Raw genomic sequence first — 60,807 nt, forward strand, 5'->3', positions numbered from 1 at the left:
TGTCATGTTTGCAAGCAGCAGAGGAGCCAGCAGAGAGGAGAGATTAAAGATTAAAAAGGGAGGGAGGGGCGGCTAGGTGGCACAGTGGAAAAAGCACCAGCCCTGGAGTCAGGAGTACCTGGGGTTCAAATCCAGTCTCAGACATTTAATAATTACCTAGCTGTGTGGCCTTGGGCAAGCCACTTAACCCCATCTGCCTTGCAAAAACCTTAAAAGAGAGGGGGGGGGGAAACATTTGTGGGGGCAATCTTACCCTACCATGGAAATGGAAGAAATTGAGATTAAGTATACATGTAAGCTAATCTTGACAAGAAGGAACTCTGTCAAAGCATAAAAAAAACTATAATCAAATAAAGAAATTTCAGAATTTTTGATCCTAGAAAAAGCCCATTGAGTCTCAGTTTCCTTATCTACAAAAGTACATGATAATACCTATAGTACCTACATTATAAGGTTGTGGTAAAGAATTGTGAAGTTTGATGTGATAATATATGGAAAGTACTTGGAAAATTTTTAAATATTCATCCTTTCACTCTGTGGATTCAATAAGCATTTATTAATGTTGCCGATTGTTCGTTTATCTGCCTGAAAGAATCACTCCAACCCAGGAATGCCGGTGCAAAAGCAAATGGAGATTTATTAAAGAAATGACAACACAAAAGAAAGTAGTAGGAAAGTTAAGCAGAGGTTAAGGGAAGGCCAGACCCGCTACCAAGGCTCAGTAGAAGTCTGGAAAGGGCGGGGAGAGACAGAGACAGAGACAGAGACAAAGACAGAGACAGAGGGACAGAGAGAGAAGAGAGAGAGACAAAGACAGAAAGAGACAGAGAAACAGAGACAGAGATAGAGAGAGAGAGACAGACAGACAGAGACAGAGACAGAGAGACAGAGACAGAAAGAGACAGATAAACAGAGAGAGAAAGAGAGACAGAGACAGAAAGAGACAGAGAAACAGAGACAGAGATAGAGAGACAGAGACAGACAGAGACAGAGGGACAGAGAGAGACAGAAAGAGAGAAAGAGACAGATAAACAGAGAGAGAAAGATATAGAGACAAAGACAGAAAGAGACAGAGAAACAGAGACAGATAGAGAGAGAGAGAGAGAGGTAGGCAGGCCACATGGTGAAGCCCATGGAGCTCCACATGGTTTAAGGAAAAGCCAGAGGAAGGCCCAGCCTTCTTTATGGGAGGCAGAAGAAGTAAGAAGTCCAAAGGGCTGGTGCTTTCTGTTAAATACTCCCCCATTGTAGGCTGGACATAGGGTGGTGCTTGGAGAGTAGTTTTTCACCTTGGAGTCAGGTAACCCCCACATATTGGTCAAACCAGGCAAACCACATACTGGTCCTTCCTGTCCTTTCAACACATCATTTCTTGCCCACCAGTGTCTACAGCCAAAATTAGGCGAAGGGGAAAATGGGGAATAAGAAATAAACAGTAGGGTCAAGGAGAGACAGGATACAATCAACAGTGTCCAAGAGAGGCAGAATCTCAGGAGCAGGAACCTCCACCCATTTAATAGATTTTGTTTCTATCATGTTCACAATTCTCTACATCACTAAGGATCAGGGAGACAGAAAGAGGCAAAAGACAATCCCTGCCTTTATGGAGCTAACAATCTAATCTATAAAGTAGCATATAAATTTCAGTTATTATTATTATTATTATCATGATATCATGGTTGTCTTCAAGAACAAAGGACAAGCAACAGCAATCAATGGAGCCAGAAGAAAAAAAAAGTGAGTCTCCTTGGAGCAAATAAATGAGTAGCTAGAGTGACTATACCAAGTGTCCAATGGCAACATTTCACGGGAACACTGGGTCATCTTAATATTGAAACTGCAAAAAGAGCAGCAAGAATGTGATTAAAGCCCGTCTATTTAAATGAGCTATTGATAGAAAAAACGTGGAAAGGAATTAAAATTGAATATGACAGACCATTTTGCAAAGAATTTTAACCGATGTAAATCAATTGCCACAAAAAAGATCAAGCAGCATAGAAAGCACTTTATTTCACAAACAACTGATCTCCTTGCCAAGTGAAATGATGTGGCAATGAGGAGATATAAGGATATAAGCTCATTTGTAAAATCTCATAGAAGATAGTGGAGATTATGAGCATTAAGGTCTCATAAAATAGTAAGAAGCCAGTATAGGGAGAAGCAAGTTTACATAAGGTTTAGTGAGAAGCCCTACTTAAGCCAGGGCATCTTGAAGGCATTAAAGGATGAAATGAAAGGAGGGGGAAAAAATAGCATGAAAAGAGAAAAGATTTGTAAAGGTTTCTAGGGCTTTTTTCTTCATCAGAGTAGAGGGATCATACACAGACTGATATCTTAGTCACCAATGAGGAAGTAGAAATGTCAATAGAGAAAAAAAGATGGGAACAGCTACACTCTATCTATTAGGCATGGTGGAAGTCTGTGTTGTCTGTGTTAGAGGTGACAGAATTGTAAGGGCATTGAAGGATCAATCCACAAGATATCTAAAAGGAGAGTCCTCCTACACCTCACTCCTCAATATGAACTCTTCAATTCATTGACACTGGCCTCCTGGCTATTTTACTAACAAAACACTCTGTCTCTTTGTTCTGAGTACTTTCTGTGGCTCTCACTCATGCCTGCAATGTTGTCCTGCCTCATTTCTGCCCTACTGAGCAACCTGGCTTCCTTTTAAATTCTAAATAAAATCCCTTTTTGTTTCTAATCCTAGTACCTGCCCTCTGTGTATTATTTCCTTTGTATTCTCTGTTGTGCTCATTTAGTATTTATTTGTTTGCATATTGTCTCCCCCATTAGATTATATATGTAAAGACATAAGTAAAGTCAATACTATATATAATATCTACATATAAATACTATATATATAAAATATATACATAAATAATAATATACACACATATATGAGCATATATAAACTATATGCCATGGCCACAAAGGAAGAAGTCCCTGGCAACTACACCAATGTTCAAAACTGATTTTCAGCAGCGTGATGAACCCAGTCCTGACAGTTTGCATAAGTCATCTATTATGAAGAGGACAGTGCAGAGCTAAGGTGAAATATGGAATGTCCATGTAGTAAATCCATAATTTCTTTTATGTTCTAAAGAGATTTTAATGGCAACCTCCTGAGAACAGATAGAAGTTATTACTACTACTTATTAAAATCTTTCTGTCAATGCAAGCTATAAGGGATTTTTCTGTTTAACATTTCTTTTGGAAGAAATATATATATCCTGTTTCATATTGTTCATGAAGTACCACTCTATCACTATTCCCCTTTGGGGAGACCCTAAATAGCAATTAATCCTAACCTTTAAGCAATTTTTCCCTAAGGCATTAGATTGGGGAAAGCTTAAGGACCAAACGACAAGGAGAAAAGAAAGACTAAGCCCTCTCCTTAGATGCTAGTCACTCCCAGGACTGAACCTGGTCTGAAATGTGTGCTTTTCAGAATTTCAGAAATCAAACCCTCAGGATGCCCATTATTTGGGGAATGACTGAACAAACTATGTATGAATGTGATGGAGTACTACTGTTCTGTTAGAAATCATGAGCAAAAGGCAACTAAGTGGTGCAGTGGGTAGAGCACCACCCCTAGAGTCAGGAGGACTTGAGTTCAAGTCCAACCTCAGAGCCTTGATAATTACCTAGTTGTGTAACCTTGGGCAAGTCACTTAACCCTGTAATTTTTTAAAAAATTATATTTAAAAGAAAATCATCTTGGCATGTAATTGAAAAAATAAAATATTAATAAAAAAGAAATGGAGACCTCAGTGGAAAAAGAAGGGAAACATGCCCCTGACTCACTTCATGCACTGGGTCCACCCACAGTTATTATTATTTCATGTATATTTTACATTCTCTTTGTCTTTGCCACCTGCTATTTATCCATTTCACCACTGGGAAGACTTAAGGGGAAGTAGAAAAAAGTGAAATTCCAATTTCTAGAGGATTTCTAGGGAAAGAAATGCCACGAAGTTTGTACACTGGTAAGTTTGAGTTGTTCGTGTTACTCTTATCCCCTTTAAACCACAGGCAACTGAGAATTGGCTCTACTTCTTAAGGTGATGATTTCCATTTTATTAGCACCTTTGGTCAAGTCTATATCATGAGTCAATGAGAAAGTTAAAAGCCATGGGAGACTACATTTGCCATCAGCATGCTCAACAAAGGTGCAATTTAAGATCTATCCAGTATTTACCATCCATCATATTATTTGATTGTAATTCAATAGCCCTAAAAGATAGCTGCTATTATCACTTTACAGATGAAAAAACTGAGTCTTGCCCAGAGTCACATACTAGTAAGCATCAGAGGTGACATTCGAGTCTATTTTTCTCTTGATTAAGGCAAAAAAAAAAGGTTCTTTCCATTGGACCATTCTTTCTCCCGCTTCTGCTGTGGCTTATACAACAATGCTCTTACATGAATCCTAGAAGGATTATCTGAAATATTGTTTCTGGTGTTTGATCTTTACCAGAGAAAGAAATGAGAATTTTGTTCTTTTTGACTCTAGAAAAATATCAGATCTCTTTTTAAAGCATTTTGAGCTCCTCAGACACAGTAGCTGTACAATATAAGATGTTGTTAATGTCAACATAAATTCTGTCAATGGCTTTTCCTACTGACAACCAGAAATCAGTAAAATCAGAAGATGAGTTGGAAAAAATTGTCAAAGATGGAGTTAAAATGTGAGCTGAAGGTGGTGGGGCAGACATATTAAGGAGGCAACAAGAGCGAAATGACTTAAAGACTAGGCTTTGGAGTCAGGAAGTCTTAGGTTTGGGCCATGTTTCTGATACACATTAGCTGTGAGACCCTGGACAAGTTCCTTTACCATTCTTTGCCTCAGTTTCCTAATCTGTAAAATAAGGATTATAGCTGTGCCCAAGAAGGGAGTAATGGAAAGAAACAAGAAGAAAAGAAAAGGTATCAGGGTTCTGAAGTATCTGAGGCAGGAGCTGCCTTGGTCATATGTCCTTACATTATTTTATTCCAAATAAGAATAAGTGAACACCCCTTTAGTATCAACTGTGGCTTGGAGAGTTAGTGATGACTGTCTTTGCCTGGATGAAGGAGAGTTTTCCTTTTCCTGTTTCCATTTTCATTTTGTTTTTTGTTCTTTAATAAATGTCTATGATTATGTACCCTATGTCTAAATCTATGACTTCTGAAGTTGAAGTACCCAAAGTGTATGGGGGAAGAGCAGAGCAGAAACAAAACTATAAATGTAAATTCCATATTCTAAAATTGTATGACTACTTCATCTCCTAATCTAGACAGTATCAACGAAGGATTAAAAATAGCTTTTGAATCAATCACAAAAGAGAACCCCTAAATTGCTTGGGAGTTTTCAGACTTGAGTGTCTTCTAGTGGCCAGTATTGGCATTGCCTCCAGTGACCACAGGGAAGAATAGCTGCTCCATCCCCTCCTGGTGACTAACTCAAATTTTACATGAAGTTCATCTTAATCTCTTATCTAGATCTTTTTAAATAGTATTTTATTTTTCCTATTACAAAATAAGATAGTTTTAAACATTCATTATTATTAAGATTTTAAATTCCAAATTTTCTTCCTCTTCCTCTCTTCTGATATAGGTTTATATGTGTCCTTAGCTAAATATTAATTTTTTGTGCTAGGGCATAAGAGTCAAAATTCCAAATAGATATCACACAGATATTCCCTTCCATATGTGTTATTGTTGTGAAGAATTGATTCATGTAATTTTTAGAGTCTATATTCTGCCGAGTATTCTGTCTAGAACTTTGGTACAATCTTCAGTCCATTTAGGGGCCATTGCCCCTCCATACTTCCCTTTTCAAGTCTTACCGGAATGACCATTGTTGATCATCTGGAACTCTCCTTCCTGAAAGTCATAACCACTCAATTTTAGAGGTTTCAGAAATGGGTTCACCCATACGTCATTTGTCTTGATGTTGATGGGAGACTGTTTCTCTCCTGCACAAGTTGGAAAGTCTTTAGACCAGGCAGCTCTATCTTGGCTTCCTTTTTCTAGATGGGGGAAAAAAGGAAATAATAATAATACTACAATGAAACTGTGATGAAGGAATTGGCCCAGGTTGGGAGGGAATCAAGAGAAGGTTTTATGCTGTTCCTATTTTTTGTTGAGTCGTCTTTCATTTGTGTCTGATTATGACTTCATTTGGGTTTTCTTAGCAAAGATACAGGAGTCATTTTTCAGCTCATTTAAAAGATGAGGAAACAGAGGCAAACAAAAAAAATTAAGTGACTTGTCAAAGGTCACACAGCTATAACAAGTGTCTAAGATCAGATATGAATTCAGGAAGATGAGTCTTTCTGACTCCAGACCCAGTATGCTATCCACTATCTAGCTGCCCCTACCTTATAGAAACTATTGGCATCCATCTACAAGATCTAGGTGACCTAGTGAAAAGAATCCTGGATCTGGAATCAGGAAGATATGAGTTCAAATTCAGATGCAGACACTTATTAGCTATGTGAACCTGAATAAGTTATTTTACCTCTGTCTGCCTCAGTTTCCTCAACTGTAAAATAGGAATAGTAACAGTGCCTATTTCACAAGATTGTTATGAGTATCAAATGAAATAATATCTGTAAAGGATTTAGTTGCAAAACAAATGCTTGCTTCTTTCCTATTATGTGTGATTTAAACCCAAGTCTTCCTGACTCTAGCTCTCACATTTTAGTTATCATACCTTCTTACCTCTCTGAAGAGTGGTGTAGAATCAAAGTCTGGTATTCTCTAAAAGATCTCAATCTGGCCCTGATGACCTCCTTCTAGAGAAAATCAGTATCTCAGAACTCCATAAGTTCAAATCTAGCCTCAGTCACTTCCTATCTCTATGAATCTGGACAAGTCCCTTAACCCCTGTTTCCCCTCAGTTTCTTCACCTATAAAATGGGCGAGAGAAGTAAATGGCAAACCCACTTCAGCATCTCTGTCAAGAAAACCACAAGTGAGAAAAAGGGAAAAAAAATTTTCAAATCCAAATGGAGTCAAAAGAGTAGGACATGATAGAAAAATAACTGAATATGGGCAGCTAGGTGGTGCAGTGGACAGAGCACCAGCCCTGGAGTCAGGAGGAACCTGAGTTCAAATCTGACCTCAGATACTTGATAATTACCTAGCTGTGTGGCCTTGGGCAAGCCACTTAACCCCATTTGCCTTGCAAAAACCTAAAAAAAAATTAAAAAAAATAACTGAGTAGCAACAGTAAAAGGGGCAACATAAAGAGAGGAGCAGAGACCCTCTCCTGGCTACCATTCCCCCCTATGTATTATCTCTCCCAATAAGAAAGATTTTTATTTTTTTGTTTTTGTTTTTGTCTTTTGGTCATGGTTTTCACCATGACATCATGGTGAATAAGTACATGAATTGGATTTGAGTGACAGGGGCTGAGCTAAGTCACTAGCCTCACTTTCTTCTCCAGAACCACCTGAGTTCACTGGCCAGATAAGGATCTCCAGGTACACAAGAAAGAGAAGTAAATAATTATAGTAGTCTACAGTTTGACAAACCTAAAGACTCCTGCTTCTAAGATAAGAACTCACTATTTGACAAAATATGCGGGGGCGGCGGGGAATGAAAAAATAGCAGAAAAAGGCAGAAATTAGGTAAAGACCAGCATAGAATACCAATATAAGGTCAAAATGAGTACATGATCCCTCTTTTAAAAATGAGCTCCCTTGACAGGGGATGTGTTTGCCTTTCTTTGGGTTTCCAGAGCTTAGCACAGTACCTAACAAATAGTGGGTATTTAATAAATGATGGTCCATTAACTGAGATCAAACCCAAAAATCAAAGCTAGCCCATTCCAGACTAAAAGAACCTCCCACTATTTGGACCCCTAGAGAAAGTGAACATTACCTGGGTAAGTCCAGCTGTGTCCACTGGTATTTCCCTCAGTGTGGACCGTGAGGAGCAGAGCAAGCAGGGCCACTGATGTCCTCATGGTACAGCGGAGTCTGAAAGAAGAACCAAAACCAGTAGCAGCTAATTTCAAGGTACAGCTAAAGAGCTCTCTCTCAGTTTCCAAAGACACGGTTTGCCAAATGTAAGAGTGTGGAAAATGCCATTGTTTTGGATGGTCTCCACATCCTGGCTCTCTTTGCTTTGGGTTCTTTTCCTGTCCTATGCCTGCCTCAATTACAAAGTCTTCACTGTGTGGCTTTTAAAGGGACTTTTGATAATATTAGGCTGTTTAGCAATCACCCTGATGCCTCCTGAGAAGACAAGTCAAACATCCATCTCAGCCTCCCCAAAAAATATCAGATGAGAAAGGTACATTGTGGTAATGATGTTATTGTTTTAAATGGGTTGTTGCAAAGGGTAAAACAGGACAGGCTGAACTAAATGATCATATATACATTCTGACCTTTAAAAGAAAAGTTTTTACTGATTAGAGATTACTGATTATGTCACTTCTTTTTTTTTGGTAAGCCAAACGGGGTTAAGTGGCTTGCCCCAGGCCACACAGCTAGGTAATTATTAAGTGTCTGCGACTGGATTTGAACCCAGGTACTCCTGACTCCAGGGCTGGTGCTTATCCACTACGTCACCTAGCCTCCCCTATGTCACTTCTTTTTAATAATTATTTTTATTTCAAAAAAGTTTCCCAATTCCATGTAAAAAAATAACATTCATTTTTAAAAGATTTTATTTATTTGAGTTTTACAATTTCCCCCACTCCCCAGAGATGGCAATCTGCTAGTCTTTACATTTCACATTCATTTTTAAAATTTTTGAATTTCTCACCCCTTGTCCTCACTTCCTCTTTGAAAAGGCAAGCTATTTGCTATGGATTAGACATATGTGGGGATGCAAAACACATTTCCATATCAGCTGTGTTGCAAAACACAAACAAAACAATGAAAAATAAAAAAGTGAAGAAAATATGCTTCACTCCAGAGTTCATCAGTTCTCTCTCTCTAGAGAGGGAGAGCATTTTCCCCCATAAATCCTTTGGAATTGCCTTGGATTATTCTCTTGATCAGTATAGTTAAGTCTTTCACAATTTTACTGTTACAAATGTCCTGCTGGTTCTATTCATTTCACTCTGTATCAGTTCATTTATGTCTTTTCAGGTTCTTTGGAAACCATCCTGCTTGTCACTTCTTATACTACAATAGTATTACATCACAATAATATACTACAACTTGTTCAACCACTCCCCAGTTCATGGGCATCCCCTCAATTTTCAGTCCTTTGCAAATACAAAAAGAGCTGCTATAAATATGTTTGTACAAATTGGTCCTTTCCCCTTTTCTTTCATTTCTTTGGGATACAGACCTATTAGTGTTTTTGCTGAGACAAAGGGTATGTGCAATTTTATAGCCCTTTGGGCATACTTCCAAATTGTTCTCCAGAATGAACCAATTCACAATTCCACCAACAATGCATTTGTATTCCAATTTTTCCTCATCACTTCCAGTATTTATCATTTTCCTTTTCTGTCACATTAACCAAAGTAATAGGTGTGAGGTGGTATCTCAGAGTTGTTTTAACCTGCATTCTCTAATCAGTAAAAGTTTTTCTTTAAAAGGCCTGAAAGTATAAATAACTATGTACCCAGCCTGTCCAGTTCTACCCTTTGTGTTGAGAGCTGCTGGGGTAAGTCTGGATGAAAGGTCAGTTTATGACTTAAAAACCCAGGCTTGGGTGACCCTTGAGCTGAAGGCTCTCCATGGAATTCTGCTGTGATAACATAACTGTATCATCCATGACTTCACTTGTGTGATAGCCCTGTACCTGAACTTCTTGACCTGGGTTACATTCTGCTAGCTTACATCCTGCACAAGTTTGAGATACATCATTATTTTATCTCGTATGCTAATTTTGTGGTTTTCTGCTACAAAGAGCTGTCTGATACTGTGAATAAACAGCTGTACTAGTTGTTCTGCTAGCCTACCATTTCTCTCTTGTGCCAAACTAATCCCCCTGCTGGTGGGGAGGGGGAACACTATTACCTTTGCAACATCCTACTTAAAACAATAGTAAAATGGACCCTTCTCATCTGATCTTTCTTGGGGAGTCTGAGATAAGTATTTGACTTGTCTTCTCAGGACATTTTAATTAGCCATCAGAGTGATTGCTGATCATCCTAACATTATAAAACTCCCTTGAAAAGCCACACAGTAAAGGCTTTGTAATTGGGGCATGCACAAGACAGGGAAAGCACCCAAGACAAAGAGAACCAGGATGTGGAGACCATCCAAAACAATGACATTTTCCACATCCTTGCATCTGGCAAATGGGGTCTTAATAAACTGAAAGAACCCTTCAGCAATGTCCTGAAAACAACCCCCACATTCACATTACTCACATTTGACGTGCATCTGTTCTGGTATTACAGAATATGACACAAAATAGACAGTTTCATCCTTTGTGAAATTAAAGATTAGGACTATGATCCTTAGAGATCTACTTGGCCCCTGAAGGAAAACAGGGGTGATAATACATAAAGGCAAATGGGATCCTGAGATGAGAAAGAATTCCCTCATAATTAAAATTATCCCAAAGTGGGATGAGCTACTTTGGGAGGGTATTAGAGGTCTTCAAGAAGAGGATCTCTTCAAGTATGGTATAATGGGGATTCCTTCTGAATATGGGTTGATCTAGAATGCCTCTGACATCCTTTTAAGCACTCTAGGCTGTGATTCTGTGATTTCTTCCAGCTCTATATCTATAGTGTGATAGTTATCAATAACTTTCAACAGTGATCCACCTCCCCCAGAGCTCTATCTATACAGATATGAGGGACATCATTAGCTTCTTTTGAGCTCCTACTTTCCAGGGTCAAGTTCAAACTGAGGAAAACAAAAATCAAATAAATTAGGTTCCAAAGCCAATGACTGGCCACAGCACCATTGTAGATCCCAAGACAGGTGAACAGCATTGATATTCATCTCTATATTCAATTCCGTTCAAAAAATGCAACTACTAATTGTCAGTGATATAATGAATTGGAACCATGGTGAGCTCATGATGAGGTCATGCTCACTTTTGACATGAACTGGTGGGATGATCCTGGCTGAGTCATTCATGACCTCTTTGTGCTGTAGGTAACTCCATGTGGGAGGTAATGAGAGCCCAAGAGATTGGAGAAAAAGTGCCAAACTGCTCTGGTTGGCAGGAAGTTTCCTGTCTCTAGGAGGAACTGGGAATTCCCCATTCAATGAAATCAAAGGTTTAGTCTCCATTCTACCCCCTCAGTGCAAAACACTATTTTAGATGCTAGAAAATCAAAAATTAAACTAATTAGACAGTGCCTAAAAAGAACTCATTTTCTGAGAGAGTAGGGGTGAGTGAGGAACAACATGAATACAGGCAATTTGGCAAAGTAGATAGGGCACTTTATTTGAAATCAAGAAGCGTTGGGTTCAAATCCTGACTTAGACTTACTAGCTATGCAATTTGGCCAAAATTGTATCCTCTCTGCACCTCAGTTTCCTCAGTAAAATGAAGGGGTTGAGTTCAATGATTTCTAATGTCCCTTCCAGTTCTAGATTTGTAAACTTATGATTTGTAAACTTATATTAAAGGGTGGGGAGTTGATAGGGTAGGGGAAAGGAAAGAATCAGATAAAAAGCATGAGATGGCAAAATAAAGTGGAAGGGAAGGAAAGGAAGCCTTATAGAGGGAGAGGTAAAAAACAGCCTTAAAAAGAGATATGTTCTGAAAGTCAAAGAAGAAGAGGAACTACATTCCAGGTAAGAGGGATAACTTGTGCAAATATATGAAAGTAAGAAATGGTCTATCAGATTCAAATGTCAGCAAGTAGCAGAGTTTGACTGGATAATGAATTGATAAAGAACGACAAAAGAAGATTTAAGAAGTCTGGAGTCCAAAGGTAGAGAGGAGTAAAGAGCATGCAGTTTATCTGCAGTGCATACTAAAGATGTTTGAGCAGAGTGGTAATGTAGTCAAGTCTACATCTTAGGGAGACTATTTTTACAGGTGTGTAAAGGACGCATTCAGAGAGGGGTGAGGATGATGGAAAACCAATTAGGAGGCAATTATAAAATCATCCATGTGGGAGGTAATGAGAGCCCAGACTTTGGTGGTGACTGTGAAAAGAGAAAAGGGAACAGCTGTGAAAAATGTATGTGTGTGTGTGTGTGTGTATGTGTGTGTGTGTATACATATACCTATATATATATATATACACATACATACATATTTATTTGTATATATGTATGTATACGTCTGTATAGAAAGAAAGGAAGGAACAAAGGAAAGAAAGAAGAAACAAAGAAGGAGGAAAAGAGAGAGAGAAAGGAAGAAAAAGAAAAGAAGGAAAGCAGGAAGGAAGAAGAAAAGAGAAAATGAGAGGAAGGAAGAAAAGAAAAAAGAGAGAAAGGAAGATGGAAGGAAAAAAGAAAGGAAAGAAGAAAAAAGAAGAGTTAAGGAAAGAGAAAGAAAGAGGGAAAGAGAGGGGGAAAGTAGAAGAAAAAAGGAAGGAAGGGAGAAAGGAAGAAAGGAATAATGAAAGAAAAAAGAAAGAGAAAAGAAAGAAGGAAGGAAGAGGAAAAGAGAAAAAAGAGAGGAAGGAAGAAAAAAAGAGAGAGGAAGGAACCTGGAAGGAAAAACAAAGGAAGAAAAAAGAAAGGGTAAAAGAAAGAGAAAGGATGGAAGGAAGGAAAGAAGGAAGAGGGAAAGAGAGAGAAAAAGTAGCAGGAAGAAAAAGAAAGGAATGAAGGAAGGAATGAAGAAATAAAGGAAGAAAGGATGAATGAAAGAAAAAGAAAAGAAGGATGAAAGAAAAAAGAAAGGAAAAAAGAGAGAGAAAGGAAGAAAGGAAAGATGGAAGAAAGAAAATGGAAAGAAGGAAGAAAAAGAAGGAAGGAAGGAAGAGAGAAAGAAAGAAAGAAAAAAGAAAAGAATGAAAAAGACCTGAAAACTGATTGGAAGTAAGGGAAGAGGAAAGAATCAAGGATGACTCCAAATTATGCATCCAAGTCACTGTGAGATTAATAGATCCTTCTAATGAGTGAAGAAGATGATGAGCCCCACTTTGGAAAGATGTTGACAAGAACCTAAGGGATATCCAGGTAAATAGCAGGCATAAAGTAATACCAGTTTTGAAGAAATTATAGATTGGGAGGAATCATCTCCACAGAGGTGTTATTTGACCATTTCAGGACAGAAGAAATATTTGAACATTTTCTGCCATTATGGGAATCTGTTCCATCCATAACACTCACTTCATTTGACACCTGCACTGAATTGTGTAACACCAAAACTAATCAAATCAGCCTGGAGTGTGTTTCTTAATCCCTGCAGGATTTTCTACCAGGGAAGAAGTTAATCACCTCTTCAGGACTATGCCTAGATCAGGGGTTCTTCTTATATAAATTGCTTGAGGGGCAGCTAGGTGGCGAAGTGGATAGAGCACCAGCCCTGGAGTCAGGAGTATCTGAGTTCAAATCAGACCTCAGACAGTTAATAATTACCTAGCTGTGTGGCCTTGGGCAAACCACTTAACCCCATTTGCCTTGCAAAAAAAAAAAAAACTAAAATCTAAATAAATTGCTTGCCTTTTTTATTATATATTTTATTTGTTTGCCAATTATATACAATAGTAGTTTCTACCAATCATTTTTGTAAGGTTTTGAATTTTGTCATTTTTCCCCACCCTCCCTTCTCTCCCCCTTCCCCCACAATAGAAGGCAATGTGATATCTTTACTTTGTTTCCACTATATGCATTGATCAAAACTGAATGTGTTGAGAGATAAAACATATCCTTAAAGAAGAAATAAAATATTAGAGATAACAAAATTATGTTGTACATAAAACAACTTTTTTTAAAAATTGAAGGTAATAGTCTTTGGTCTTTGTTTAAACTCCACGGTTTTCTCTAGATACAGATGGTATTCTCCATGACAGATACCCTAAAATTGTCCCTATTGTTGCACTGATGGAATGAGCAAGTCCATTAAGGTTGATCATCACCCCCATGTTGCTGTTAGGGTGTACAATGTTCTTCTGGTTCTGCTCATCTCTCTCAGCATCAATTCATGCAAGTCTTTCCAGGCTTCTCTGAAATCCCATCCCTCTTGGTTTCTAACAGAACAATAGTGTTCCATGATGTACATATACCACAATTTGTTCAGCCATTCCCGAGCTGATGGAATCCCTTGAATTTCCAATTCTTTGCCATCACAAACAGGGCTGACATGAATATTTTTGTGATGTTTTTACCCTTTTTCATGATCTCTTCAGGGTATAGACCCAGTAGTGATGTTGCTGGATCAAAGAGTATGCACATTTTTGTTGCCCTTTGGGCATAATTCAAAATTGCTCTCCAGAAAGGTTGAATGAGTTCACAGATCCACCAACAATGTATTAGTGTCAGTTCATGGTGCCAACAACGCAACAAGTGTCTCAGATTTCCCACATCCCTTCCAACATTGATCATTGTCCTTTCTGGTCATATTGGCCAATCTGAGAGGTATGAGGTGGCACCTCAGAGATGCTTTAATTTGCATTTCTCTAATCAGTAATGATTTAGAGCAATTTTTCATATGATTATGGATAGTTTTGATTTCCTCATCTGAAAATTGCCTTTGCATATCCTTTGACCATTTGTCAATTGGGAAATGGCTTGTTGATTTTATAAATGTGATTCAATTCTCTATATATTTTAGAAATAAGTCCTTTGTCAGAAACACTAGTTGTAAAAATTGCTTCCCAATTTACTACATTTATTTTGCTCTTGGTTAGAGTGGTTTTGTTTATGCAAAAGCTTTTTAATTAAAGGTAATCAAAATTATCCAGTTTGTTTTTAATGATGTTCTTCATCTCTTCCTTGGTCATAAACTACTCCCCATTCCATAGATCTGACAGGTAAACTATTCCTTGTTCTCCTAGTTTGCTTGTAATATTGTCTTTTATGTCTAAATCCTGCACCCATTTTGATCTTATCCTGGTGTAGAGTGTGAGATATTGGTCTACTCCTAGGTTCTGCCATATATCTTCCAGTTTCCCAGAAGTCTTTATCAAAGAGTGAGTTCTTATCCCAGAAGCTGGGCTCTTTGGGTTTATCAAACAGCAGATTACTATAATCATTTCCTTTCTCTTTTGCACCTAATCTATTCCACTGATCCACCACTCTATTTCTTAGCCAGTACCAGACAGTTTTGATGACTGATGCTTTATAAAATAATTTTAGCTCTAGTAAGGCTATGTCACCTTCTTTTGCATTTTTTTCATTAAATCCCTTGATATTCTTGACTTGCTATTTCTCCTTATGAATTTAGTTACAATTTTTTCTAGTTCAATAAAAGTAATTTTTTGGAAGTTTGATAAGTATGGCACTAAATAGTTTAATTTAGATAGAACTGTAATTTTTTTATATTAGTTTGGCCTATCCATGAGCGGCTAATATTTGCCCAGTTATTTAGATCTGATTTTATTTGTGTGTTTTATAGTTGTTTTGATTGAGTTTCTGAATCTGCCTTGACAGGTAGACTCCCAAGTATTTAATGTTATCTGAAGTTATTTTAAATGGGATTTCTCTTTCTAATCCTTGCTTCTTGCTAGTAATATATAGAAATGCTGAGGATTTATGCGGGTTTATTTTATATCCTGTGACTTTGCTAAAGTTGCCAACTGTTTCCAGTAGTTTTTTAGATGATTTTTTTTTTAGGATTCTCCAGGTACACTCTCTGCAGAGAGTGAGAGTTTTGTTTCTTCCTTCCCAATTCTAATTCTTTCAATTTCTTTTTCTTCTCTTATTGCTGAAGCTAACATTTCTAATACAATATTGAATAGCAGTGGTGATAATGGATATCCTTGTTTCACCCCTGATCTTATTGGGAATGTCTTTAGCTTAACCCCACTGCACATAATGTTTGTTGATAGTTTCAGATAGATACTGCTTATCATTCTAAGGAACAATCCATTTATTCCTATGCTCTCTAGTGTTTTTAGTAGGAATGGATGCTGTTTTTTGTCAAAGGCTTTTTCAGTATCTATTGATATAATCATATGATTTCTGTTAGGTTTCTTATTGATATAGTCAATTATACCAACAGTTTTCCTAATATTGAACCAACCCTGCATTCCTGGAATAAATCCTGCTTGATCATAGTGTATTATCCTAGTGATAACTTGCTGTAATCTCTTTGCTAAGATTTTATTTAAGATTTTTGCATCCATATTAATTAGGGAAATTGGTCTATAATTTTCTTTCTCTATTTTGACTCTTCCTGGTTTAGATAGCAGGACCATATGGGTGCATAGAAGGAATTAGGCAGAGTTCCATCTTTACCTATTTTTTCCAAATCATTTATATGGAATTGGAACCAATTGTTCCTTAAATGTTTGATAGAATTCACTTGTGAATCTATCTGGCCCTGGAGATTTTTTATTAGGGACTTATTGTTGACTTATTGAATTTCTTATTCTGAGATAGGGTTATTTAGGTATTTAATTTCCTCTTCATTTAACCTGGGTAACTTATATTTTTCTAAATATTCATCCATTCACTTAGATTGTCAAATTTATTGGCATACTTAGTTGGACAAAAGTTTGCCTTCTTTGACAGGGAGAGAATTTGGAACTCAAAATTTTTAAAGACAAATGTTAAAAAAATATTTTAAAAGTAATTGGAAAAAATAAATAAATGAAATATTGTTTTAAAAATATCAAGGGTTCTTAACCTTTTTGGTATCATGGATCCCTCTGGCAGTCTGGTGAAATCTATAAAACCCTACTGTAAAGTGTTTTTAAAAACATAAAATAAGATTTAAAGGATCATAAAAAGAAAACAATTACTTTTAAATTCAGTTGTCAAAATATTATTAAAAATAAGTTCCTAGACTTCCAGAAGTAGGGAGAGTTTTAAAATATTTAGACTATATGGTGAATTCTGGTGCTTCTGAAATAATATAAATTCTGTTCATGGTGCTAACTCTGTAAGGATCTCTTGTAATGAAAACCCAACTAGGGGCAGGTAGGTGGCACAATGGATAGAGTACTCGTCCTGGAGTCAGTAGAACCTGAGTTCAAATCCAGACTCAGACATTTAAAAACTGCCTAGCTGTGTGACCTTGGGCAAGTCACTTAACCTTGTTGCCTTAAATAAAAACTTTTTAAAAAATGAATAACCCAACCCATGGAAAAATAGTTATCTTTTCTATGTACAAAGCAAAAGACATGATTTGGTCAAAATAAAATTAACTCTTTTGCCAACTTAATGGAAAAAAAAATTATCTGAAGAAGAAACTTCTGGGTTAAACCTTCCAGAATTCCATACTCAGTGACTTGTTAAAGAGGAAAAACAAGAAGCAGAGAAATAATTCTAAAAAATACTTGTCAATTCAACAAATATTTATTAAATTTATGCTATGTATCAGGTGTGGGATAGTTATTAAGAATACAAAAACAAAAATAAAATTCTTCTTAAATTGTCATCCTGGCTAATTTTAAATTAGGGTTAATTTGTTCTTGAACACAGAAGTATTCCACTCTCTGGCCTCAATTATTTCCTGATTGCTTTTTTCTTGGGGTCGGAGGTTCAAAATGACAACTCAGTCCATGTTTTCATCAGTTTCAGTAACATTCTATTTGCCAGGGGTTACTATTTCTAGGTAGACTGTATTCTTTTCTTTAAGTGCTGTTTTATTTTTTCAATGACATAATTTTCAGTATTCTTTTTTTTTTTGGTAAGCTTTTGAGTTCTACATTTTTCTACCTTTCTCCCATCCCTCCTCCCTATAAAAGCAAATAATCTGATTTAGGTTATATATGTATAATCACATTTGACATATTTCCATATGTCATTTTGTGAAAGAAGAATCAGAACTAAAGGGGGGAGGAACATGAAAAAAAAGAAAAAAAATAAATTTAAAAAAAAATGAAAATAGTATGCTTTAGTCTGCATTCAGACTCCATAGTTTGTTTGGTTTTTTTTTTTTCTGGATACAGATGGCATTTTCCATCACATTTTTTTTTTTAATGCTTTTGCAAGGTTAAGTGGCTTGCCCAAGGCCACACAGCTAGGCAATTATTAAGTGTCTGAGGTCGGATTTGAACTCAGGTACTCGTGACTTTGGGCCTGGTGCTCTATCCACTGCACCACCTAACTACCCCTCCATCATATGTTTTTGAATTGTTTTTGTTAGCTGAGAAGAGCTAAATCTATCAGAGTTGATCTATCTAGACAATGTTGCTGTTAATGTACACAATGTTCTCCTGATTCTGCTCACTTCACTCAGCATCAGTTCATGTAAGTCTTTCCAGGTTTTTTGGAAGCCCACCCCCTCATGATTCCTTCCAAAACAATAGTCCTCCACCACATTCATATACCATAATTTATTCAACCATTCCCCAATTGATGGGCATCCTCTCAATTTCCAGTTCTCGGCCACTACAAAAAGAGATACAATAAATATTTTTGCACATATAGGTGTTTTCCTCTTTTTTATGATCTCTTTGGGATATAGACCAAATAGTAATATCACCAGATCAAAGGATATATACAGTTTTATTGCCCTTTGGGCATCAGTTCTTCCCACACAGAAATTGTATGAGATGGCAACTCTTTTCTGTTAGTCTTTTCCTAGACCATTCTACTAGTAAGAATCTGAACTCAGGTTCTCATGACTCCAGTGCTATATCTACTGTACCACCTAGCCACCCCTTCTAAAGATAAACATAATCTTCTCTTTTCCCATAGTAACTTTGTATAGTTGGGTTCTTTCTCCTTAGCCTGCTCATTTAAAAAAAATTTAGTAGCTTTTTCTTATATTTCTAGTCCTGTGGTGCGGGGAGTGGCATGCATCTCTGACCTCAGGAGCTTTATCCTGAGCTCAATCTATGCACTCTTTTCCACCTTCAAACCACAGCTGGGGCCCCTTACCACACTGTGCTAGAAATGATCTTAATTTCTGAGAATCTTCTAGTGGTTATACCCTTCCAGTTCCACTCTAATTGCATCTGCAAAGTTGGCATTCATAGTTGTATAAGCAATCAGAGTAAAGATCATTCTGAGAACACAGAAAACTACTCAGGTTATCTAGATAATAGATTGAATAAATTCTTATACTTATGACATTTTGGAAAGGAGAAATTCCAATGTTTTATATGTCTATATTATGGCTAATAACAATATAAAATATCAAGTCAGAAGAAGAGTCAGTAGTCCTATTGTTAATTGGATCTTTATCCATTCTGACATAGAATAGAACTTATGGATGGGTTAGAGAATCATAGAGTAATCGATGACACCTTTATGTACTAATTTGTAACCTGATTGGTTGGCTAACGAAATTTTCAATCCTTTGTTAAATTTCTATAAATATTGTTTCCTCATTAAGCTAGTCATTAATATCTCTAATGATGCCATCCACCCATGAGTTTCAGTAAGATCCTAGAAAACAAAACTTCATTTATAAAACTAACATTTTGTTATTTCATTTTTAGCCTAAGAAAATTGATGAACAGTTTGGTTCCCTCCTACCCCAGATTATGTCTCACCTACACATCTGGGCCTGGTGTCCCTTATCACCAGAGATCCTCCCTCTTCTCCCACTCAGATGCTGACTCCCCACATTGTCTGAGAGGTGAAAATTCCTGTGGCTGAAATGGAAGCTATCTCCCAAGCCGGCTGCCCTTAGGCAAAGCTAGCCTGGAGGTGTTTGTATTTCACTCTGACTCCTGTAGACCCACAATTTTTGTTGGTTTTTGCCCCTCTATTTTCATAGTGAGGTGATTTTTTGACTTGGTGAGGAAAACTGGAGAATTTGGAATTTTCCAACCTACTCATTCATTTTTAGCATGATAACTCCCTCATACCCTTTCTCTCCCCACCATCCTAAGGTCTCAAATAATTTGATATAGATTATTCATGTGCAATCATTTTATACATATTTTCATATTAGCCATGTTGTGAAAATCAATACTAAAGGGAAAAACTACAGGAAAGGAAAAAACTAAAAAAATTTTAAAAATGAAAATAGTAGGTTTTCATCTACATACCGACTCCATAGTATTTTTTTCCATCATAAATCCTTTAGAATTGCTTTTGATCATTATATTGCTGAGAAGAGCTAAGTCTATCAAAGTTGATCATCATACGATGTTGCTGTTAACATGTACAATGTTCTCTGGTTCTGCTCTCTTCACTTAGCATTAATTTATGTAGGTTCACTTTTTCTGAAATCTGCCTGCTCATCATTTATTATAGAACAATAATATTTCATAACATTCATATATCATAACTTGTTCAACCATTTCCCAATTAATGGGCATTCCCTCAGTTTCCAATTCTTGGCCACTAGAAAAAGTTGCTATAAATATGTAAGAAACAAACATCTTACCAAGAACTCACAACAACCATTAGTGAGACAAAGAGGATCCTTTCTTGAAATGTTCTTAAGAACAGGTGTCCTAAAAAGAAATGGGCATACCTAGGCCACAAAATCATAGCCTTTTATCTCCTATCTAGAAACATGTCTCTCCCATGTCCCCAATTGACTAGGAATTGCAGAGGTCAAAAATGTATCTGAAGTACCCAATTCTCTCCTCACATGGGTCCCAATTCCTTATCAAACATCCCTTTCCCCACAATTTGGTAGTTTGGTCCTTAAGAGGTATACCACAGATATGTGAATCTGACACTTAGACTGGAGTCAATTTATTCATTAATTCACCTAACACTCTAATTCTATGGTCTCTTACTTTTTTGGTAAGTTTATCTACTTCTCTATAGAGAGGGATTCCTTTAGTTCACAGTTAGACATAAATTAATTTGATTTTCATCGTATAGCCTACATCCCTCACTTCATGGCCTCTGATTATACCTCAATCCACTTTATAGTTTTTTCTTCATCTTCCCTAGCTGTTTCTCTTTAAGACATAGACTTCTTTCCTCATTTTTCTCATAACTGATGTAGAAATGAAAACTAATTACAAGATATTTTTGTATGTGTGGGTCTTTTCCCCTTTATTATGATCTCATTGGATACAGACCTGGTAGTGGTATTGGTGGATCAAAGGATATGCACAGTTTGATTGCCCTTTGGGTATGGTTCCCAATTGCTCTCCAGAAAGGTTGGATCAGTCCACATGAATACATCAATCTTCCTCCATTAGGGGAAAGCTAATAATAATAATTGAAATTTATATAGTGTTTACCATGTGCTTACAATTATTATCTCATTTGCTCTTCACAACAATCCTGGGAGCTCAGTGCTATTATTATCCACATTTTATAGATGGGAAAAGTGAGGTAATTGGGGCCACACAGTTAATAACTGTTAGAGGCCAGAACTGACCAACTCCAGACCAGGTGCACTGTCTACTGCATCCCTTCAGGTATTAACTAGTGACTAGACAACTGAGATGGCAAAGGATAAAAATCTTCATATGTACCAATTGATAGTAGAAAGTTTCTTGCTCTGAGTCATGTTAAGAGTCTCAGGACATGGGGAACCTTTGCCATCAACCTTTGCTTCTGATATCTAGTCCTATAGGAAATGCAAAGAAAAGTATGTTGTTGGTGTTTTGTTCTTATTCGTGTTTCTGCCATGAGAATAAACAAAATTCATACTATAACCTTCTTAGAACTCCCAAGTTCAGAAGCCTGGGGGCTTCAACGTAGCTATATAATAGATAATCATTTTTTATTATTTGTTATTTTCTCCTTACTGAGTACTGCTCATTTCTTTATTGATTTGAATGATGGGATCCTAGAGCTAGAAGAGACTCTGAAGTCATCTAATCCAATGTCTCATTTTAAAGATGATCAAGGAAAGGATAAGAGAAGTGATTTGCCCAAGGTCACCCAGACTGTAAGGAGCAAAATTTGAATTTAAATCCATATCCCTGGCTCCAAATTCATGGGCTTTTTTCTCAATGCACCTCACTGTGTATTAACATTGTATACCATTGTTAAGAAGAGGTACCTGCTTCCCTGGCATCATAACTCCCACATGTCTAGTACTTGCTGAAATAAAGTAAATTTTAAAAGAATTGGTAAGATTCCACCTATGAGTAGAGGTTGGGAACTAATTTGGATTGGGTAGATCCCCTAAACTACAGACCCTTGACAACAAGAAGGCATTCCCTTAGAGCGAGCCAGAGCTGCATGATAGTAGAACCCAGCAAGAATATTGCTTACTAAGCATTTGTGTCCACTCTACCCTGCACTGCTCAATAGGGTTTGTGTGAGATTCTCCAAAATTCAAATCCTTTTCCTGCTCAGGATCAGGTAAGTGACTATCAAGGGCATTTAGTGATTAAATATTAAAATCATTTCAGAGGCAGCACAGTATAGTAGATAGAGCCAGGTTTGGGGTCAGACCTGTATTCAAATCTTACTTCTGACAATTAATAGGGGTGACCCTGAGCTGGGTGCTTAATCATTATTGTAACTCAAGTCACTCCTGCAGTTTTATGTTTGTTGGGGGGGGGGGGGGGAATTCTCCACAACAAAAAACACAGATAGGGTACATTAGGAAAAATCATTATAAATATAAAATGTAGCAATATAAAGCCCCATGAGAAACAGAAGATATTAACAATAGCCAAGATATGAGAAAAATATTTTTGGACCATGGTCTCCCTACCAAGATCCACCTGATCAAGGTCATGATTTTGAAAGCAAGCAATTCAAGTTGATACTTGACTCAACAGGAATCAGAGGGGCTAGATTTAGAATAGGTAATGTTAGCATAGTTACTATGTGTGCCTTATGATTATTATTTCATTTGATCTTTACAACAACCCTGGAGTGAGATGCTACTGTTACTTCTATTTTACAGAAGAGGAAACTGAGGCAAGCAGAGGATAGGTGACTTCCCCAGGGTCGCACAACTAGTAAGTACATGAGGCTAGGATTTGAATTCAGGTCTTCCTGGATCCAGGCTCGGTGCTATCCACTGTAACTGCCCTACTAGAAGGGGATTCTTAACCTGGGGTCCATGACCTTTTTTTTTCAACATTTAGACAACTATATTTCAATATGACTGGTTTCTTTTGTAACCCATTGTGTTGTATTCATTTAAAGACTTCCATAGGCCTTGACAGACAGTAGAAAGAAAAAGAACCTTCCAGTCCAGAGCCATGGTGTACCATTTTCAAGATGTCCCAGAATCGGAGGGTTCCATTCTTATCCTGCTGAGGTTCTTCAGACCCAAGCAAAAGAGTCCGGCCTTTCCTTTGTTTTTGTTTGTTTGTTTGTCTGTTTAGATTTTGCTAGGCAATGGGGTTAAGTGGCTTGCCCAAGGCCACACGGCTAGGTAATTATTAAGTGTCTGAGGTCGGATTTTAACCCAGATACTCCTGACTCCAAGGCCGGTGCTCTATCCACTGCGCCACCTAGCCTCCCCCAGGCCTTCCCTTTGTAAGCACAAAAGGCTGCCAGGCTACAAGGTGAGGTTTGGCCACGAGCTACAGGTACCTATTATTCTGTACTTCATAGCCTCAGAAAGGAGTAAAGATGCAGGCAACACTGAACCACCCTCAGCTGAGAGAGCTAAGGGAGTTAAGGGAGCCTGGCTGCCAGCTACAACATCATCATAGAAGGGCATTGAAAGGAACAAGAATTGTATGGTTTTCAAGGACACTGACCAGGACACCAGTCACCTGAAAGGATTCTCTGAGAAATTTTGTGTTAGAGGTAGGCCTAATGTCAGAATCTTCTTAGTTCGGCTTGGATAGTGGGACAAAATGGGGCACCTGAAAATCGTTGAACACTATAATGGATAGAGCACTGGCCCTGGAGTTAGGAGGACCTGAGTTCAAATGTGACCTTAGACACTTCTAGCTGTGGGACCCTGGGCAAGTCACTTAACCCTGATTGCCTTGTCCTGATTCAAATCTGGTCACTGGACCCAGACGGTTCTGGTGAGAAAGTGAGGATGGTGACTGAGCACAGCTCTCCTCATTCTAGTTCAGTTCACATGCTTGTCATGGCATCACATTCCCTGATGTCAAAGTCTTCTTCAAGAACAAAGGACACTCAGACCCATTTTCTCCCTTGCCAATGGTGCAATAACCACTGCTGAGCAGCCAAAAAAAAAAAAAGAGAACAAAGGATAAACAACAGCAAATTATAATGATAACTAATATTAATATTACACTTATTAGTCTAGGTTTGAAGCTGGACAAACTGAGGCATCTGAAAAATCATTGATAACAAAAGGGAGTTTACTCTTGAATAATGATAATAATAATAATAAACAACTAATATTTCTGTGGTGATTACTATGTGCTCAGTCCTGTGCTAAGCACTTTACAAATATTATCTCATTTGAGTCTCACAATAATTATCATCATTTCTATTTTAATGTTTGTCCTTCATTTTTGAAGACCACAACATCAGGGAGGTAATACCATGCAAGCACAAGAATTGGATTTGAGTGAGGTATGCTAAGTGCGCTAAGTGACCAGCCTTAGGTGTGCTAAGTGACTAGCCTCACTTTCTCCTCCAGAGCCAACAGGGTCCAGTGGCCAGATATGAATCAGGATGACTGGAGATGCCCTGGATGGGAGGCAATCAGGATTAAGTGACTTGCTCAAGGTCACACAGCTAGTAAGTGGCAAGTATCTGAGGTCAGATTCGAACTCCCATCCTCCTGACTCCAAGGTCAGTGCTCTATTCACTGCACCACCTAGCTACCCAGTCATTCCCATTTTACAGATGAGGAAACTGAGGGAAATAGGGGTTAAGCGACTTGCTCAGAGTTATGTAGATAGTAAATGTCCAAGTCCACTCTGAGTCCACAGCTTTATCCACTGCACCATTACCTAACTGCTCCTTGCTTACATAGCAAAGCTACGCAACTAGGAAGGATATAGAAGCACTGAATGTTCTCTGGACAAGCTCTGCTCCCTTCCAGTCAGCAGGAGAGGGCACAATTATTTGCATTGGAGGGATCTAAGTGGTGATTTTGTTTATTTTACCTTAGATGATCAGGAAGCCACATCAAGGGGATCAAGTCCCAGGACAACTATGAGACTTTTTGGGAAAGATTATCCTTATTATAAGGAAATGGAGAACTCTGATTCTTTCACAGTTTGATCCCCAGATAAACAAAAGCTCATGGACTGTTTGAAAGTCACTTTCTTATGCCAGGTAATAGAAAACCTGAGTAATCTGGTAGCCTACAGAGTAACCCAGAAGAAATGATCAGGGTCTTACAAGAATGATATTCCACAACCTGCTGTCTATATGAATATTAGTCAAACTTTTCCATGAAGGAGGAAAGAGGGAGAGTCAAGAGCAGTAGAAAATAGAAGAAACAGGGTCCAAGAAAAAGAGCCACACTCAGTTCACTAGCAGACATTTGATACCCATTTGAGGAGAATCTGGGTCAAGATCTAGATGAGAAAGCTGTAGACTGGCATCTTACTGGAACCAGAGAGGAAGGGAGGTAAAGAAGCTACTGGTAGCTGGGTGGTCTAGAAACACCTCTTCCTGGACACTTGGCCAAAAATCACCCCTTTCCTGCTTGGTACTCCAGTTGTGGAAGTCCCAAGGGGGCAGAGGGTGCCAAAAGAACCTGGGCTTTAGTAAAAGTCACTTTGGGCCATCTACAGAACCAGAATAAGAACCATATACAGACCAGTGGTCTAAGGTTACTAACTCACGCCCAGTAGACAAAAAGATTGGAGGGGGAAGGCAGTGCAGAAGCAATAGCAGATTTTCACAGAAGTGCCAAGTCTGTCCAACCAGTGCCAAGGATGGCACACCAAGCTCCTGAACCATAATGGCCAAGGAGGTAACATCAATAACCAGGTGGTATCTGCTGGTAAACTGTGCATGATATATACTTTGTATAAATCACTAATATAGTATTATATACTAAGATATACATATGACATATTTGTCCACATTTCATAACCTTGTTACTTAAGGCTTTGGATTAAATATTTGCATGCAAATATAGTATTTGCTCTTCTATTTGATCTATTATGGATGTTATAGGTTTCATATTTGTATGTATCTGGGAAAATTTGCCTATGACAATTTAACAATGAGTTAAATAGCTGTTGTTTGAGATATATTTATCATTGATCCACAAACTGTGCCAATCATGTGCCAGATACTGTATCATGCTCTGGCAGTGAATAAAATACCCTCAAAATGGAGCAGTCTTTGCCTTAAAAGTGCTTACATTCTAATGTCAGAGAAAATACATTCATTTATAGGTAATACAAGACCCATATATGGCAAAAAGAAACCTTGGGAGTGGAAAAGCACTAGCTTGGGCTGGGGGAGGGGGTGGGAAGGGGGGCATCAGGAAAGGACTCTTAGCAAAGAGGGAAGTGAAGGAGGAAAGCATTCCTAGTGAGGGAAGGGTAGACAGTCAGTACAAAAGGCACAGAAATGAGAGATGGAGCATTGAATGTAAGAAATAGAGTAAATGATAAGCCATAGAGTATGTAGCATAAGATTGGTATAGAGTGGGTATAAGATATAAATGACTTAGAGAAGAAGAACTTTAAATGCTAACGAGAGAAGTTTCTACTAGATCTTAAAAATGATTGGGGGGCGGCTAGGTGGTGCAGTGGATAGAACACCAACCCTGGAGTCAGGAGTACCTGAGTTCAAATCCAGCCTCAGATACTTAATAATTACCCAGCTGTGTGGCCTTGGGCAAGCCACTTAACCCCATTGCCTTGCAAAAACCTGAAAAAAACAATGATTGGGAGCCACTGGAGTTTATTGAGTAAGGGAGTGATATAGTTAGTGCTGTATTTAAAGAAAATCACTTTGGCAGCTAATAGGAAGGGGTTGAAGTGGGGACAGGCAGAGAGACCAATTAGATCAAAAGACTGCTGCAGTCTTTGAGAGAGAAGAGAGATGGTGCCAAACACACTTCAGGTTGCTGGAAAGAGAACATGACTTTGGGAAGAAGCCAACTTGAGAGGAACAAGCAGTTTCCATCATGTCTCTGTGCCCAGCGTGCTCCACTAGAGACTCTGGGAAATTTCTCCAATGGATGAACTCTGGACCTTTCTCTCCTGATTGAGCTGAGTTACCTTGTTCCTCATGGAAGAACTCATTTAGATTGCATTGTCTTGAATATATTATCACTTGTATATTTTTTCTGATTTCTGTTTTGCTATCAATTTAGATAAATGGGGAAGAAGAACAAGGAAAAAACAGGGAAAAGAAGCAGAAGGAGAAGGAAGAGAAAAGAAGAAAGAAGATCAAGAAGAAGGAGGAGGAGGACGAGGAGGACGAGGAGGAGGAAGATGAGGAGGAGGACAAGGAGGAGAATAAGATGGCTATTACAATAATCCAAAAAAATAGGGACGGCTAGGTGGCACAGTGAATAGAGCACTGGCCTTGGAATCAGGAGTACCTGGGTTCAAATCCAACCTCAGAGACCTAATTACCTAGCTGTGTGACCTTGGGCAAGCCACTTAACCCCATTGCTTTGAAAAAAAAATCTAAAAAAAATAATCCAAGAAAACAGTGATTTGTAGCTGAACTGGGGTCTATTCTCTGCTTCTTAGTAGAGAGGATGCATACCAGAGATGTGAAGGCACAAATGAAATTTGACAAGATTGACTGTTTGGAGTGAGAATGAGGAATTCAGGATCCCCCCAAGGTTGGGAACCTGGATGATGGAAGGGTAGGGCTATGCTTTTTGCACTGCTCTAAGAACTGGGGGTACAAAGAAAGACAAGATAATCCCTGCATTCAGAGTTCACAATCTAATGGAGGAGATTATAGATATATAAAACAAGATATATACAGGATATATTGGAAATATTCCACAAAAGGAAGGCTTTTGTTATGTTCAGTCATTTTTCAGTCATGTCCAATTCTTCATGACCATCTTTGGGGTTTGCATGGCAAAGATACTGGAGTGGCTTGCCATTTCCTACTGCAGCTCATTTTATAGATGAGGAAATTGAGGCAAACAGGGTGAAGAGACTTGTCCAGGGTCACATAGCTAGGAAGTGTGTAAGGCTGAATTTGAATTCAGGAAGAGCAGCCTTCCTGACTTTAAGTTCGGCACTCTGCTCTATGACACCATTTAGCTTCCACTAATCTCAGACTTAATCACTCTTCTTCCATCTGTCTAAATTGTTATTTTTTTCTTCCAGGATGCTACTCTTTCACTTGTCTCTACTCAACTTTCTCCCATCTGTAAACCAGTCAGATTGCTAACTGTTCAATGTTTTCTTGAAGGTCAAAGTCATGTCAAATATCCAACAAGGATATTTGCTTTGATATGTGTGCCATTTTTATCACAGCATAGTGTAAAAAATGAGAAAGTTGTACATATTCTTCCCTGGTTTCTCTCCAGTTCTGACAAAATAGATTGAGAATGCAAAAGGAGAAGGAAAGGAAAGGAGATAGGCTAAAGTTGGTCAAATTATACAACTGGATGAGTTTAGGCTTATCTATCTAGAAGGAAGATTCTGACTCAAAAGAATATGCATGATTTCATTTGCAAAAACGCAACTGGTAGTTATGAGTTGAAGTTCAGTGAAGACCTTGGTCATTGATAGAGTCCATAATTAGCACAGGGTGAGCAGGACTTTGTCCAAGGATACCAAAATCTAAACAGCAAGATGAATAGAGCACCAAACCTAGTGTCAGGAGGATCTGAGTTTAAATCCAGTTTCAGAAATTTATTAGTTATGCAATTAGGGCAAGTCATAGGTTAAGCTCATTTGCCTCAGTTTCCTCATCTGTAAAATGAGCTGGAGAAGGAAATGGCAAACCATTCCAACATCTTTGCCAGGAAGATTCCAAATGGAGTCATGAAGAGTCAGACATGACTGAAACAAGTCAAAACCAAAATCTGGGGTAGCAGGTACACACTTTCATCACAGAGGAAGCTTTTCTTGCCTTTTACAATTATTGTCCATGTCTCACCCGTCCACAGTTACATTGTTCAAGATACTGTGTGATTCAGTTGCTACCTCAAAGTCCCCTTGTTGTTTCTTTTCTCCTGGACACAGCTTACCTCTAGCCTCAATAATGGTGAGGGCAAGATTTCTCTCTGGAGTATTACTTTTTTGTCCCAAGTGAAAAAAAAATTCTAGTTTTGAGTGTTCTATATGAAATCATCGGTCACTGAACTCTTCCAGAATTTTAACTGAGGTTTTCAGTTTTTCATTACCCTTTTAAGCAGCCACTGGGGATTCCCTTCCTCCTTTAAAAGAACAAAATATCACCTTTTCCTGATGACTCAGGATTATCATTATGAATATAAATTACAATATGCATTCAGTTGCTATACAATCAATTAGGATCCATTGATTTGTATAATGTCATTGGTTACTACACTGATTTCTCATAGGCTGCCATGTTTTAGTTCTTCCGTCTGCCTTTTATAGTTATTCTGTCTTCTCTCTCACTGTCTGCAATCACTTCTTGCTGCCACTGTGCCTGCCATGTAGCATTCCTCTTCCTCCTAATTTCCTGCTTTTAATATGCTGTAAGTGGGAAACCACATTATCAAAATTATAGACTTAATAAGAGTAAATAAGCTAAGTGAAAGACCAAAGCATTTTCCTTAACGAACTTTTAATTGCTTAAATTCTGTGATCATATCTATACCTCCTTCCTAGCCTTTCCCCTAAGGCACAATTCCTTTCTTTTTGAGGTGGTAACCAGCAGGAATTTCTTCTTCCCTTTACTCATTGCCTGGATCTATCTCAAAAAAAAAAAATCTTTCCTCCTCCTAAAATGTGTATGGACCCAGGAATGAGCAAAACAAGAGCAAAAAACAAGAGTTTTTTAGTCAATCAAGATGTTGCTATGCCAACACTATTCTGCACCCCTCTCCATTGCAGACTTACCTGTTGCGAGCGGATGCACTGTTTTCATCTCCTATCTTCAGAAACAACTGTTGCAGAGCATCCTGTTTATATCATATAAATACACTTCCCTCTACCACTGCCACCCCACTTCATTTTAATAGGACTGAGTAGGTTGCTTTTTCAGCCCTGCCTTGGTCAATAGACAATCCTAAATCAAAACAGGTTTCAAATTGTCATCTTATTTTCTTCCTCCAAGGACCAGGTGTGCAAGGATCAGGGTAAAATAGATGAGCAAAACCAGGACAGATGTTTGGAGAGGGTTTTGGAATCATGAATCTGGGCTTGGAAGAACATGGTGGAAATTTAGCATAATCCTGTATTCAGTGAGAGGGGAGTAGACCTATTTGATCTGTATTTGTATGCATGTCATTAGGGCTCACCTAATGTAGAATAACAGCTCAAGAATCTTTGTTGATGAATTTGGAAGATGAAACAATAGACATGAAATAGAACAGATATGCCCACATCTCCATAGCAACCTATTCACATCCACAATAAAAATAGAGCTACCATCTGGGGACGCTACCACTCAATTACCATATGATCTTGTGAGGAAATAGGCATGGTACCTAGGATCAGGTCAGGAAGATTGGCTAGGACTAACTAAACAGGGGGGAAAGGAAGGAACTATGCATTTATTTCTATAGCACCTGCTATATAAAAGGCACTTGTAACAAATAGTATTTCATTTTATTCTTACATCGATCCTGCATTAGAGATGCTATTATTATTCCCATTCCACAACTGAGGAAAGTGAGGCAATAGAGGTTAAATGACTTATTTAGGGTCATGCAGCCAGCGAGTTGTCTGAGTCAGCACTAGAACTCAGATTCTAGAACTAGCACTCTGCCCACTGCCCCATATAGAGAAGAAAGTAGCCAAGAAGACATCAGGAACTACCAATCCATATGCCTATTTTCTGATGTGAGAAAGGAGATCCCACACAGCATGTGCTATGTCTCCATGGGGAAGGACATCCAAAGTGACCTCTTGCTGAAAGACTGAGGCTTCATTTTGCTAAGATGTCTCAATATCTCTTTATTGTCCCTTGTGACTGAACGTTGTGCCAGTGAGGACTAGCCATTGAGTGTCACAGATGGAAACACACTTAGAGAATCAAATGCAATTGAATCTACTGAACAACTAAGAGAAGGCATTGATGGGGTGGGATTCACACTCATGGAGGAAATACCCATGCTAGAGGGATCACAAGTCTATGAAACTAGTGAGGAATGTATTTCTTTCCTTGAGACATATTTATTATTAAATGAAAAGAGTACACATAAATGCAAAGTACAATGAAGAGAAAATCTTTACTGCCTGTACTCATTTCCAAAAGTCATCTCAACAGAAGATTATTTTCTTTTTGTCTTCTTAGAGCTTAGGCATAGAATGACCTTTCTTTTTTTTTTAAATAATATTTGATGGGGGCAGCTAGGTGGCGTAGTGGATAAAACAACAGCCTTGGAGTCAGGAGTACCTGGGTTCAAATCCAGTCTCAGACACTTAATAATTACCTAGCTGTGTGGCCTTGGGAAGGCCACTTAACCCCATTTGCCTTGCAAAAACTTAAAAAAAATAATAATAATATTTGATTTTTTCCCCAGTTAAAAGTAAAGACAATTTTTAACATTCATTTTTTTTCAGATCTTGAGTTCCAAATTTCCTCTCTTCCTTCCTTACTTCCCACCTCCTTTAGACAACAAGTTATTTGATATAGGTTATACATGTTCAATCCTGCAAAATATATTACTATATTAGTCATGTCATGAAAGCCACATTCTCTTTACTGTACCTGTGACTCTCATTTTCAAGAATGGTTGTTCTCAAACTTTGATATCTGGACTTACACTCTTTACACTCTTAAAAATTACTGAGAGTCCCTCCCCAAAGAATTTTTGTTTATATGGGTTATAATTATCAATATTTACTATATTAGAGATAAAGACACCTTAGTCATGTTATGAAAACAGTTTTGATCTAAAGGTCTTGGAAAGGATCCCATGAAAGGAAAAAGAAAGTAAGACAAATATATATTAAGTACCTACTACATGCTGGAAACTTTACAAAGATTGTTTCATTTGATCCTCATAACAACTCTGGGAGATAGGTGCTATTATTATTTCTATTTTACAGTTGAGGAAACTGAAGCAGACAGAGGTGAACTGATTTACCCAGTAAATAAAATAAGTAAGTAAAAAATAAAATAAGTAAGTAAAAGTCTAGGGCCAAATCTGAATTCAGGTCTTCCACTCTACAGATTCCAATCTACCTGCCCCTAAAAGTAGCTCAAGGATGGACAGACACACCTGCCACTGTTCTGGAAAAAGAAAGATTTACATCTAGTTCCATTTTTATATTGAGCTCGAGTGCTTTTTTTTAAATCAACCTAGATCTCACTTGTTTAAAACCCAACCTTCATTAACGAATGTTGTAGAGTGAAGAGGGCTGGGGAAGCAGAATGAAAGAAAGAAGCTAGGAGGAAGAGAAGGTAGATTTTTTTTTTATGATTGAACAAAAATTTAATTTAAAAAAGAAGTCAATATTGTTTGACTCCAGGAAGCACTATATAAAAACATCTTCCTCAACCACCCCCACCCTGGTCCTTTGCAGAGGTGAAGATATACATAAATATCACCATTGGTTGCTTTGTTTTTTTCCTGATGTATTAATCAACTTTGCTATATTTTTTCTTCCTCATTAATTTTCTTTAAAATATTTGTTAGAAAGAATGATTCTCTAGGGAAAGGGGATATAGAAACAAAAGCTATCAACAAAAATCTATTGTTTTTAAAGTGAATGCTGCTTTCTTCCACCCCAATTATTTCTATACTTTTTTATCTAAGATCCATAACACAACAGAATTCAATTACTGCCCTAAAAAAATAATCTATCTATCCTCGATGCTTTCAAACTCTTAACCAGTCAATTCTTTTTTCTTATTATTATTATTATTGTTACAGATTCCGTGAAGTGTGTTATAGAAAAGTATGTTCAAGGATTGTATCCCTGAAGATTTCAATCTCAATCCTTTTTTATGGAAAGGAACAAAGATGACTCAGCAGCCAAAGTTGTTCTTGAGAAAAGTGGAACAAAGACAAAAAGACAAGCCACTTTTCAGTTTCCATTAGTGACAAGCAGGGCAGTCAGCTGTTCCCCACCCTCCACACTTACATGACAAATATAGACAGCATACCTAACTGTATTACCAGTCTGCCAAGAATAGCTCAAAGCACTGAGTGCATAATGACGAACTCCAAACCTGGGCTCAAAGGCAAAAGTAAATGGATTTTAAACTAATACACCAAAAATCCCAAGAGGCAACCAAAATTTGGAATACAATGGATGAACAGGAACCACAGGAGTAAAAATGAAAAATGAAGACAAATAGAAAAATCTTTTCTCTAAAAAAAAAATGTCAGAAATGTATAAACCTGAGGCTTGAGGGGGGAAAAAAGGGGAAATTGCCCCAGGAAGACTTTTTCAACTATTAGGAAGATAAGTGCCCAACCTATATGAAGAAACTTATCTACTAAGTTCCCATATTTGATGTTTTTGCTGAGGAAATTCATAATATTTGAGACTTGAAGCCCTACACAGTGCTTGAAGATTCCCATATGCTATTCCTGGTGCTACATGTGAATGATCATCCCTGGTGATGATGATGATGATGATGATGATGATGATGATGATGATGACGATGATGATGATGATGATGATGATTTTTGTCCTTCTTTCTCACAGAAAACCATGACATCAGGAAGATGATGCTATGACAAGTAAGTGAACCAGAGTTGAGTGAGAAATTGCTATGCTAAGTCACCAGTCTCACTTTCTCCTCCAGAGTCATCTGGGTCCAGTGGTCAGATATAAATCAGGAGGACTGGAGATGGACTGAATGCAAGGTAGTCAGGGTTAAGTGACTTGCACAAAGGACACACAGTTAATAAGTGTCAAGTACCTGAGGTCAGATTTGAACTCAAGTCCTACTCAATCCAGAATTGGTGCTCTAACCACTGCCTCCTATCTGCTCAGTGATGATCATGGTTTTGGTGACAGTGGCAAAATAGTCTTGATGAATCTAAGGGAGCTTTTGGGAATCATCAGTTTCTTTTCTAGATTCTCAAGGTTTTCTGCCTGCTCATCGTTTCTTATAGAACAATAATATTCCATCATATTCATATACCACAACCTCTTCAAGCCATTCCCCAATTGATGGGCATCCCCTCAATTTCCAAATGAGCTACTGTGAATATGTTTGTACATGTGGGTCTTTTTCCCTTTTTTGAAGATCTCTTTTGTAATACAGACTTAGTAATGGTATTGCTGGTTCAAAGAGTATATGCCCAGTTTTATAGCCCTTTGGACAAAATTCCAAATTGCTCTTAAAAATAGTTGGATCAGTTCACAACTCCTCCAACAGTTTCCAGTCTTTTAAAGAATCACTGTGAGATCAGTGAGAATAACTTCTCTCAGTTCATTGAATATCTTGGTATATCATTCATCTTGACCAGGTAATTTTTATTCATCATGAGTTAGGTGCTCTCCTACTATTTACTTATTTGGGGAAGGTATCCTCTCCCCATTAGTCATTTTTATTCTATCCACCCCACGCAGGAGTCCAGTCTCAATATAACTTTAAAAAAAAGAAAAAAAATATTTTTTGTAATTGGGTTTCCTTACCTGCCTCTGTTTATTCTGAGTTGTAATACTTCTGATACTATTTTTATTGGACTAAGCCATGCTTATTCATCTCCTTCACCTGTTCTTGCTGCCATTTTTCTACATGACCTTTTTAAATCTGTTGATTGATAAGTTCCCTATATTAACACTTTAAACTCAATACAAATTCTCTTTACCTCAATGAAATTGTTTTTCTCTGTAACATCAGAATGTTACTCTTCACAATTTCCTATCCTTCCTGAACTGACTTACCCTATAAAATTTTAAATCATGAGAGTCTTATTGCTCTTTATCTGAAGCCTTTATAATCTGTTCTCCCCAAGTCTAAGATTTTCCCTGATTTCCCCTTGCTTCTCTATCATAAATTCTAAAATGAAGTGGTCAATTCCTACCAATGCTGAAATGACCATTTTCAGTAACCATTTTCTTCTTGCTACTGAGAATCAAAAATCCAGAGTAAAATTTCTCCTGGTTAACTGCCTCTTAAAGCATGAAATTACATTAAAGTAAGTCAAATTATATAAAACTTTCTTTTTGGCTGAAAGAGTATTCCAGTGAATTCCTGGACAATTGAGTTCTCCATTACTACTAAATCATGCCACTATTCCAGGTTTGTGGTCTGTTTCCTAAATGTATCAAATGTCCTAGCTATTCTAGTAGCCATCCAGTTCCTTTTTGTGCCTCTGATTTTTTAACCTGGATACCCTCTCCATTCAGACTTTGGGACATGTACAGGTAGGTAGTCTATGACTGTTTCTAGTTCACTTTACGTATGGTGAAGGAAGGTTTTTGTATTAACTTCTGAGCTATATTATTTTGAATATTCATATTAAGGTGGGCAATGCCTCATCTCCCTGACTGCTATGAAGAAAAAATAACTATTCGAAGCCTCTGGGTGGGAAAAGAGTTAGTAGTAAATAGTAATAGAAATAATAGTAGTGGCAGCAGCAACAGCTGCTGACCTCCAATGACCTCTTCTGTAACTTAAGGTGCTTGAAAGAAAGCTTTCTCTTTTTCCATTTGTTCTTTCTTTGTCTGGAGTTAAGAGTATTGGAAACAAAAGAATCTAAGTTGTGATTTTGTGAGCTTCAAAATTTCAGAGAAGTATCAGAGGTCCAGACACTGGAATCCATCCTAAGCACCTAAGCCAAGTGATGAATGAGGTGTCAAGGACCTACTTAACCAAGAACAACAACAAGAGGATGTTGGCTTATTCAAACAAGGGAACCATTCCATTCAATAGTTGACACATTTAGAAGTGATCCTGGTAGATCAAATGATTTATTGCAACAACTTTAAATAAAACCCACTCTCCTCAAGGACAGGGAGGTAAATAGTTTGCTTTTATTTCTCAGTAAATATTCCCTGTTATGACTAATTAATGTTAGCCACATGTTGATAAACCAATGCTATAGGGGACTATAAATGATGATTGATATTGGGGAGAATATACCAAGTCAATGGGGGTTTGAGTCAATAACAGTAGAAATATATTTCCATATCAAAACCCCCTTCAATGGAAGGACTTTGAGGGTTAAATAGTTAGCTAGGCTTACTCTGGGGGTCCTGTTCATCAGTTCTAGTAGGAATTGGGAGATAGACCCCTCCATAGTATTCATAAAGTCTACAAATAGATTGTCTTACTAGGCAATAAGCCTTTTAATTATAGTTTCTTTTAAATAAGATATAATGATGCAAGGCATATAGATTCATGGATTTTTATCCCACTAAATCTCTGATACTTAATTAACTATGAGATCAGATTCTGCTTACATTCAGATCTCTAGTTGATCTAAACTTATGTATATTTTCCAATAGATAGATAGATGATAGATAGATAGATAGATAAATAGATAGATAGATAGATGATAGATAGATAGATAGATAGATAGATAGATAGATAGATAGATAGATAGATAGATATCTGAAGTCATGGGTTTTACTACTTGTTCCTTTCTTAGATTTTTCTCCTATGAATTTCCGGGCTATTCTTCCTTGTAGCTACCCTCTATCTTAGAGGATACCTAGCTTAGAGTCTACTCACAGATGATTTCTTCCCTCCCCCTTCCTTTTCTGACATAAAGTCAATTTTGTACATTTAAAATGGGAAGAGATTGCAGTTTAAACTATGTCATCCATTGCCCAAGAACTCTGAGCTCACATAGATTGGGTCAAATCCTGGGAAACTTTTTAGTTCATAAAGCTTACTATGGAGTCTTATTCCAGAGAAATCTCCAAAATAAAGTTGTCAGTGTTCATGTCTAGAATTTCCCAAACGCAAGTAACAGTATCCACAACTCTTGCACAGGCACTCAAGGCACAGTGTGAATATATTAGGGTCAGATTTTATTATAAATGCTCGAGATGCAAAAGACTCACTGGTGCCCACAAATAAATTCAAAAACATAAAGCATTCAAATGGCTCCCTAGACTCCCCACAGAAGGTAAATACAATCTGAGCTCTTGATGAAGAAACAATTCCCATTCATATTGAATCTTCATTAACTATGCATCTCTCAGCAATAGCAGAACTGGCAAGATTCAAATCTCTTGTCCCACTGTGGCTTGGCTTCCATCCTTTAGCTGCAGGGCAGTCTTCTGTTGGTGTCTCTTTCTTTTCCTAGAAACCATTGAGGATATCTTTTCTAGGAGAAAATTGGACTAGTACCCAAGTCATTCAATTCAAAAACTCCCATTCTCTTAGAAACACTCAAACTTCAGAACTCCCATCCTATGGCAACTGCCCTACAGGGTTGCCATAGAGTCATCACCCTCCCAAAAAAGCTGAATGACTGTCTCAAAATTTATCAGTTTTATGCCGTTTTGAACTCCTGGATTCAAGAGATTTCTGAGTAGGAAAAAAAAAAGAAAGAAAAGAATCCATCTTAAGGGTAACACAGGACATCTTGTAGTAGAAGGAAAATTCATCCTATCATGGAGTAGTCTTCCCTAAAGCCCATGTCCCCAGCCCACTAGAGGGCTGTCTTTGCAGAGTTGTGGTGATCAGAACTGACAGGACATTCAGAAATTATTGAAAAGTGACTGGTGTATTGGTGAGATTTGAATTGCTAGGGCTAGGGCTTTCTTCTATCTGGGAAACAAGGTTAGTTCAAAAGCCTACATAGAGAAAATAATTGAATTTGTAGAAACTAATAAGATTACTAGGTGAAATAGTATAGAGGACAGAGCCTTGTGACATCCATAGTTAGAAGACAAGACATGGGTGAAAGTACAGCAAAGGAGTTTGAAAGGAAGAAGTCAGATTGGTAAGAGGAGAACAAGGAAAAAAAAAACAAATCGAAAGAGGAAAGACTATCAAGGAAAAGAGAGTGATTAACAATGTCAAATGCTGAAGAAACACCAAGAAAGATGAGAAGTGACAAAAGATCATTGAAAATTAAGATCATAATTATGATGGAAGTAGCTTCCCTCAGCAGTTCAGAGATTAAGGGCAACCCTGGGAGATGGGTTATGGACAATGCCATCCACATCCAGAGGAAAAATTGACAAGGAAAAAACACCACAGGATCTGAATATAACTCTGTTCATTTTTTAAAAATTTCTTCTATGTTTTTCTTTCCTATCTCAAGACTTTCTTTCTTTTACCTTAATCCTAATTCCTCTTACACAAAATGACTAATATGTAAATATATTAAATAGAAGTGTACATGTATAACTTTTACCAGACTGTCTGCTACCAAAGGGAGGGGAATAGAAAAATGTGTAACTCACAAATTTGCAAATGAATGAATGTTGAAAACTACCAAAACATATAATTGCAAAAATAAAATGAGATATTTTCATTTTTTAAAAAATTAAGATTGTTGGTAACATCAAAGAGAGCAGCTCTGATTAAATTATGAGGTCAGAAACCAAGGCATCTAGGTTGCATAGTAGATAGAGCACCAATTCAGAGTCAGGAAGACATGAGTTCAAATCCTACATCAGACACTGACCCAGGGCAAATCACTTCACTTCACTCAGTTTCCTTAACTATAAAATTAGAGAAAGAAATGACAAATCACTTCAAAACTTTTTTTGCCAAGAAAACTCCAAATGGCATCACAAGGAATCAGACATAATTGCAAAACAACTGAGGCAACATCAAAAACCAGATTGTAGAGAGTTAAGAGGAGAGGAAAGGGAATGAAGTCACTTCTTGCAGATGGACTTCTGCTCCATGAAGCAGACTTTCCAAGATCTCCAGTAGAAAGACACACTTGTCCACATGTACCAGACCTAGACTCCTTTTAGAGAGTATTTAATGGAAGATGGAGATTTGGAAAGAGGTCTTTGTCACTTTAAAGAGATGAGAGACATTGCACCCTTTTGATGCAATTTAAAGCATTGCAGAAGTGTCAAGAAGACTGCTTGAGTCCCATAAGCAGGTGAACATAAAAGCCATAACTATGACCTGGATCAAACATAAAGAAGTCTTTGAGGGAGAGGCACACCTAGAAAGGACAAACCTCCCATTGGGTCAGGGTTAAAGTATTCAAGGGAGCTGCAGAGGTCAGATATCCCTATGAATATTGCACCAGAGACTGGGGCTTTCTGCAGACCTTTTAACCTGAGTCATTTTATCTGTAATTTCCTATGGTTAGTCACCAGATTAGTGTTCTGCCAGCATTTCCATATGTGTACTGCTAGGCTCATTACTTCATTTGCTCATGAAACATCACTCCAATAATCACTACAAAGAAGATCCTCTTTTCAGGCTGCACTTGAAGATTCTTCCTTCTACTTCAGGTTCTGTGAAGAAGAATGCTCATCCTTACTTATCTTATTCAATGTCCATATTATACTTGGAATTACTCACATTGTAACCTCCAAAGCTGCAAAGCCTATGCTCATATCTCTCCTCTTAAGCTCCATGAGCACAGGTATCTATTCAAGAACTCTTATGATAGAGGACTTCTGATCAAGATGGCAGAGAGAAATCAGGATTTCTGTTAAGGGCTCCTGAATTTCCCTCAGAAACCATGTGAATCAAGCCTCTTAACATATTTGGGAGTGGCAGAACACACTAAAGATAGAATGAAACAGCTTTCAGGAGGCCTGTTGCTGAGAAGGAGGGAGAGGAGTGGGGGTAATTATGGGTGCACCCAGGGTAGAGAGCAAAGACCCAGTGCATGGGCTGTGGAACCAGGGAACTAACCTGAGATCCGAGGCTGTGAAATGGAGACTTCGCAGTTAGGACCTAGTTGCACAGTGGGAGGTTCTAACACACAAGTAAAATTCTAGCTTGGGTGATCAAAGGTTCTAACACACAAGTAAAATTCTAGCTTGGGTGATCAAACCCCATATTCAACCTGTGAGTAGTCTAGATGTCCTGACCCTGCAAGTTAGACTCTGGTATTTCCAGCTGAGAGGATGACCTGGTATCTTGCTATAAACGGCCTGGAGAGGCAGTTGACCTCCCCAGCACTGATGGTCCAGTGAGAGAGAGCCTCAGACTTCCCTTATCATTCAGTCCATTGAGTAACCCCTAGGAATTTCTAACATTAATAGCTCAGGGCAGTTAGCAAGCCTCTTGTGTTCTCAGCACTGAAAGTCTGCAAGCAAGACCCTCCCCTGTCACAAGAACCTTGGGATAGGTAACAAAATCTCAAAATGAAGAAAGGTCAGGAAAAAACAAGATCTACTGAAAGTTACTTTGGAAATAAGGGTGGGCAAAACATAATCTTAGAAAAGGAGAGCAGAAAAAGTGCTATCTATAAATGTATGGAGGAGAAGATGAACTCTCCAGCCAAGAAAGACTTCTTAGAAGAGCCCAGGTAGGATTTTAAAAATCAAATGGAAAAATTAAGGGGAGAAAAAATGCAAGATAAAATTAACATCTTGCAACAAAAAGTGACAGAAGAAAGGAAATCCTTTAAAAATACAATTAGCAATTGTAAAAAGAAAATAGCTCTCTTAAAAATAAAATTGACCTATGACCAGAAAGGAAAATGACCAGTGTTGGAGAGGATGTGGGAAATCTGGGACAGTAATGCATTGTTGATGGAGTTGTGAACTAATCTGGAGAACAACTTGGAATTGTCCCCAAAGGGCAATAAAAAATGTGTATACCCTTTGATCCAGCAATACCACTACTTGGGTCTATGTCCTGAAGAGACCATGTAAAAGGGTAAAACCATCACTTGTACAAAAATATTCATAGCAACTCCTTTTGTGGTGGCAAAGAATGAGATTGAGGGGATTTCCATCAATTGTGAATAGTTGAATAAATTGTAGTACATATATATGTGATGGCACACTATTATGCTACAAGAAATCATGATTTCAGAAAAGTCTGGAAAGACCTGCATGAATTTTTTTTAATTTTATTTATTTTAAGGCATTGGGGCTAAGTGACTTGCCCAAGTTTATACAGCTAGGCAATTATTAAGTGTCTGAGATCAGATTTGAACTCAGGTCCTCCTGACTCCAGGGCTGGAGCTCTATCCATGGCACCACCTAGCTGCTCCAATTTGCATGAACTGATGCTGAGTGAATTGAGCAAAATCAGAAGAACATTATACACACTAACAACAACATGGGTGATGATCAACCTTGATTGACCTGCTCGTCCCATCAGTGTAATAATCAGGGACAATTTTAGGGGATCTGTGATGGAGAAAACCATCTGTATCCAGAGAAGGAAGTATGGAATTTAAATAAAGACTAAAGCTTAATATCTTCAGTTATCTTCAATAAGTTATCTTATGCATTATGTAATTTTGTAATCTCTAATGTTTTCTTTCTTCCTTTTGGAGTTGTTTCTTCTCTCACAACACATTCAGTTTTGATCTATGCATACCATGGATGCAAATGTAAAGACTATATCAGATTACCTTCTTTTATTTTCCTGGAAGGCAATGGGGTCAAGTGACTTGCCCAAGGCCACACAGTTAGGTAATTATTAAGTGTCTGAGGCCAGATTTGAACTCAGGTACTCCTGACTCCAGGACCGGTGTTCTATACACTGTGCCACCTAGCCACCCCCTTGCTATGTAGCCACCCCCATGCCACCTAGCCATACCCTGGATTACCTTCTAATGGAGGGAGGGGGGAGGGGAAAGGAGGAAGGGAGGAAAAAATTGTAAAGCTTAAAACCTTGAAAAAAAAATGATTGGTGGTATGTATTTGTATGTAATTGGAAAACTAAAATATTTATATAATGGCAAAAAGAATAAAATTGACCAAATGGAAATGAAGAAGCAAAAGCTAAAAGAAGAAAATACTTCCCTGAGAAATGAAATAGAAGTGGGGCAGCTAGGTGGTGCAGTGGATAGAGCACCAGCCCCCAGAGTCAGGAGTATTTGAGTTCAAATCTGGCCTCAGACACTTAATAATTACCTAGCTGTGTGGCCTTTGGCAAGCCTTGCAAAAAAAAGAAAAAAAGAAATGAAATAGGAGTAATGGAAGCTAATGGTTTCATGAGAAACCAAGAATCTGTTAAACAAAATCAAATAAAAATGAAAACACAGAAGGAAATATGAAGTATTTTACAAATACTTCATTGGTAAAACAACTGACTGGAAAATAGACCCAGGAGTGATAACTTAATAATGATTATACTACCTGAAGGCCATGACCAAAAAAAGAACCTGAACTCCATTCTTCAAGAAATCAACTAGGACAACTGCCCTGACATTCTGGAAACAGAGAGCCAAATTTCATTGAAAGAATCCACTTATCACCTCTGGAAAGGGATCCCAAAATGAAAATACCAAGGAATATTGTGGCCAGACTTCAGAATTATCATACCAAAGAGAAAATCCTGAAAGTGGTCAGAAAGAAGCAATTCAAATACCAAGGTGTCACAGACAGAATTACACAGGATGTGGCTGCATCAATGTTAAAGGATCAAAGGGCCTGCAATATGAAATTCTTGAGATCAAGGGAGTTTGGATTACAACCAAGAAGCAACTACCCAATAAAATTGAGCATACTCTTTCAGTGGAAAAGATGGACATTTAATGAAATAGGTGACTTTCAAACTTTCCTGATGAAAAGACCAGAGCTGAACAGAAAATTTGATCTTCAAATAGGAGGCTCAAGCTATATTTGAAAAGGTAAACAGGGAAAAAGGAAAATACTACTTGTTATTCAATAAGATCAAACTAGGTACATCCCTAACTGGAAGGAAAATTCTCAAAACTCTCAAATATCAGAATATTGAGGGAGTATTATTAGGTTGAAGATATAAGTTGATTTTGATGGAATGAATTTAAAAAATTAAGACATTAGAAAAGAGGGGGATTGTAATGGGACTGGAGAAACAGGGGAGGCCGAATAGAAAAAATTACATCACATAAATAGCTACAAAGGAGCTATTGCAGCAGAGGGAAAGAAGGGATGGGGTGAAAGTTATTTGAAACCTACTCTCCTCAAATTTGACTTAAAGAGGGAATTGCATATATATATATATTTAATTGTATTCAGAAATTTATCTTATATTTCAAGTATTAGAAGGGGAAGAGGGAGTGAGAATGGAAGGAGGGACTAATACGAATGAGGGAAGGAAGAAGGGGAAAAGGGAAAAAGGGAAAAGGGAAGAACAAGGAAAGAAGGGAAACAGATTGAGGGAAGTGGTATTCAGAAGCAAAATGCTGGTGAGGAGGAACTGAGTGAAGGGGGGGTGAAGTACAAGCAGAGAGGAGATAATATGGTGGGTAATAAAGAATAGTAATTATATGAACTCTCCCATAAAACAGAAGCAGATAGCAGAGTAGATTAAAAACCAGAATCCTACAATATGCTACTTACAAGAAATATATTTGAAGCAGAGAGATACACACAGAGTATATGTAAAAGGCTTGAGCAGAATAAATTATGCTTCAGCTGAAGTGAAAAAAAACAGGGGTAGCAATCCTTAACTCAGACAAAGCAATAGCATAAATTTATCTGATTAAAAGGGATAAGGGGGGGTGGCACAGTGGCACAGTGGATAGAGCACTGGCCCTGGAGTCAGGAGTCCCTGAGTTCAAATCTGGCCTCAGACACTTAATAATTACCTAGCTGTGTGGCCTTGGGCAAGCCACTTAACCCCATTGCCTTGCAAAAAAAATAAATAAGTAAAAAAATAAAAGGAATAAGGAAGAAAACTATATCCTCCCAAAAGATACTATAGACAATGAAGTTCTGGTATATGCACCAAGCAGTATAGCATTCAAATTCTTAGAGGAGAAGTTGAATGAGTTACAGGAAAAAATAGACAGCAAAACTATACCTTAACTTTTCTCTCTCAGAACCATAAAATAAACAAAAAGGAAGTTATGGAGGTGAATAGAATATTAGAAAAGTTAGGTGTGATAGACCTCTGGAGAAAATTAAATGGCGATAGAAAGGAATATGTCTTTTTTTCTGCAGTACATGGCACCTATACAAATAATGATCATGTATTAGGGCATAAAATAACTCATAATCAAATGCAGAAAGGCAGAAACATTAAATGCATTTTTTTCAGATCATGATGCAATAAAAATCACATGTCATGGATAGTTAGACCTAAAATTAATTGAAAACAAAATAATCTAATTCTAAAGAATGAGTGGATCAGGGCCAGCTAGGTGGAGCAGTGGACAGAACACTAGTCCTGGAGTCAGGAGGACCTGAGTTCAAATTCAGCCTCTGAGACTTAATAATTGCCTGTGTGACCTTGGGCAAGTTACTTAACCCTATTGCTTTAAATAAATAAAATTTTAAAAAAGAATGATTACATCAAATAATAAATCATAGAAATAACTAACTTCATCCAAGGGCAGCTAGATGGTGCAATGAATAGAGCATCAGCCCTGGAGTAAGGAGGACCTGAGTTCCCAGCCTCAAACACTTAATAATTACCTGGCTGTGTGACTTTGAGCAAGTCTCTTAACCCCACTGCCTTGCAAAAATAATAATAATAAATTCATCCAAGACAATGACAATAAGAAGACAACACACAAAAACTTGTAGTATACAATCAAAGCAGTTATTTTTTTTTTAGATTTTTCAAGGCAATGGGGTTAAGTGGCTTGCCCAAGGCCACACGGCTAGGTAATTATTAAGTGTCTGAGGTCGGATTTGAACCCAGTTACTCCTGACTCCACGGCCGGTGCTCTATTCATTGCACCACCTAGCCGCCCCCAAAGCAGTTATTAGGAAAACTATTACATCTCTAAATGCATACATGAATAAAATAGAGAAAGAAGAAATCAATCAACTAAAAAAAGCTAGAAAAAGAACAAATGAAAAATTCCCAAATAAATACCAAATTAGAAATTCTGAAAATCAAAGGAGAGATTAATAAAATTGCAAGTAAGAAAATATTGAATTAATAAATAAAATTAAAATATGGTTTTATGAAAAAGTCAATAAAATAGATAAGTCTTTGATTAAACATTTGATTTAAAAAAAGAAGAAAACCAAATTACCAGTACCAAAAATGAAAAAGGTAAATTCACTACCAATGAGGAAGAAATTAAAATAATATCTTGGAGCTATTTTGCCCAAATGAATGTAAATAAACTTGACAATCTAAGTGAAATAGTGGAAGGGATATGAGAAAACTGGAAAACTGATGCATTGTTAGTGGAGTGGTGAACTGATTCAGCCTTTCTGGAGAGCAATTTGGAAAATGGCAATAAAAATGCGTCTGCCCTTTGATCTAGCAATATCACTATTAGGTCTGTATCCTAAAGAGATCACAAAAAAATGGTAAAAAAACTCACATGTACAAAAAAATTTATAATAGTTCTTTCTGTAGTTGCAAAAAATTGGAATTTAAGGGGATGCCCAGCAATTGGGAAATGGCTGTACAAATTGTGGTATATGACTGTGATGGAACATTACTGTTCTATAAGAAATGATTGGGGGGGGCGGTTAGGTGGCACAGTGGATAGAACACCAACCCTGGAGTCAGGAGTACCTGAGTTCAAATCTGGCCTCAGACACTTAATAATTGCCTAGCTGTGTGGCCTTGGGCAAGCCACTTAACCCCATTTGCCTTGCAAAAACCTAAATAATTAAAAAAAAAAAAAAAGAAAGAAATCATGAGGGACAGAACTTCAGAAAAGCCTGGAAGAACTTCCATGCAATAATGCTGAATGAAATGAGAAGAACCAGAACATTATACACACTTAAAGCAAGATTGTGTGATGGTCAGTTATGATGGACTTATTCATTTCAGCAGTAAAATATTCAAAGAGAATTCTAAAGGACTTATGATGGAAAGTGCCATCCTTGGGGGCAGCTAGGTGGTACAGTGGATAGAGCATCAGCCCTGGGAATACCTGAGTTCAAATCCGGCCTCAGACACTTAATAATTACCTATCTGTGTGGCCTTGGGCAAGCCACTTAATCCCATTGCCTTGCAAAAAAAAAAAAAAAAAAAGTGCCATCCATAGCCAGAGAGGGAACTGTGGAGCCTGAAAGCAAACCAACGCTTACTATTTTCAATTATTAAAAATTGTCTTATGAATTAGGTTGGGTTTTTCTCTCTATTTTTTCCTTCCATTTGAATCTGATTCTTCATTCAGAACAATATTAATATGAATCTATGTTTAGAAAAATTATATATGTAGAGTCTATATTAGATTACTTTCTGTCAGGGAAACGGAGGAGGGAAGGGAAGGAAGTAAATGGTAAAACTCAAAACCTTGCAAAAAAAATGATTGATGAAAACTATTGTTGCATCTTGTAAGAAAAAAAAATAAATGAAAATATTTTAAAAGAACTCTTATGGGGGTGGCTAGGTGGCGTAGTGGATAAAGCACTGGCCTTGGAGTCAGGAGTACCTGGGTTCAAATACAGTCTCAGACACTTAATAATTACCTAGCTGTGTGGCCTTGGGCAAGCCACTTAACCCCATTTGCCTTGGAAAAAAACCTAAAAAAAAAAAGAACTCTTATGGTACCTTGGTTGCTACCATATCTTTGAGCAAGACAAATCCTACCCTGTGTTCAGGAAAAAAAAAAAAAGGAAAAAATAGGCCAAAATTGGATCAGGTCTAAAACTCAGGCTATCTAGGCTAATATATATTGTTTGCCATAAACTTTTCTTGAAGAAAGGAAGAGAAGAGAATTCTGGTCAAGATGACAGAGAAAAGCCAGGTCCTGTGCTAAGGTCTCCTGATCTTCCCTCATAAACAATATGAAACAAACCTCTTGATGGATGTCCTATCTACAAAACCCAGAGAAGCTAGAAAAGCAACCGGTACCTCAAGGTCTGTCTTCGGGGATGGGGGGGTGTGGTGAGTGCAGAGTGACAGCCAGTGGGGGAGGGGAGAGGGCAGGACTAATCTAAAATCAGCCCTGGGGGCTTTCGCTGTGGAACCACTTTGCTCTTAGAAACAACCAGAGAGTGGGGGCATGGCCATGGGACTGAGTCTGGGACTTACAGGAAGGGCTAGAGACTACTATTCCATATCATATTAGAAATGTTAGCTGCTTCAATAAGAGAAGAAAAAGAAATTAAAGGAATTAGAATAGGGAAGGAAGAAACAAAACTCTCACTCTTTGCAGATGACATGATGAGAATCCCAAAAAATCATCTGAAAAACTACTAGAAATAATTAGCAACTTTAGCAGAGTTGCAGGATATAAAATAAACTCTCATAAATCCTCAACATTTCTATGAATGACTAGCAAGATGCAGCAGAAAGAGCTAGAAAGAGAAACCCCATTCAAAGTAACTTCAGACAATATAAAATAACTGGCAGTTGGGGGCGGCTAGGTGGCACAGTGGATAAAGCACCAACCCTGGAGTCAGGAGTACCTGGGTTCAAATCCAGTCTCAGACACTTAATAATTACCTAGCTGTGTGGCCTTGGGCAAGCCACTTAACCCCATTTGCCTTGTAAAAAAAAAACCTAAAAAAATAATACCTGGCAGTCTACCTTTCAAGGTAGACTCATAATCTTTTTTAAAACAATTACAAAACACTTCTCACACAAATAAAATCAGACTTAAATAACTGGGCAAATATCAACTGCTCATGGATATGCCGAGCTAATATAATAAAAAATGACAATTCTACCAAAATTAAACTACTTGTTTAGTGCCCTACCAATGAAAATTATAAAAAATTACTTTAATGAGTTAGAAAAAATTATAAGTAAATTCATATGGAGAGATAAAAAGTAAGACTCTCCAGAGATTTAATGGAAAAAAATGCAAAAGAAGGTGGCTTAGCCCTACCAGATCTAAAATTATATTATAAAGCATCAATCATTAAAATTGTTTGGTATTGACTAAGAAATAGAGTGGTAGATCACTGGAATAGACTAGATACAATAGCAGGAAATGATTATAGTAATCTGCTGTTTGATAAACCCAGCTATTGAGATAAAAACTCTCTCTTTGATTAAAAAAAAAACTACTGGGAAAATTGGAAGTATGTATGGAAGAAACTTAGATTAGACCAACATCTCACACCGTATACCAAGATAAGATCCAAATGGATACAGGATCTAGACATAAAAAATAATATTATAAGCAAACTAGAAGATCAAGGAATAGTTTACCTGTCAGATCTATGGAAAGGGATAAAATTTATGACCAAGGAAGAGATGGAGAACATCATTAAAAACAAACTAGATAATTTTGATTACATTAAATTAAAACCACTGTAACCAAGATCAAACGAAATGTAGTAAATTGGGAAACAATTTTTACAACTAGTGTTTCTGATGAAGGACTCATTTCTAAAATATACAGAGAACTGAGTCAAATTTAAAAAAAAAAAGACAAGCCATTCCCCAATTGACAAATGGTCAAAGGATATGCAAAGGCAATTTACAGATGAGGAAATCAAAGCAATATATAGTTATGAAAAATTACTCTAAATCACTAATTATTAGAGAAATGCAAATTAAAACATCTCTGAAGTACCACCTCACACCTCTCAGACTGGCCAATATGATCAGAAAGGACAATGATCAATGCTGGAAGGGATGTGGGAAATCTGGGACACTAATACATTGTTGGTGGAGCTGTGAACTCATCCAACCTTTCTGGAGAGCAATTTGGAATTATGCACAAAGGGCAACAAAAATGTGCATACCCTTTGATCCTGGGCCTATACCCTAAAGAGATTATGAAAAAGGGTAAAATATTACCTGTACAAAAATGTTCATAGCAGTTCTCTTCGTTGTGGCAAAGAAATAGAAACTGAGGGAATGTCCTTCAGTTGGGGAATGGCTTAGCAAACTGTGGTATATGTATGTCATGGAACACTATTGTTCTATTAGAAACCAGGAGGGATGGGAATTCATGGAAGCCTGGAAGGATTTGCATGAACTGATGCTGAGTGAAATGAGCAGAACCAGAAAAACACTGTATACCCTAACAGCAACATGGGAGTGATGATCAACCTTAATGGACTTGCTCATACCAACAGGGCACTGGGATATCTGCAATGGAGAATGCCATCTGTATCCTGGGAAAGAATTGTGGAGTTTGAACAAAGACCAAAAACTTTCTATGTACCTTTAATTTAAATTTTTTTAAGTTTTTTTTTCAAAGCAATGGGGTTAAGTGGCTTGCCCAAGGCCACACAGCTAGATAATTATTAAGTGTCTGAGGTTGGATTTGAACCCAGGTACTCCTGACTCCAAGGGCGGTTCTCTATCCACTGCGCCACCTAGCTGCCCCTAATTTAATTTTTTTTTTAATTTGTCTTATGTGATTCTGCTGTATCTCATACTGTATGTTTCTTCCTTAAGGATATGATTTCCCTCTCATCGTATTCAACTTAGATCAATGCATAATATAGGAATGATGTAAAGACTAACAAACTGCCTTCTGTGGGGGTGGAGGAAGGGAAGTAAGATTGGGGCAAAAATTGTAAAACTGAAAATAAATAAAACCTTTCTAAAATTTTAAAAAAAGGGAGAGATTGGAAGAGAGGGAGAAAGAGACTATTTGATTGTACTCCTGTTTGGAAGTCAAGGGAAAGAAATTCCAGTGGCAGAAAAAGCCCTAAATTATTTCACAACTTGCTTTTTAGGGACTAGGGAGGAGGGATGGTTCTTCCTGTCAGAGTCTGTTGCCACCTACCCCATTCTCTGATGCCAGTTTTCTTGGAAGGAGCCCCAGTTAGTGGGAACCAAACAAAAGGTTTCTCTGTGTCATCTCAGTAAGGTGCCAGGATACACTTCTAATTTGGTGGGAGGCTCCCTTCCAGCAAAGATTCATACCCTGCAGTCTCATCAAGTAAGTTGGAGACTCCCCCCCTTTTATAGCTGAAAAAAAAAAGATTAACAGGGTTTTTAGTAGCGTTATAAAATCTTCCAAAGAGATATATGTGTGTGTATATATCTATATATTAAGAGAAAGAGAGACAGAAACAGAAAGATGGATGGATGGATGGATGGATGGATGGATGGATGGATGGATGGATGGATGGATGGATGGATGGATGGATGGATGGATGGATGGATGGATGGATGGATGGATGGATGGATGGATGGATGGATGGATGGATGGATGGATGGATGGATGGAAGGGGAGAGAAGACAGAGAGAGAGAGAGATAACCAGATGGATGGATGGTGGACAGAAAGGAGGACAGATGGATAGATAGACAGATAGATAGATAGATAGATAGATAGATAGATAGATAGAAGACAGATAGATAGATAGACAGACAGACAGATACATAAATACATAGAAGGTATTGGGCCTAGAGTCAGTAAAGGAATAAACATTTATATAACATCTACTCTGTGTTGTTGTTGGTTGTTTTTCATTTTTTAAGACCATGACATCAGGGAGATAATATCATGACATGCACATAAAATGGATTTGAGTGAGTGGGTACTGTTCTAAGTCACCAGCCTCATTCATCCATGTCCAGGGACCACATATGAATCAGGAGAACTGGAGATGGTCCTGGATGTGAAGCAATCAGGGTTAAGTGACTTGCTCAGAGACACACAGCTTGTAAGTGTCAGGTATATGAGGCTGGATTTGAACTCAGGTCTTCCTGACTCCAAAGCTGGTGTTCTAGGGATAACTAGGTGGCACAGTGGATAGATCACCAGCCCTGGAATCAGAAGGACCTGAGTTCAAATGTAACCTCAGACACTTAATGATTACTCTAGCTGTGTCACTTAACCCCATTGCCTTGTAATAAATAAATGAATGAATAAATAAATAAATATAAATAAATAAACCAAAGCTGGTGTTCTATTCACTGCACCACCCAGCTGCCCCAAGTAGCTTACATTCTCCTGGAAGAAGACAACATAGGAGAGATGGAGAGCACTCTGCTTCACCATGTGATCATCTGGACTCTGTAAGGTGGGCAGATCATGCAGCCATCATCGATAGGGTAATCTCGGTAGTCCTCAGGAACTCCTCTCTTGGTTTTGCATGACTGTACATGTATAATCTATAACAAATTATTTGCCTTCTTAAAAGGAGAGAGGGTAAGGGAGAGAATTTGGAATATGAATTTTTTTAAAAGGTAAAATTTTTGTTTACTTATAATTGAGAAAAAAAATAAAAATTAAATGTAAGGAATCCCTCTCTCTTTCCCTTTACCCTGTCCCAACTCAATTCCCTGTCCCAACTCAGTGTCCAACTCAATTAAATGAAGTTTCTTTAATTTATTCTAAAAGGAAATGTCAACAGGGTTTAGTCATTGAGGAGATGCCCCAGGGGGAAGAGACAATGCCTTGAAGGGTTAGGGGAAGGGAATCTTCCCTTTCTATGACCTTCTGAAGCTGGAAGCACTCCCTCACACCTCCTGGAACTAGAATTGTTTTTACCTAAAAGATATTCAGGGATGATTGAGTTTCCTGGCACCTTCCTCAGCATCAGGAGGTCCAGAATGCCCAGCCCCATAACCTTTTCTAAAATACTAGTATCAAATTCAAATAGAATTGGTATCCACTAATCTACACAAAAGGCAGTATTTTGACTTAATTTTAAATAGGTATGTTATTATATTTGATTATATTTTTATTTACATGTTTCTCAATTATATTTTACTTTATGGGGTAGCACATGAGAGTATGAGGACTTCAGGACCCTTGTTGTGTGACCCTTCTGTTTTAGACAGGAACCTGAGGGGTAAAGGCCTTAGAATGCCTTAGACCTAGGCCCTAGCCACAGTTGCACCTCCAGACATTTGGGAATCTCTCAAGGCTGGGTTGGGACAACCTTGCAGACTACTAAGTAATCATCTTGCTCTGCCTCAACCTAACCATCCCTTCATCTCTCCCAAACTGAGAAGGTCCCCTAACAAATGTTTAGAGAAAGAGAAAGAAGACCAGAAGAACTGGATCTGGGATGATGACCCTGGAGATAGTCTTGTAAATGCCTAACCCTAGGAATGAAAGAGGGATGATTTAGTGGGGATTGAAAATATAGTTCTGTCCCTTGGGCAAGTCACTTAACCACATTGCCTTAAATAAATAAAAAAATTTTTAAAAGAGAATACACAGGGGCAGCTAGGTGGCACAATGGATAGAGCACCGGCCCTGGAGTCAGGAGTACCTGAGTTCAAATCCGGTCTCAGACACTTTAATAATTACCTAGCTGTGTGGCCTTGGGCAAGCCACTTAACCCCATTGTCTTGCAAAAAGAGAGAGAGAGAGAGAGAATACAGTTCTGTTTGTTGTGCTCCTTGGCTCAGGAGAGGACAGAATCAATAACTTTGCCCCATTCCTTCTTCCCCTCTACCCACTGCCCATTCAGCCAAGATGCTGCTGGCAATTGCCCATCTGTAGGCTAATGACTCTTGAGGAGAAGAGATGCTGTGATAGGGGTAGGAGGAGATCTATGAATAGCAAGAAATGAACAGATTCTGTTTATAAATCAGTATCAGAACACAGGATGGCTCTAAAAAGAAAGGCGGCAGGAGGAATACACACATAACAGCATAATAGAGAGATGGTCAAGAGCTTGTATGGAAACCTGGTTTGGGCAAAATAAGGCAAAAGCTCACCTACCAGAACCTGGGATCCCCAGGGCTTAAAATAAGACTGTGATGATGGAGAGGTAAGGATGGTGGCATTATAGGAGTAAGAAGAGCATCAGAAAATGAAGCAGATGAAGCAGCCAGTCCTCCAAAGGACAGAGATAAAGATGGATGAAGATGAGGATGAGGATGGTCTTCTAGAGGCAGAAAACATGGACAACGATATGGCTATCAAGTGGCACGGAGGAATGGTTCCAGGCAAGATACAGTTAAGCTCATCTACCAGAACCTGGGATCCCCAAGGTCGAGTACAAGACTGGGATGATGGAAAGATAAAGAGGATGGCACTATAGTCAGAAGAGCATCACAAAATGAGGCAGATGAAGTAGCATTTATGAGACCTAATATCTGAAATTAGATTGCCCCTTCTCTAGGACAGAAAGGGAAAACAGAAACCATCCTGTTTGACTGTCTTTTGTGGCAGGAAACTAGACTCCAGAGCAAGAGGAATACTACCTATATTTTGCAATTCATTCTTTTTCACTTCCTGCCTTCCTTCTTCTGACTTGACTATTCAGACCAACAGCAGCAGGAGTGACTATCAGCCCTGTGGAGTGATATGAGCATCACCATACACACACCCAAAAGCCAGGGCACCATGAGCAAAGTGTCAGGGAAACCCAGTGCACTCAGACAGCTCTCAAACTTGAAGAAGAAATAACCAGAAGTCATAGGGAGTAAAAAAATTTTGTATTTCTGGGTTACTGAGAATTCCACTCACCTGCTAAATTTAAGAAAACTGCTTTCCTTTTATGTCAATGAGACTGAGAATGGTAAAAGGCTCTCATTGTTTTCTTCTCTATTTTTCCTTTTCTAGGCCAGGTCTGAACTAGAAGAGCTCACATCTTACCACTGGTGTGAATAAGTGTGTGACACTGGGATTCTATTCCAACTGTTCCATCTTCCCCAAGAGATCTGGGAGGGAAATGGGAAGAGGTGGAAACTGCCTTCAGCCGAAAGTGTCCGTTCTATGTTCCTCTTCACTTGATTCTGTTTGTAATCATCTATGTAATTATAGCATGCTAGCCTCGGAATCTATTACTGCCTTGGAAGATGAGTTGAGAGAATAGGGTCTCCCATTGGATGGGGAATCTCAAAACTGAGATAGTGTAGAGAGCAAAATTTACATTTTACTATTTTCAACTATTTCCATTTCATCCCCTAGGGTAACTTCAGACCTGGGCAACAATGGGTAAATCAAAGCTGCTTTGGTAATCACCCAGTACGAGCTGGTTAGGGGAAGGAGCCCCGACATTTACAGACTGGACTCTCTGGCAGTCAGAAGAGACAGTACCAGCTGATAGGCAAGGGCAATGCCAGCCTAGTGGTTTGTCAGAAAGACACTGACAAAGGCTGAACCAGTAGATCCAGTTGCTCGCCATCTGGTGGGCAGTTCAAATATTACACTCAACTGGTTAAATTGTTTTGTTGGATAATTAATACTGTGGTAAACTATCATGTAGAGACTTAAGAAAGACATAACTTCTTCCATACAAAGCTATGGAATGGCTTAGAAATGACCAGAAAGTGATTTGAAGACCTAAGTCCCAGCAAAATAAGGCAAAAAGTTCATTATATGAGCCAATTGTGTTTACTGACTGCTCATTAAGAGAGTGTCAGTTATAGGAATAGGAATAACCAGTCACAAGGTACTTCAAGAGCCAAAGCGGGATCTGCCTTCTGGAGATCCCAACCAGAAAATGTGAGTACAAGTTTGGGGAGCAACCCAGAGGGAGTGTTACCCCATCAAAAGTAATATCGCAAAAAATATTCATAGCAGCTCTTTCTGTAGTAACAAAGAATTGGAAATTAAGTGGATGCCCATCAGTTGGGGAATGGTTGAACAAATTGTGGTTTATGTATGTGATGGAACACTATTCTATAATAAATCATGAGGGATGGGATTTCAGAAAAGCCTGGAAAGATTTGCATGAATTGATTCAGAATAAAATGAGCAGAACCAGAAGAACTTTATGTGCACTAATAGCAACATTGGCTGATAATCAACTTTGATGGACTTGTTCATTTCTGCAGTACAATAATCAAAGACAATTTTAAAAGGCTTGTGATATAAAATACCATCCATATCCAGAGAAAGAGCTGTGGAATTTAAATGAAGACCAAAGCTTTTTATCTTCAATTTTTAAAAGCTCTCTTATGTATTACAACATTTTCCCCCTCTCTAATGTTTTCCTTCTTCCATTTGAATTTTTTTTTAGGTTTTTGGGGTTTTTTGCAAGGCAATGAGGTTAAGTGACTTGCCCAAGGCCACAAGCTAGGTAATTATTAAGTGTCTGAGATCAGATTTAAACTCGGGTACTCCTGACTCCAGGGCCAGTGCTCTATCCACTGCGCTACCTAGCCATCCCATTCCATTTGGATTTGATTCTTCTGTCACAACATGACCAATATGGATCTATATTTGGCATGGTTATAAATGTAGAGCCTATATTAGATTTCTTTCTATCAGGGAGAGGGGGGAGGGAAGAGAGGGAAGGAGAAAAATGCAAAACTCAAAACTTTGCAAAAAAAACTGGTTTAAAAACTACCATTGCAAGTAGTTAGGAAAATAAATAAATAAATGTTAGGTTTAAAAAAGAAAAGAAATAGCTAGGGCAATGATTTTAAAAGGACATATGAAATAATAAAGAATGAAATGAACAGAAAAAAAAAGTAGCAACCCATTTTGAACATACTTAATGCTCTCTTGTAGGAGAGCCCATCTTTTTCAGATAGAAGCTAAAAATTCAATTTGATCTTCGGAGGACCCTAGATCACAAACAATAATAAACCAGATTAGGGGCAACTAGGTGTCTCAGTGGATAAACCACTGGCCCTGCAGTCAAGAGTACCTGAGTTCAAATCCTACCTCAGACACTTAATAACTACCTAGCTGTGTGGCCTTGGGCAAGCCACTTAACCCCATTGCCTTGCAAAAACTAAAATAATAATAATAATAATAAACCAGATTTATTTGACTTATACAGTTCAGATCTAAAGCTGAAAGATTACTTCACCATTTTCCAACCTTTCTGATTTGTTGTACAGAACTCCATTGTGATCGTTGTGGTTTTTCATCTAAATTCAAATTCTGGGGATTTCAATCCAGATCTTATAGGAACAAAATATTTGCACAATATCTTAGATTTAATGGAAATCTCTGCTACCATACTTATTAAGCAGAAATTGCAATACATTGGATGACCTTTTTTGTCTCTCCAAATTGTAGGCGCTACAAACAAGATGGGACAGGATCCATGTTGCCAGTTACTTAGTAGTCTCAGGCAAGTGATACAGCACAGGAGATAGCCAAAGCTTTTTCCTGACCACATGTTTTATAACCTGAATGGAGTTCACTGACTTTCTTAACTAGAGGGATAAAGAACTGTCTGAGAGTTAAAAGTTATCCAGGAAGCATTAGAACCAAGATTCAAGCCTGGGTTTTTCCCTGATTGCAATTCATCCCACTTTTCTCCATGCCTGTTTTCTAACAACAAACATGCCTATCCAAATGTCAACTGTTGCCCAGGGTGTCCTATCCTACAAAAGGGCTCCCTTTTGTCCTCTGGACTCACATGGATACTAGATTTAATCATGCAGGAGTCTAAAGCCAGGAAGAAGGAAGTAAGACTTTTCTTGCACTCACAGACTTTCCCCCCATCCAAAAGTTAAGCAAAACTTACATATGACTCATGTCTAGAGTCCCCCAAAAAAACAGGGTGCCTCCTAAAAAGGGATTTAAATTATGAAATAGATATCATTATATGAGCCAATTGTGTTTACTATTTTCTTGATCAAAGAAATGTTTAAAACACAAAAGACTCATCAGGGGACATTGGCACATTGACAAATTCTTAAAATTTAAACAACCTGTAATAGCTATTATACCCTTGGCAGGAGGAAAGGATAAGTTTGTAGGATAGTTGGGCAGATATTTTGCATTCACCTCAGATCTACACTGTCCAAGCAACTCACAAGTTCAGATCCTCTGGCCTAGACATGTCTCTTTAGTCCTTTCAGCTGAAGAATCCTTCTGGAAGTTATCCTTCAGGACAATCAGCAAGTGACTTAGAATGGAAGGAAGGTAAAACCCAAGCATTTGTTAAGTGTCTCCTATGTGCTGAACTCTGTACTAAGCACTTTACAAATATCTCATTTGATCTTCACAAGAAACTTGAGAGATAGGTTCTATTATCACCCCCATTTACATTGGGGAAACTGAGGCAAAGCCAAGTGACTTGCCCAGGATCACCCAGCTGGAACTTCCTTATGACAGGCTGTTTCCTTTACCACCTAGCTTCCTCTTTGGAACTCTTGAAGTCACCAAGTGACTACCAAAGCCTTAAGTGTCCATCCCGTAGGATTGCTTTCCACTTACCTGTGTTCTAAGAGAGAAGCATCAAGCAAAAGAGTGCAACACTGACTCAGACCCACCAAGCCCCCATTGCCTGAAGACCAGGTGTACTGCATTTCAACCCTTGTCCAGTTCTTTAATATCCTTAAGAAGAATTGGGAGTATCTCTGATAATGGTTCCAGCCCCCACCAATGGTGCTGTCTTGGGTTTGGGGATGGGTCCCTGCATCCAAATCTTTTATCCACCAAGAGTTGTATTAGTTTTTACAAAGGGATACCTACTTTGAAAAGTATAATGAAAAATATGCAACCTAGTCTCCAACACATGATACCTAATCCTCCTTCCACTTGGTACCACCATCTCTGGAAAGTTAAAGGGATTTAGTTCAAAACTCAGCTTAGTTCCTATAGAGTAGAGTCCCAGTTACAAAGCCCTCCTTGGTCTAGAGTAGTACGTACCCTAGCTTCTCTGCCAAGATAGCTGACTGCAATAGCCTGCCTAAAACCAACCTGGATCCAAGGTTGGGTTGGCTCAAACTTCCAGTCTTGTGGGGGATGGCCACCAGCACCTGAAACTGAGGACAAATGGCCCCAAACATAAAATCAAAACTCCAAACCAAGAGAAATCTCAGAGCCGGGGGGGGGTGGGGGGGGGGGGATGAAGAGCAGAGAACTCCCTCCCCTCCACTGGTTCAATTCACTGCATCAGCACTGTGGGTGAAAAAACAGACTGTCTCTGACTGATTTTAAAGAGATTGCCTGTTTCAGCTAAGCAATCAAAGGTGATCACATCACCCACATGGGGAGCCCCCAAGCCTCACAAGGGCAAGCCCCTGACAAAAGAGAAAAACAGACACTTGAAGGCCGGTCTCAGGTTCACTTAGGCAAACACACAATTTACTGCCATGAGCTAGTAATTGCCTTGGCTACTGAAGCAAAGGAAGGACAAGGGGAAATATAAATCCCCCCATCCTTCCTCTCAGGCTGCTTTCCACAGGACAGGCTGGCATAGTCCCAAGAAAAATACTCAAGAGAGGAATGGAGAAGGGTAGAGTCATTCTCCTCTTTTTTATAGCCTCCTGAGTGGGCAGTCATTCCTGGGCTCAGTTGTCAATCATATTTGGCATTGCCTCTCAGTCACAGGAACAATAAGGGATCACTTCACTTCCCCAAAGCACAAATGCATGCCCCTCAAAAAAAAAAGCAACTGCATTATCTCAGAAAACAACATGAACCTCAGCAAAAGGCATGTTCAGTTCTGATCCCTGTTACACTAAAAAATGAAGTAAAATAAAAAATTCTTTAGGCAGCAGGGTGGTTCACAGTGGCTAGATAGTGCAATGGACCTGAAGTCAGGAAGATCTGAATTCAAATCTAACCTCCAATACTTACTATATATGTGTGACACTAGGAAAGTCTACCTCTGGTTGCCACAGTTTCCTACATGGAGATAATAATAGTACTTACTTCCCAGGGCTATTGTTAATATTTTCAAAGCACTTATTGCAATGGCTCACACATAGTAGGCTCTAAATTCCTTCTTATTCTCTCCTTTCTCTTCCTTTCAAACTACTGTCCTCCATCTTATCTCCCCTTCATAATTAAACCTCTATAAAACCAGTGGTATTTACATCTATAATTTCTTGTTCCTCACTCTTCAACTCATTACACTCTGGTTCTTATGCTATATTACTGAAACTATTCTCCAAAATCATTGATGTTGTTAAATCATTTTTTCAGTCATATATGACTCTGACTTTATTTGAGGTTTTCTTGGCAAAGATACTGGTATGGTCTTCCAATTCTTTCTTCAGCTCATTTTAAAGATGAGGAAACTGAGACAAATGGGGTGAAGTGACTTGCCTAGAGTCACACAGCTAGGAAGTATCTGAGATAGCATTTGACAGATCTTCCTGACTCCAAGCCCAGCACTCACTTATACCAAAATCTCTCTATAGACATATCAGACAATAATTTTGTTTTCTTCTAATAATGAGTAAGTAGCCTGTTAAATTATTTGGGAAAACTTAAAGTCAGGAGCCAGAGTCATATGTTTTCATTTTTTCAAAAGACCATAATTTCCCCTCATTGTAAAACTTAGGGGGGTGGAAAGTTTCTCAAGAGGCTCCTTCTGAAAATCAATAAAACCACTTTGATCATAGCCTCTACTACCTCCACTGAGCAGTAAGTTGCAGGCTGAGCCATCATCACTATAGATATGAAAGTTGTCTCTCCCTGGTAAGTACTTTTCTGGCTGAAGCAGACATTGTACAGTTATCACATCGAGCAGCCAGGGGAAAACACAGTGCAATTATTTTTTGGTTGCATACAAAGACTATCTCAGCAAGTTATTGCAAACATTTACTCTGCAGCCAACCAGCAGATAAAGAGATTGGGGAGGCTCTAAGGATTAGGTTTTGAGTGAGCCAGAGGGAAAAGATAATGCTAGAGCTTGAAGTCTAAGTATCACACTGGCTTTCCTTCTTCCTCCCATCTCCCTGCTGTGATGTCAAAGTGAGTTCAGGCAATAAAGCCACACTGGAGAAATCTATTTTTATAGATGGGCAAAAGCCCGAGACATCAAATGGAGTGAGTCTTTGGGAAATAGAAAATGAATTCTTAAGTTGGATGGGAGGTTGGTGATGGATAAAAGATTCGTGTCTCTATTTCCCTAGATTCATTGACTATTCTGGTCAAAGAATTTTAGACCCCTTAAAAGCAAAGATCTAGATTAGAATATCAGGAGAAAGGATCAAATTTTTCAAAGACATGAATACATTTGTACTTTTGGAAATCTAGTCCATCATTTATGTATTTCTAGCTTAAGTTCTTAAATTTAGAATTGAGAAGGATGATGAATTCCATTAATGAAAGTCATTAATGAAGGCACAGAAAAATTAAGTCATTTTTTCCCAGTCACTCAGTAAAAATATACAGATTTGAATGCAAATCCTCCATACTAAATTCAATTCCCTATCCACAACATCAAACTTCATCTTATTATTCTATTTTATGGGTATAAAGAAAAAATGGGAACAGGGCAACTAGGTGGCACAATGGATAGAGCACCAGCCCTGGAGTCAGGAATACCTGAGTTCAAAATAGGCCTCAGACATTTAATAATTGCCTGGCTGTGTGACCTTGGGCAAATCACTTAACCCCATTGCCTTAAATTAAAAAAAAAAAAGAATGGGAACATAAAATGAAGCATTCACAACCTAATCAGGAGGATTATAGCAAGCCTATAGTTTCTCTACTGAAATTTACTTTATTTTTTGGTCAGATTCTAGCAAACAAAATTATGAAAGAGATTCCTTTGGCTGAATTCTATTGCATTGCCTACTGTTTAGAAAGCATTTCCAGGCCTAGAATAAAATTCACTAAGATGAAAAAAATTAATAGATTTGCATTATAACAACTAGTATAACTTTTTTTTCCCCCAGCCAATCTAGTGACTTCTCCTTGAGTCTGTTTCTTTGAAAGTAATCAGAGAAAGTTAAATCTCTGTGTTAATACCAGATATAGGAATATCTTAATTGCTATAGAGCAACATTTTTAATAACTGAAATTTTCAGAGAGAGGAAACTAATTTTCTGTTCCAATCTGGAAAATCAGATAAGCAAAATTATTAGAATTAGTTCTAAAACAAGAGGAAACTGATTGCAAATGAGAATATAAAGACTTATTCTGAAAGTAAAATAATATTTCAACTTAATGATATCTTTTTTACTCCCCAAATATCTTTTTTAACTCCCCAAAATATTTTTCTTATTTCCTTATATATAACTGTTTCAGAGAGTTTAGGTAATTAGATAAATTACCTCCAAATGAGTAAGGTATGAGCCTGTATATAGTATATTGTGAGCTTTGTATATATTTGCTCCATGTTGACTCCTCCACTCAATTGTAAGCTATTTCAGAGCAGGAACTGTCTTTTGCCTCTTTTTTTATATCTCCAGTGCTTAACACAATGCCTGGTACATTTTTGTTGTTGTCACTTTCATCATGATTCTATT

At 38.0% G+C, this 60,807-nt stretch overlaps 1 protein-coding gene and 1 long non-coding RNA gene across 3 annotated transcripts in view; both read right to left on the bottom strand.

Moving 5' to 3' along the window:
• CA6 (carbonic anhydrase 6) overlaps nucleotides 1–8,050 on the bottom strand; it is a 22,816-nt gene extending 14,766 nt beyond the window's left edge. Inside the window, exons 1-2 of the mRNA XM_074216987.1 lie at nucleotides 7,873–8,050; nucleotides 5,823–6,014 (exon numbers count right to left, since the gene is read on the bottom strand). Of these exons, the coding sequence (XP_074073088.1) occupies nucleotides 5,823–6,014; nucleotides 7,873–7,957 (277 nt within the window). The 5' untranslated portion in view covers nucleotides 7,958–8,050. The remainder of the gene's footprint in view (nucleotides 1–5,822; nucleotides 6,015–7,872) is intronic.
• Nucleotides 8,051–36,832: 28,782 nt separating this feature from the next.
• On the bottom strand, nucleotides 36,833–57,354 carry LOC141491359 (uncharacterized). Of its 2 annotated transcripts, XR_012469572.1 has the most exons (4): nucleotides 57,251–57,354; nucleotides 50,678–50,844; nucleotides 49,510–49,694; nucleotides 36,833–37,106 (listed from the first exon to the last, which is right to left on the bottom strand). It is a non-coding gene; the product is annotated as an uncharacterized LOC141491359 (long non-coding RNA). The 2 variants fall into 2 exon arrangements; XR_012469571.1 differs by lacking the exon at nucleotides 57,251–57,354 and having other exon boundaries at nucleotides 50,678–51,010.
• Nucleotides 57,355–60,807: the final 3,453 nt, after the last annotated feature.

This window comes from Macrotis lagotis, chromosome 1 (genome assembly GCF_037893015.1).
Source record: "Macrotis lagotis isolate mMagLag1 chromosome 1, bilby.v1.9.chrom.fasta, whole genome shotgun sequence".
Taxonomy (NCBI): Eukaryota; Metazoa; Chordata; class Mammalia; order Peramelemorphia; family Peramelidae; genus Macrotis; species Macrotis lagotis.